The sequence below is a fragment of the Schistocerca americana genome, chromosome 6 (genome assembly GCF_021461395.2).
Source record: "Schistocerca americana isolate TAMUIC-IGC-003095 chromosome 6, iqSchAmer2.1, whole genome shotgun sequence".
NCBI classification, from domain to species: domain Eukaryota; kingdom Metazoa; phylum Arthropoda; class Insecta; order Orthoptera; family Acrididae; genus Schistocerca; species Schistocerca americana.
In genome coordinates, this window is record NC_060124.1 from 259,246,314 (window position 1) to 259,318,402 (window position 72,089).

Here is a 72,089-nt window from a genome sequence, read left to right on the forward strand (position 1 = left end):
GTATGATTCCTTGGTTATTCATCTGTGACAGTCACAAGCAGCACGCTAAATCCTCAACCAGCCCATTGGCATGGTAGGCTTTATGCCCGCATTTCTACCGTCTAGGGCACCATTGGAGTCAAACGCTCACAGGTTCACACCGACTTGCAAGACAACGATGCTGGCGCATCACTGTAAAAACTATACTGCCCATATTCATCCTCGAAATCACGCAATATACCACAATCTTGCAGTGCACTGACGCGTGCCTGCAGGCATTGGTATGAACGTCTCACGAACTGGTTGTGGCCGCTATGGAGCGTATCACGACTTCTCAGAACGCTTCTAGGAGCACGTTCTTGTATGCGCCCGTTTGTGCGACATCTCCTCACTCATCATTATCCCTCAACATGGACACCAGACAGGAAAGGACAAAAACACTGCTCATGGAAAGGTAGTGTCTCTTACTCCATCGACATTGGAAGCCGCGAACATAAACAAAAAAAGGATAGCAGCAGTAAATTCTTATGCGACACAACGCAGCGTGTTAATACTTTAGCAATCTTAATCTATTAATGCAACGATTATTGTTCCCCGAAGAAAGGTTCATATATTTGCCTATTCTACTATGTACACCACTTACACTACTACTATAGCAAGGTTCATGTATTTGCCCATTCTACTATGTACACCACTTACACTGCTACTATTTCACGAACTCCTTTATGTGAGAGATGTGGTGGAGTCCTATGGACTTTTTTCCTTTCAGCGTCTCCAATTCATAAGCATTGTGGTGAGCTGCTCTCCTTATACGGTACAGGACGTTGTAAACAGAATAGAATTTTTGGCATTTCATTTTTTGTTTGTTAGAGAGTCGGAAAGACTTCACGAGCACCCTTTGTCCAATTTGGACATTGATCACCTCCTGGAAGTCTTTAAGGAAAACGTCCCATGTCGCGTGCTGTTTGTTACAGTACAACCGGCACAAGTTTCCGAATTCCTTAATAACCCGTTCTGCAGCATTCGAGCTCGGATGGTGTAAAGATATAAAAATGGGATCAATTTTACATCGACGCAACGTCTCCTTACATGTTTTTGACTTAAACTGTGGCCCGTTATCAGAAATAATTCTACTCACATGACCAACCAGTGGTAGGAAATCCCGGATTAGGGCTCGTGATACAATTCGTCCTGTCGCCCTCTTCAGTGCCGTAAAGGTAACGTATTTGGACTTAAGTTCAACAAACACTAATACTTTAAGTATATCCTCTTCTTGTTCTTGGCAAAGGCCCCATCAAATCTGTTGCCGCTAATTGTCTTAATTTGGTCGGTACGATTGGGTATAATGGTGCCTGCATGCTCACAGTGGTGTGCTTAGCCTTTTGGCAGTCTTTACACACCGACAGTACCCTCCGAATTCGACGCTCCATGTTTCGAAAGAAACACATGGTCCTTAGCTTGAGATTGCACTTGCGTGGTCCGAAGTGTCCATGGCTGAGGTGAGTATGCCATATAACCTTGTTTATTAGGTGTTCAGGGATGCATAGCCCCCATTCAGTGTCATTGGCATAATTTCGGTGTAAAATTATGCCTTTCCGCAAGAGGTAGAACTGCCTGACGGTGGCGTGTCTTCTGTCTATCCATTTCTGTTTCAATAACACTTGGGCAAGGTCCTTGTCTTGCTCCTTCTTGATGTCCTGCATACTACAGGTAATAAAATTTTCAAAGGCCACTTTCTGCATATAGAAAAGGCAGTAGTGATTTTCCTCCAGATCTTCTTCCATGTTGTGCTCAAATCCAATCGGTGACCCTGATAAGGCGTCTGCAATAATGTTCTGACTGCCGGGGATATATTCTATCGAAAAATTGTACTGCTGCAGATATGATGCCCACCTAATGAGCCACCTGTGATTAAGCTTTGCAGTCATCAGGAATTCGAGTGCCTTGTGGTCTGTGTAGACCCTCGTCTTGCGACCAAACAGAAGGTATCCGAATTTTTCAAACGCCAGCGCCTCTAACTTGGTTACTGAGTAATTCCTCTCACTCTTGGCTAGTACTCTGCTACCAAACGCAATTGTCTTCCACACCCTGTTTCCTTCATGTACATAGTCTTGGAACACCATGACACCCAGACCTGAGTATGAACTGTCCGTTACTATGCAAAGCTCTCCTGCTAAATTAGGGTGTGAGAGGATGGGTGCTTGTAATAATGCGAATTTTAATGCTTTCCATTCGGGTTCGGCCGCCTCATCCCGTTCCCAAGGAATCTTCTTTCCTGTAAGTTGATGCAACCTAGGACTGCACTGAGTTTTGACATGTATAAAGTGGTTGTAAAAATTTATGATCCCTAAGAACCCCCTTAACTGCTTCTTTGTCGTAGGAATGGGAAACTTTTCAATCGCTTCGATCTTTCCGGGATTTGGCGCATTGCCCTCACCCGTGATGATATGTCCTAGAAATTTGACAGAGGACGTCCCAAAATTCGATTTTTCGATATTGATAGTCATTCCGTATTCCTTGAATGTCGCAAGGAGTTCACCGAGGACCGCACTGTGCTCTCCCCAAGATTTCTCGGCGATCAGCAAATCGTCCACATAGCTGGTGACATGACGTTTCAAATTATCGCTTAGTATGCCGTCCAGCCCCCGAATGAATGCGGCAGACGAAATGTTCAAACCAAATAGTAGACGACGAAACCGGTAACATCTTCCAAATTCTAAAAAGGCTGTGTACTGTCTGCAATGTGGGTGGAGCTCGATCTGGCAGAAACTCGATTTTAGATCAACTGATGAGAAGGTTGATATTCCATGGAAGTTTTGTAAGAGTTCCTCTAATCGTTCCGGTCTGTCTGTTTCGAGTTCTATTATGGTATTCATTTGTCGCGAGTCCAAGACTAAACGAATACTACCATCTGCCTTCTCGACTACTCTTAACGGGTTATTATAGGCTGAAGCCGTAGGTTCTATTATTCCTTCACTCAGCATTCGCGTAATTTCAGCTGCTACTTTCTGTCGATATGCCAAGGGGATTGGGTAGGGTGGCACACGAAACTGGTTGTGCGGACGTACACGGAATTCATATTGGAAGTTCTTTATTGATCCTGTCTTGGGAATGAAAACCTCCGCATGTTCTACTAGTAATTTATGAAGTTCTTTGCGGTAGTCGCACCTTATATTCTTTATTGCTTCCACTTTTTCTCCTATTTTCTCCTTTATTTCTCCCACTATTCCGACTTCATTCTCATCCGTGTCCTCTCCCCTACCCGCAGCGTCGACCTGTTCTTCCTCTCTGTCTTTCAGGCACGCATAGTTTATCCGCACACAGTTAGACGGTAGTTGAGCTGGGATCAGCTGGTCGTCGAACTTAATGTGGACGGCATTCCCTTTCCTCAAAACCACTTCACCTCGTCCAAGATCAACTATCGCTTCATGCTCATTTAGGAAGTCCGTTCCTATTATCATGTCGATCGCCAGATTTGGCACGAACCAGAAGTTAGACTCTATTTTGTGTCCTTGGCAGGAGAATTCCAGTCTTGTTTGTTGGGTGACCTCCGTACATTTACCCGCTAATGCCCCTTTTATTTTGGTTTTCTTAACCGATAGGACAGGCCAGTCCACCTCCTGAGAGCACCTCTTGTATGCTGCCTCAGATATTGCTGTTATGTAGCTTCCACTATCTTTTATCGCATTCATCCTCTTTTCAGCAATTTCTACTGTGATAAGAGGCTGCCGATCCTGTCGAGGAGTTGTTTTATGTTCTTAGAGCAGGATTTCTGATAAATCTTCGTAATTTATCATCCGTAGTTGGCCAGGTCCGAGATTACGTGCGAAATTCCGGCGGCCTGTGTTCGCACTAGTCTGGCGTCAATCCCTTGTTAAGCTCCCCCTCCTCTGACGTGCATTAGGATTTGCGGGTCTAGTTTCAATCTCCTGGCTCCACTGTTGTCCGTGGTTTCGCTCTCTCAAATTACGGTCGCTTTGCCGTTCGTTATTCCCCCTATCCCAGATTCCTTGTCTAGATTGACCCTGTTCCCTGACGTTCTGATTTCCGTGTCTCTGGTTTCCATAACCTTGAATAGCGTAACCTTGACTTCCGTAACCCTGGTTTCCTAACTGACCAGTGCGATTATGCGATCTGTTGTCGTCTTCCCTTCCTGGCCCGTCGTATTTGTTACTATGCCCCTTCTTCCTGTCCTTTGCGTCTTGTTTATCAAAGACTACTTCGAGTTCGCGCAATAGACTCTTGAATGCTTCTATGTCAGATCCACACTTCCCGACAAGTGTCTTTTGGTACCTAACTGGCAATTTCGAAAAGCAAAATTTAATGATTTCTCCGTTGCTATATGGACTATCTAAAAATTGATTCTTCTTGAGTAAATCATCAAGAAATTTGGTTGCGCTCCTATGCCCGGACATTTCCAATTCGGGACAAAATATTATTTCCTCTTTAATCCTGTCTTGCGTTTCCTTTGACCAGTAGGTCCGCAGGAATGCGCCGACAAATTCTTGATAAGTCCGACACGTCGCTGCCACACACCGCAGCTTTTCCGCGGCTTGGCCTTCGATGTGTCCACACATGAATTCTAATTTTGCCTGGGTTGGCCATGATGCCGGTAATGAATTTGTAAACTGCATCACCCAGCTCTTCGGATGCATCGACCCTCCATTGTCTTTGAACTTCTGGAATTTTAGTATCGACAGGAAGTGATTGTGATCAAAATCCTGTCTGATCCTCGCACTGGTGTTATCACTCGTTTCCGATACTTGCACGTCTGCTGAGTGCCCTGTTCTATCTTGCTGATAACTGTGATGTGCTACCTCTGTATAACAGTGGAAGTGGCACTCAGAATTCACTCTCCTGAGTGGGCTACAATTATTGGAGCTATTACTCGCTGTTTCTGCGTGTGCATTGTTAGTTCCGCACTCGGTCATTGGGCTAGAGCACGGCGGGCTTTTCCTCGGAGACACGATTCTGTGTACTCCATCATTGGTATCCGAACGCGCAGTGCTCGTGTGCCCGTTTTGCTCTAGTTTTGGTATCCGACTCTCTACTTCTTCCATTCGTTTCGTGCTGTTCGCAACCGCGATATTACCTTGAGTTTTTAAGAACGCTAAGGATTTTGAGTGGGATTGTGTTGTACGTCGCAAGTGCCCTGCGAGTTTAGAAGTTGCTTCCGCGACTTTCATTGCCCCTGTTGCTGCCGTTTTGGCCAGGCCTGCTACTTTTTGTGCAGCCATTGACATTTGTTTTACTTCTCCACATTCTTTCTTTATTGTTAGTAATTCCCCTCGAATTTCTCCTATATGCGAAATTATTGCCTGAGTGTCCTTCTTACGCTATTCGTCAGCTTCTTCGTTCTCCTTCTTACACTGTTCGTCAGCTTCTCCCTTCTCCTTCTTACGCTGTTCGTCAGCTTCTTCTTTCATTGATCGTAGGAAGCTCAGTATTGGGTTTATGTCATCTTTTTGATCCTCTTCAAACATGGGCGATGTAACTCTGGACACCTGGGCGCTAGAGCTCTGACGTGACCGAGCTGGCCCCTGTCTGCTCTCGTTCGTTTGATTATAAACTTCTGGTACCGTCTCGACCTGTGTCCTGTCTCTGTTTCATCCTCTACCTCACTATCATAATCACAGCCGCGACGTTGCTCTAATATCGCGTCCAAATCACCGTCCTCATCAATGACCCTGTCGTCCAGTCCTGCTAAAAATGTGCCCATCTCATCTCCGAACCCATCCCCGTCAGTAAATTGCCCCTTATCCATTATGCTATTCTCTTTTGTTTTAGCTTCGCTAGATAATAGTCGTGCCTTACTTCTCGTGATCATTCATGAAAAACTAATTTATCTACAATTCACAATAAAAATAATCTACTCCATATATTTTTTCACATAGACATAAAATTTCAACAACGCCGTTCCAACGCTGTAATTACATGCTCGATTTGTTGTGGTACAGAAACTGCACACAAACCCGACAAAATGCGATGTGGTGCGGACACCACATCAAAGAAACACATAAAACAATGAACAAACAAACAAATATATAAGCTGAAAACAGAAACAATAATCATGCGCCGCTAATTAAAACTAATCACGGAACTACAAGAAAAAGAACTTGGGTATTAGTAGAGAAAAAAAATTTGAATGTTCCTACTAATAATACTGTTTTTGCTTATCAGTGATTCACAGGAAAGATCCGGGGCTAAGGGTCGCCATTTTATGCGAGGTGCCGGGGCTAGCAGTGCATTTAACACTAAATTCTTCTAGAATCTACATATGTAAATGATGCTCTAAGCCCCCCCCCCCCCTATACTAACCACGACTTTTGCTGTTGCACATGGATTAAAAAGATACGCAGACTGACTGTAATCGACCCTGCAAGTGGAGTAGAAAAGAGTTTGGCACCTGCAATAATTTAATTTGATAAATAAGTTAAATAAAGGAAAGTTTCATTAACGTAGTGAGAAATGATAGGGTTGCTCTACCGATTAACAGAATGAAAGTTCTGTCCAAAATAACAATATGATTTATTATGACTAAACTCAAAATAATAAACAGAAACACATGAAACATTTACAATACATCAAACTGGATACTCAAATAAATGCTGTGAAGGTGAAGTTGTCCCTCAACTAGATTGTGAAAATTTATGACGAAGTGGTATGTGGAGCCCATTCCTTGCAACTCAAATCTTAAGAGAGACACGCAGCCAACCCAACATTAATTGCTGCTACATTAGTGAGAACTCACACAATGAACACCCAAGACAGAACAAAGTTAGAAAAGACAAACAGGCGCGCTCTGCTGAGCTCTGATTATCACCTAACAAAATTGCCTGCTTTCCCATTGCTGCGGACATACATTGCCAAGCTGTCTTCTTAGCTGCACGGACACGATCCGGCGTACCGGAGGCGATGGCTGGTTGCTTCAACGTCCCGTCGTGGTGATGATAACGTCGCGAGTATAGCCCGAAACACATTATCCTGGTCTGGTTGTTCCAGACTAAAGACTTCCTAGCAATACAAATGCGCCTCTGAGGGAGACGAAGAAGGCTCGCCACACAATCACTGAAGGTACAGTGATTGATTTTAACTAGCAAAGTCACACAGTAACTCCAATACAGTCAACTTTAGCCAAAACTGCTCAAGGCAGACGACATACACCTCTTGTACGCAGAACGCTCAATTGCCAACTGTACTCGGAAAATTACATTGAAGTCGAAACTTCAGCAACTTCATCAAACAGTACAGTTACAATTAAATAGAAGTATATTACACAGCCAATGGAAGGCACGCTGTCCAGAGCAGCGAGAGTTCAGTCTTGTAACCTACTCTGACCGAAAGGCGAGAGCTGACTCCCACAAGAGCACCCGTACAAACCGAACACAGAACATTCCCGCCCCCACAACAGTGGCCATGGTTAAATGTTCCAATCATCAACTCGAAAACCGGCGGAAAATCCAGTCTATTGCCGAAGCACTATCATTCTACCAATGGAGATTCTTGGCGCCAATTTCTGCGCCGATTTTGCTACGTCACGGAGCTATGCCCTGAGCAAGCCAATCACAGTTACGATTTTGCAGCAAACGCGAGAATTTGCCCGCCAAGACTGCCTGGGAACACAAGTCATTCCCACGCCTCGCTAGTAACCTGCCAGAAAGTGTTTTCGCTAAGTTTCTGCGAAGTAACGGAATCTCTATCCCAGCCGCTCCTTAGGCCCCTGCGGGCGTGTCTCTGCCGCTATTATGACAATGTCGGCCTCTGGAAAGCATTCACTCGACTCCCTCACACCCGGCGGCTTAACCCTTCCAAGATCAGCAGTTCCTCCTGTCACCAGACTACCCGGGTGACGAGAGACGCTGCGTGGGGGTAGTCCGCGTTTGAAGGAATACAACTTTTCACTGCATGCAATTAGAGAGGAAAATCTAATTACTCAGAGTAAGATAGAAATATGAGAGGGGGTTTCTGCCACCTCTCACATTCATTACTTTGTTTATGATTATCTTACACAGTATCAACTTTCAGCTACTCTACAAAGTCCTTGGTTACCTATATCATCGACACACCTCTGAATTTTTATTTCTGAACTTAAATTCCCTTTCCAAATTTCTTCTTGGTTCCCCTTATTGCTTGTTTAATGTACAGATAGAATAACATCAGGGATAGAGTACAACCCAATGTCATTCACATCTCAACCTCTGCTGTTTTCTGAGCCCTTTTTCCAAGTAGGTCCTTCAGTGCTCTTTCAAATACCACTCATAGTATCATAGATCCCATCTAATCCTCAATAACATCTTCTTCCATTTCAATAATATTACCTTCAGTTCCCTTGCGTAGCCTGTCTACAAAGGATGTCCTAGGAATAATGGTCAATAGTAAAGGATAGGTCAGGAGCGATCATTATAGCCAAAAAGTATAGTAAACATGGTGAAATGCTCACATTAAGAGCTATGAGCACGTCTTCTTCTTTAATATTTGAAACAAATCTCTTCTACTGTAAGCTCTTTGCTCCCCATATTTTGGGAGGAGGTAGTATCGAACAAAACAAGAAAAAAATTCTAGTAAATGTGGGCTCTAAAATGTATACCTTAACACCTATGCATACGTGGTCACTAGAAGAGACGGTTTTCAGTTACAAAGATGAATGACTGCTCATAGCTATTGTGATATGCACCTTAAATCCCCCGGTTTATAGACTGCTTTGCTTCAAATGATAGTTCCTACCGATTTTCCTGGATACTGACCATCCCTCCTGGAACACCCTGTACATTCCCTCTACATTTTAATCTTCCCTTTTTTGTTTAGTACTATCTTGCCATCTGAGCTCATAATACTAGTACACCTGCTTGTCTTTCATCCAAAGCTCTCAATTTTCCTGTAGTCGGTTTCTATTGTCCTCTAATTATGCATGATTCTACAACCTTGCATTTGTCCTCTAGCCATTCCTGTTTAGCCATTTTGCACTGTCGATCACTGTTAGTTTCAGACGTCTGTATCCCCTTCCCTCTGCTTTATTTACTGCGTTTTATATTTTCTCCTTTCGTCAGCTACGTCTAGTGGCTCCTGTGTTATCCAAGGATTTCTAGGCCTTACTCATTTATCTAGATGTTTCTCTGTTGCCTTCACTATGTAGTCTCTCAGAGGTATTCCTTGGTCTTCTGTTGTATTAACTTCGCTATTTCAATCAGCCGGACGCGGTGGCCGGACGGTTTTAGGCGCTTCAGTCCGGAACCACGCGGCTGCTACGGTCGCAGGTTCGAATCCTGCCTCGGGCATGGAAGTGTGTGACGTCCTTAGGTTTAAGTAGTTCTGAGTATAGGGGACTGATGATCTCCGATGCTAAGTTCCATAGTGCCAACGACCATATTTCAGTCAACAGTTGTCTAATACCCCCTATGAAGCTCTCAACAACCTCTGGTTCTTCCAGTTTAACTAGCTCGCATCTCCTTAATTTAGTATCTTTTTCAATATTTCCTCAGTTTTAATCTGCAATTCAGAACCAATAAACTGTGGTCAGAGTACACATCCACCCCTGTAAATGTCATTCTTACAACCTTTTCATCACTCGCGAAGCAAACTCGAGTATAAATTGTACTGTTACAGAGCGTGTTGCCTTTTCAGTTTAAAAACTGCATTCGAAATAAGTGTCGTAGTCTTATACAATCACTTGAGACCTTCTAGTGTCTTACACGTATACAACTTCCTCACATGATTCTTAAAACATTAGCGGAGATAAAATTATTCTCTGTGCAACATTCTGCCAGATGGCTTCCTCTTTTCTTCTTTTCCCCCAGTCCATGTTCTCCTACTATTTTTCCTTCTCTTTCTGTTCCTAGAATCACATTAAGGCCACTCATTACAATGAAGTTTTCGTTTGTGGACGTGTAAAGGCAACGCGGAATCAAAAATATTGCCTCTAGGTACGTTTAGAAAGACAATTACGTGCAGAAAAAAGACATAGTTAAATCACAGCGATATCCTAAGGCACATGATAAGAATGGCAGATGAAAGCACTTTGTTTAGAAGAAGTAAAAATTGCCTCCCATGATTATTCCGTAACTGCGTGTGACCTCTGCACTGCCCATTCAGGCTGCCTCCAAACGCTCAACCTCGAGCGCGTAGTCTACCGCCGCCACAGCCACTGCCATTGCAGCAAACGGCATATTTGATTGAACTCCTGTACAGTGCGGATACAGGGGCTGCAATGGCCACTGACAAGGTCGTGGCTCTCCTATAGAGACGCTACCTGGTCTTTCCTTCGCGCATTAAACGTAAATTTTATTATCCCCAAGAGTCGAAAAAAGGTTGTCCTATATACAAGTCCGTTATTTAGATTTTGTTTCGAAGACGGAACTTTTGCTGCTGCCATCGTTCAACAGCTGTCGATGTTCCATAACGAATGACGTGTAGAAAGCACGTCTGTCGGAAAACTGAAGACCGAGCCAGCGAGTCCCCACTCTGCCTACCCATCTACGTCACAGGGCTCTTCTACAGGCTGTTTCACAACGTAGTACCGGACCTGCCGCGGCGCGCGCTTTAAATCTGTGGCGACGCCTTGTACAGACACTTCCCGGCTGCTGCGTTTATTTCTAGATAGATGCGTTAAGACCATAAGGAATACAAAAGACTACAGCTTCTTCCAAAACACCACATTTAGAGTAAATAATATTAACATAAGAACGGAAGTCATGATTCTACTACAAACATAGAATCGAATGCCTGTTCATGTGAATGCCTCTATTGTTATTCGTAAAACGAACCCCATATAACGCAATCAATCTTTAGAATTTAAGGCTTGTTCTTATTTTGTGTTTCAACTAAAAAAATTGTTTTCTTTGAAGGGCTGCATCGAAACTTAACAATTCTTGCAACACGAAGAGTCTTTAAAAAGTAACCAGAAATTTATAACTTTGTGTGTTGTATTAGTCCGATTTGCACTACTTTTTTTTCTCACTGTCTTCGTATATGTCTGAAAAGTATTTGAACAATGTTGTGCATATTAGGTATCTACTCTGTTGTCAGCTGTCAAAAATGTTACATGTATTTTGGTAGCATCAACGATTATTTGTTTTGTATAAAAATAGATTAGAGAATAACTCCGCCATAGCCTGTCCCAAGCCCTGTTGAAAAAGGAGGAGGGGGAGGAGTAACACCTCATAAAAAAACCTTGGTTCACCTGGCCTGGGTGATAGTACCTCGTGAGGGCCCCTTGCCAGGGACACGGTGAAGACCTCAACGGCAGTGAAGGCGGAGATGAAGATCATCGGTACGGCGGAACTGGCGGAAGAGGCAGCCTTGCTTTGTGGGATACTATAAAAGCTATCGTCCAAGGTTATTTGGACAGAGGGCACGACGGTTCCACAGGCTAGTGGCGGTAGCCCCACAGCGTCTGTTCCACATGTTAGTGGCGGCTGATCTATAAAACTCAGAAGTGGAACTCTGAGCTTAACCAGACTGAAATCTCAATTTCAGTCACAAACCCAGTCCAATTAAATCAACATGGATACAGCACCTTCAAAGACAAATTACCCCAGTGGGTCAAATCCCACGGTTGAAAAACCGCAAGTGGTCTATTCGGATTCTGGGGAGACCACAGAAGTGTGCATGGAGGTAAATCGGAGTACCTCAAAACCCCGTAATAACAAAATCAAACCAAAATCTAGAATTTGGCTAATGACATTTAATGTAAATTCTCTCTTAAAAATGGGAAAACTAAATAACATCCTGGACAAATCCAGAGAACGTAAAATCAAAATTATTGCATTTCAGGAATCACGATATACAGATGAAAATCCATTTGATTCGGAAGGATACAGGATATACAAAGGAAAACCTGGAAAACGAGCCATGGTAAATTGTCCACAATTTGGAACTGGATTTATAGTAGATACATCAATACTTGATTCAGTCGCAACTTTCAAATCTTACTCGGGTCGGCTCTCCACGATGACAATAAAATCAGCTAATAACATATACAACCTAATCAACGGACATGCACCAACTAACATCACTAACAAAAACAAAATAGAAGAAGTAGAAGAATTCTGGAACCAATTAGATAATATTCTCCAAAAAATCCCAAATAACCATGTCAAAATCCTTATGGGTGATTTCAATGCACAAATCGGTAAAGAAAAGAAATATCGATATTGGGTAGGTAAATGGTCAGGGCATACACAGACCAACCGGGATGGCATGCGACTCATTGAAATCTGCAAAAACCATGACCTATTTTTCAAATCAACATTTTTCAAGAAAAGAGCCTCGAAAACGAAAACTTGGATCTCACCTAATACATTACTAGGCGAATATCAGTCGGATCATGTAATGATCTCCCGCGTAAATACAGTAGAAATCATGAAACTTAAAGTCCTTAATGGACTAGACCTAGATTCCGACCATTACCCAACAAAATTCTCCCTAGATGTCATTCCAGAAAAAAGAAAATTCACTAAGAAATCTCCACACCGTAAATATGAGGTACAAAAGATAAATGGCAATGAACAATTTACAAAAGAAACGAAAAATTTAAAACCACAAAATTGGCAACAAATGCAAGCAGGACTTTTAAATGCAGCTGAAACTGTAGCACCGCAAACAAGAACACGTAAACACCCATGGTCGACAGATGAGTGTGACCAACTGATAAATCTCAGACAACAGGCGTGGCAAAATTGGTTGTACAACAAAAATCAAAAGACCCTGGAAGATCTCAAAGATATCAGGAAAACAGTCACAAAAGCAATACGAACAGTCCGTAAACAACACGAAGACAAAAAATTGCAAGACATAGAAAATGATTTCAAGAAAAACAATTCCCGAAATTTCTACAGAGTATTCAAACAAAAATTAACAAAGTACTCTCCTCCATCACTCCAGTTCAAAAATGAACATGGGGAAATTGCTCATACCAACACCGAAAACTGTGAAATTCTTGCAAAATACTTTTCTAAATTACTGAATTGTGAAAAGCCTGCAGAAAAATTTGAGTTCCATCGTACACAACGAAACCCAGACTCAAAGCCACCAAGTTTAGAAGAGATTAAAGAGATAATTCAGTCACTGAAAAATAACAAAGCATCAGGAGAAGACCAAATCATCGCAGAATTATGGAAAAATGCAGGAGAAAATCTTATTGCAAAACTCAAAGAAATTATACATGAAATCTGGAAAACTGAAAAAATCCCCACAGATTGGAAGACTGCAATCATACATCCTCTGTACAAAAAAGGAAGTAAAACAGACCCCAACAACTATCGTGGAATCTCTTTATTGTCAATAACATACAAAATTCTGTCTAAAGCCCTACTAAACCGAGCAGAACCTCAGCTGGATTCAAAACTAGGCGAATACCAAGGTGGGTTCAGAAAAGGTCGATCTTGCGTAGAACAAATCCTTAACTTGAAAAACTCAATGAAATATTTACATAGTACTTCAAACAAAAGTTATGTCATCACTTTTGTCGACTTTAAAAAAGCATATGACAGTATAGACCGAGAATCCCTTTTTGAAGTATTAGCAGAATTTGGACTAGATCAAAAGACAACAAACATCATAAAAGAAACACTCACGGAGACCAAATCCAAAGTAAAATTTATGGGAGAATTGAGCACAGAATTTGAAATAGACGCAGGAGTACGACAAGAGGATGTACTGTCCCCAGTGCTCTTAAATTGTGCTCTTGAAAAAGTTGTTAGAGAGTGGAAAAGAGCAGGTGCACCAGCACACAGACTGGGACCAAGACATAAGGGCATAGAATTACACTGTTTAGCATTTGCTGATGACATGGCACTGATCGCACAAGACATTACTGATGCACAGAAACAGCTAGAATTATTACAAGAACAGGCAGCTAAAATAGGATTACAAATTTCATTTGAAAAAACAAAATTTATGACTGACGTCAAAGATGCACCTTCTGATCTCAAAATTGGTAATAACTACATCTCTCGAGTAAAAGAATTCAAATATTTAGGTGAATGGATAGCAGAAAATTGTAATGAAAAGAAATCTGTCAGATCAAGAGTCCAGAAAATGGAGACGGCGTTTCAGTTAACAAAAAACATTTACAACAAAAAGTCTCTCGTGGAACTGCAAAATACGACACTACACAACAGTAATGAGACCCGAAGCTCTCTACGCATCTGAGACACTAAACCTTCAACACAGAACACTAAAAGAGGAATTAGAAGTGAAAGGACGTAAGATAATGAGGAAAATCCTAGGACCAAGAACTAAAGATGGGGTACATTACCCAAAACCCAATGCAGAAATATATAAAAACGTCTCCAAAATAACAGACTCAATGCGCACGAGAAGAATCCAATTCATGGGGCACTTAGAAAGAATGGACTCAAACAGGTTAACGCACAAGATCCATACATTTTTAAAGAACAAAATTACAAGACCGAACTGGTACAGACAGACGGAAAAAGACCTGAGAGAATTAGGGTCTCCAAATCTACATGATAGAAATGAAATCAGAAAAATCACAAACATACGTGGTTTTGAGGAAGAAGAGAGAAAAACTAACCGACATACATAGTCTACGCAACGAAAGCTAGCCCATTAGTTGTTTATGAAGGAATACTGGACGAAAAGGAAGGCCAACAAATGTTGATTACGCGTGGTCCTAAGTGATCCATCCGCGAAGAAGAAGAAGAAGATTAGAGAATATTAAATTTTGTTATAAGAATTGAATAAAGTGTATGAAATTTTTAGAAATGTTAAATATTGCTTTTGGTGAGCCTGTTATGAGTAAACCAAGGACATGCAAGTATTATAAATATTTCAAAGCAGGCCTTAACGGACAGCGGCTTTACAAGTACGCATGAGATTAAAAATGCACAGTTAAGAGACCTATAAACTATCCCGAGGAAACAGTTCCTAAAGTGTTTCGGGAATTGGATAAAGCACTGGTATAAGTGTATAGTGTGTAGTGGGGAATATTTTGAAGAGGATAACATTCTTAGCAAAAATGAAAATTGATATGTGAACGTACCTCGTATGTCATGCTTTTCACTTAGAAGTTCAGAATCGGTGTACACGTTTCGAAGGAAATTTCAGCAGTGTTTAGAATAGCTATTGCGCACATGTTTTAAGGAATATGTCTTAGAATCAGGTGAACAGTAACCGAGATAGAGATTTAGTGACAGAGTACATTCAAATGCTGCTGTTTCATAAGCATCAAAGGTTTTACGTGATTGTGAAACTGTCTATAACGATGAGTTTCCTCCCAAAATTACTAGTTTTCTTCCGTGGCGATTCCAGTAAACCATGTGGCTTATTTTGACGTTCCTTCCTTATGCGTCCTATTGTGGTGATGCTGGTGTTTGCATAAATTGCAGCTCTTTGATTGGGACTGGAAATATTAGCCAGCAGTTCTTTTTGTGTCGCCTCTTTAACACCTGTAATAACATTAGAAACGATCGAACGCTCATTACTCCGCAAATACCTCCTCTTCTTCGCATTGTGCACATTTTCTTGCAATGCAGGGCGATTATTCATCACTTCCGGATACCGAAGTGTATCACTAGACTGATAACGGGCAACTGATTTTGGGTGCCCCTGTAGGTCGGTGGCAGCCTTCTTCCGGGAAAGGCCATTCCCCCACCAAAAGCGCTGCTCGCTCTTGAGTTTACAGACTATATAAACCTCTGTATTAGCTCCAGTTTCTCGTAGCACTCAGTTCTTGAGATGTATGTAGGAGGAAGAAACATATTGCCGATAACGCACTCCCTCTGATTTTTGCAACAGCAAACCATTCGTTGATGCACAACGTCACCTTCAAAAGACAAGTGTCAAATCATCGTAAATAGAAGACTTATACTGATCAGCCAGAACGTTATGACCACCTACCAAACGGCCGATATGTCCACCTTTGGCACGGATAACAGGAGCGTTGCGTCGTGGCGTGGAAGCAATAAGACGTTGGTAGATCGCTGGAGAGATTTGGCACCACATCTGTGCAAACAAGTCACCTAATTCCCGTAAATTCCGGAGAGAGGGCGATGAGCTCTGACGGCACTTTCAATCCAATACCATATGTGTTGCCAGCCGGAGTGGCCGAGCGGTTCTAGGCGCTTCAGTCTGAAACCGCGCTTCTGCTACGGTCGCAGGTTCGAATCCTGCCTCGGACATGGATGTGTGGGATATCCTTAGGTTAGTTAGGTTTAGGAAGTTCTAGGGGACTGATGACCTCTGCTGTTAAGTCCATAGTGCTCAGAGCCATTTGAACCATTTGAACCAGATGTGTTCGATCGGGTTCAGATCTGGCGAGTTGGGGGGTCAGCACGTTAATTGTAACTTGCTACTCTGTGCCTCCATCACTCTCCTGACCTTGTGATATGGTGCATTATCTTGTTGGGAAATGCCACTGGAGCCAGGAAACATGATCGTCGTGAAGGGGTGTGCGTGGTCTACAGCCAGTGTACAATACTCCTTGGCCGTCGTAGTACCTTGCACGACCTCCACTGGACACATGGGTGCCTACATGTATGTTCCCCAGAGCATAATGTCACCAACATGTCCCACATCACAGGTGTGAAGGAGCTGTTTCCCCAGAAGACGACGGTTTCGGGGCCTCACATCAGCATGATGAAGAAGATATCGAGATCCAGCAGACACCATGCAACGCTCTGCCACTGCGTCAACGTCCAACGCTTATGGTCGTGTGCCCGTTTCAGTCCTAGTTGCAGTGCCGTGGCGATAACATTGGCACATGCATGGGTCGTCAGCTGTGGAGGCCCATGGTTAGGAGTGTTTAGACGCACCTGTACTCTGGCCAGCATCAAGGTCCGATGTTAATTCCGCCACAGTTCGACAGTTCGCCGCCTGTCCTTTTTTACCAGTCTGCCCAACCAACGACAACTTACGTTTTTCATGGGGGGTGTGGCCGACCAAACCTTTGACTTCTCAATGTGGTTTCACCTTGGTATTGCCACGTGGCTCCTCGACCACCCAACAAGTCGTACAGTTTGCGAAGCGGTGGTGCCGACCCTGCAGGCCATCGCCGTCTGCCCTTGGTCAGACTCAGGTAGATTGCACGCCTTCCCCGTTCTGAATACGGACAGCGTGCTCACTGATACTATATGCACCGTATAGTGTCTGACTAGCGGTCATTCCTCGCCAGTTGACGCTGCTACCGCCTGGACAGGTTTGTATCGACAGTAGGTCATAGTTCATAACTATTTTAGCAAGGTCATGGAAAAAGTAGATTCTAAGTAATTATAATTCCAGTTATAGCAGATTGTAACCTCCCTCTTACTAATCAGCCTATCCTGCTTGCGATATAAATTATGACCGTGGATCGTGTGTAAGCCTAATGCATTTTTTCTAATTGTATAAGGCTATCTTTCCCGAAGAAGTGATACTGATAAGTAGGAGGAAAGTGTACAACCCACCCTTCTGATTGACAGTCTACTAAAAATAAAAGTAATTAAGCCGAACAGAGCTATAATTTGGAAAACGAATGTTATTTTGTGCATTCACTCACGAACACCACTGAACAGAAAGGGGTACCACTGATAATGAATCCAAAAGCTACACTATTGAACGAAAAGGAAGTAATTAACGGTCGCCAGCCCACTAGGGCAATTTACATCCAAAATCCTGGGATAGATGATGGGAAAAAAAACATGTATTATTAAACACTGACGTGGCAACTAAAGGTTGGCACTTTTTTCTTTTTTACACTAATTTTAAGTGAGTATGTAATGATAAAGAAAACTGAGATGTCACTCTTACATTATGTTTGGAATTAAATTTACAAAACGGCAATCGAGTAATGATTTGAAAATATGCAATTAAACTGTATGTTAGTACTGAACTTCGTTACGTGAACAATGACTTTTAGTGACCTCAGCATAACCTCATCAAAGCAATTTTAAGAAAAGCAAGCACTTTTTACTTTGCCGTTACTTATTTTGAAAATTGGATTTCGTATCATTGTCTGAACAACTGAGCCTTTTTTATTGACTTGAACAGAATTAAATTTTTTTTTTTAAAAATACGTACCAAACCAAACAGCCATGTGTTCCAAGCTATATGTAAAATAAATAAAACTTCCGCACTCTAAATTTGTGCATTTCTTTAGATCTGGATTTTTTCCAGCGATTGATTCTCAAACTTGAAAAATGAAATTGCTTTACTTTAGTCATCTACTGAAGACTGTTGTACAGCCGTTAATTGAAAGTAGACTGAGGCTAAAATTCTTAAAAGAGAAATTATTCATTAATAAACTGGCTGCAACTATTCAATTTGTTTCTTATGACGCTCAGTTAGCATATTAAGAAAAAAAAAGGGAGCAAGGATCCTGCTTAGTAACATCGTCTGGGGGCAGTGAGGGCACAATCGCCCTGACTTTAACTGATTATTATTTAAATAAATCTTATCAACCAGATCACATTCAGTTGTGCTGCTGTGTTAGCCGTGAATACTTTCTACCAATGGACAGTCTTACTTCAGTGCTGTGCATACGACGAAACTCGGAGCCGATGAAGAAATAGTGTTGCTGGAACTGCTGCTGTTGTTGAAGACGGTAGCATATTGTGGAGCCACGGCTTATTATAGGAACGGGCAATCGTAATTAATACAGCCTCTTCCACCCGTCCACTGTCCGTACTCCTGCTCTTGACATCTGGCCGGCGTGCGTACATGATGCCGCCGAAAATGGTACTCTCTACCGTGAGAGCTGGAACCCGTCTCTCGCTCTCTCCGCGCGCTCTGCGCAGCAACTCCCTCCCCAAAGATTTTACAACGCACAAGCACTGCTATTATCGTTGCCAGTCGATACAAATAATTCCTTTCGCTTTTTCCCAGAGCTTATAAGTTTCACAGTAAAACACAGATAAATACAATGAACCGTCAACAGTCTTCTACAAAATATGCACATACAGTGAAGCAATGTCCTTACTTATTAAAAGAAAGCATTTAAATTACAAATATTTACATACAATTCAGACAAAAAAGATATATATCGGTAGCAGGTGCCATGCATCCTGCATTTTCGACGTTACAAGATGTTGCACTAATAACAAAAGCTGTTAAGAACTGTCACATGTGAAACTACATGCAGATGAAAGCAAATTCCGATTACTCCCACTGGATAATTGTTTCCCCTTTATAAGTTCCACTATCACAGTCATCAGAGATACTGTTATTCATTTTGTTACGCCCTAGGTTACTACGCCACGTGGATACTAAAAATGTGTCCAAAATCTATTTTGGCAGCACCCAGAAGGCGAACCACCTTTTTCAATGACCAACAGACTGCCGGCTAGCGAGAAATGTTGAACAAGTTGCGGGAAACACAGAAACTGTTGCAACGCAGGGTACGACCCAGTGCCCAGGTCAGCGAACAACACATAATGACATCATGCAACCTGAGAGACACCGTCATACTAATGTCAAAGTGGAGTTTAGTAAGAAAGGCTGAGTACAATACAGCTTTAAGTATTCAGGTGTTGAGCCAGCAGAAAAGATCCTCTGAAAGTAGCGAAAGTCTGAAGTCAGTAAGTGAGCTGACAGCGAAAGAAAACCAGGACGTAGGATGTCATTGCTATCTCCACTGGTCCAGAGCACACAGGAAGCACTAACATAAACGCCCCACCCTTCTTAACAAATGTCGCACTGCGGATTGGTGAGGGTAAGTTGCTGAGTGGCCAGTGCATACACTGAGATCTAGTACTTGTAAGGTTTCAGGCAAATCCAACACCTTCCATGAAAACCCTGACATGATAAGCAAATCCGGCAGTATGTCACATAGCTCCAAATAAATCCTGACATTAAATTAACCAAAGTAATACGATCAACGAGTGAGCAAATGGAATACAGACCAACACAAGTACCCTAAATACATGTCATACCTTCCCACCGTGAAAAAGACGCAGTTCCGAGGGGAGAAACGAGAACAGAAGCCGAGAGCAGAATCGTGTAGGCTAGGAGCCCCTACGATAAGGGACGGACACCCACGTCGCCAGCCGACTGCCAAAATCACCCGCAGCCCATGTTAAAAGATAGAGCCCACCATCCCATGTTAAAAGATAGAGCCCTCCAGAAGAACAGTATAGATCTTACGATAACACTAAAAGGACCACACCAGCTGCAAGTTTTAGCGTGAGACTTTTTCGCGTCTCTGTTACATTGCAAACGTAAAAACGTTATCCCACCACGAAAAGTATAACGTTTCTCATTGGATAGACAGAATTTTTGTAGGCAGAGCTTAGGGTTAACATTGAGACCCTGATTGGTCAGTTGAAAACACAGCCAGATAGCTTTTATTAAACCAACTTCGGTAAATTGTAGGAAGGAAAAGTTAGGAGAGAGTTGCTTCCGAGACAGCGAGGTGTGGAGCTGCGCCGCCTGGCACCCCCTGACATTGCCTTAACACCGACAAGGTAATGAACGCACGCGATGCCGCATTTTTGAGCGCGTAAGGCTTCACTCAGAGCTGCAGAAGTCTCATCTGTTACATCCCCTTTTTATGTAATACTAGTGTCGATCGTCAATTAAAGCTCATGGTATTCACATTTGCTACGTTAAGTTAAAATCTGAAACGCGATGATTTTTCTGTAATATAATTATTTAGAAGCCACATCAGCCACTGTAATTTACGATAAGTTAAATAAGTAATTTAAGATAATTGAGGGTCACCATAGACCATTTTGATAGTTTTCTCTTTTGTGAAACTTAATTTAAACCTAAATTATAGATGTGATATGGCATAGGTCATCCATTGATCCATTGTAGGACTTGGAAACCCATTCAGGGAATATTCGTTCACATTTTTGTTGAACGCAGTTGGTTTTTATCATCCCGCATTAAAACATTTCCTTTTATCAATAGTGCAATTTATAAACAATGTTTTGTGAGTAGAATGCCGGCCGGTGTGGCCGTGTGGTTCTAGGTGCTTCAGTCTTGAGCCGCGTGACCGCTACGGTCGCAGGTTCGAATCCTGCCTCGGGCATGGATGTATGTGATGTCCTTAGGTTAGTTAGGTTTAAGTAGTTCTAAGTTCTATGGGACTGATGACCACAGATGTTAAGTCCCATAGTGCTCAGAGCCATTTGAACCATTTGTGAATAGAATAAAATTTCCAATGGTAAACTTAACTGCTTTTTCGACGTTATTTTACTAGCTAACTAAAAATAGGAAAGCCTTGAACCCCTTCCACTAAATTTAGTTAGTATTATGATTCTTTTACAGGGAGTGCAGTGGAGCTGACGTTGAAATCATTAAGTATTTGATTATATCATCGCTAGTTTCACTGAACTCTTCTGAACTCTACATGTCATGTGTGGTCTGGCGTCTCCTTACCAGCAACAGGTCCCAGATTCAAACTAGTCAATTCCCTAAAAAACACGCTCAGAGCGTCATTGCGCGAAAGTGGTAGGGAGACAAGACTTAGAACAAATAGATACCACGCAGAATGTTAGAGAATAGCGACCCTGCCAGGATGGAAAATACCATGATTGAAGGTCGACAACATGCCCAACTAGGTCAGAAAAATATCCTGTTAAAAATGTTCGTAATAAATTTTTTTTTGAAAGGCATAAACAGTTGAAAACAGTAGCTGCAGCGATAGATAGTAAGAAAGTATTCAGTAGAAAGTGAGACATTCTAGCAGAGACAATAGCATAATTAAGTTAGGAAATTTAATATTGTTAGAATTAAGTTTTCTCTCCAATGCAAGCGCACAGGTGGCGAATACATCGTTGACAAGTTGGTTCTGACCCAAGAAGTAAGTGAGTGGATTGTCTGTCTTGGGTATAATAAGTGTCAAGTCGTGTGAGCAAAAAGTTTATGAAACGCGTGAGATCGTATGAGCGCATGTTGACGCGAAATAGGGTGCGTGAACTGGTTTTAAAACAGAAAATAAGGGATTCGGGAAGATTAGCAATGACAGATCGAGCAATTGACCTAATTGAGGTAGAGACCCAGCATGAAGACGGACAGAGAATAGACACCGTACAACAGACGATGCAGTACCGCGAGAAATAGGACAGATAACGCACCATAACGAGGATAATGTACGCCAAGGCACAGAAAGCGTAGGTCAGCATACGACAGAGGAGCAGGAAAGTAGAGAGACAGCTGATGAGGATTTTAACTTGCTTCTTGAATACGTAGAACCCATAGTACAAGTAATCAGAGCTGCATCACCACAGAGTGCAAGGAATCCGAGCAGAAACGTGTCACTGCACAGTTCAATGCAACCGGTTGCGAACCAAGACTTGGGCGAAAGTACAGAGCGTAGGACGTCGGAAGAAAACGCAATAGGACCCACCAATCTGGCAGAATTATTACAACAAATGACGGATATCATGACAAGACAAAATAAAGAAATTGCGAACCAAATTAAAATTCAGAATGCAGAAACGACGAAACAAACTGCAGAAATCACGAGACAAATGCGTGAGATTAAAGAACAAAACAAAAAAATTCAGTTACACCTAAGTCATATTGAAGACGAGGCAAAAGAATCTCGAGAATTGATAGGAAAATTAATAACAGGTCACAATGAATTGAGAACAGACATTGACAAGGTACAAGTGGACGTACTAACATTGCGTAATGACACTCAGGACGAGATCAAAACATTACGTAACAACAAGCAGGGAGAAGTCAAGAAACTAGAGAAACAGATAAACGTAATTACTAGACAAGCAGCAGGTACAGCGCGTCAAATTGTTGAAAACAGTGTGTTACACAAACGTACCACAAAAGCAGCGCTGAAAAGATATGATAACCGCATAGTCAAAATAGAAGCGCAAACGAAGCAACAATTTCAGAAATTGCGTACAGAGTTGCTGCAAACTATTTAAGAGCGTAGTGAACAGGATCGAACAAGCACTGAGTCTTCAACCACATCCGTATCTGTAACAGCACCGGAAAAACAAGCAATTAACGAAGATATTACGCATTTGCGATTCCAATCACAGGCGGAAAGTAACATACGTAAAATCAGACAGCCTGCACAGCAACAAACACGTTTCGAAATTCTTAATGCACAAACGGCACCACAAACACATGCGGAACCACAAATGTATGTTTCAAGACTGTATGGATCGTGCAATGAAGCGGCAAGGTTAGCCAGACAAGATACCGAACCAATACGTGACAATTGAAAGCCAGGTCGCGAAGAGTACAGCGCAATGCATTCAGCTACACGTTCACAACCGATGGAAGAAAATTATTGCGTACCACTCCAACGATACTATGCAAGGGTATTCGAAAGTTACAATGGACAATATCCAATCGATCTACCACAACCGGAAAGTACGACGGGAGAAATGATCAGCAACAAAATTGGCGAAGAATCGCTAATTTCATATGGAACCATGACAAAGTATGACAACGATCATTTCCTCACAGTCAGAAAATTTCAACACTTTCGAGAAGGAAACTCATTACATCCACGAACTTTTATTTATCAATTTCGAGTATGATTACCAGAACACTGGACGCTAGCACACAAGTTAGACTTTATATGTGCACACATGTCAGGGACAGTCGCAGAAACCATGCAGAATGTTGCAGCGACATGCCTATCGTACGAAGATTTCAGAGAGAAATTTCTCTCACGATATTGGTCCAGCGAACCACAGAACAGAGTGAAGTACGAATTATTACAGAACCCATATTTTGAACATTCAGGAGAGAAGAGTCCCGTGAAATTTTTCGAAGTAATGGCAAAGAAAAATCAATGCTTAGATGTACCATACAGTGACGGAGAGTTGATTAAATTATGCGCGATGAAGTTACCATTGACATACCAGCAATCATTAGTAGGTAGCGGAGGCAATGACGTCGAAGCATTTAAAGGAATTCTAAGGGAACTAGAGTTCATGTTTTCGGAAGATGACGCAAGAAAAAGACGAAGCGCACGTGAGAACGAAAGCAAAAAGCAGTGGAATCCACAAGACACACTACGAAGAAAGAATAATTACGAACCACGTGATAACTTCGCACCAAGAAACGACAACAGATTTCAACAAAAAAAACGGTTATGGATTTAGAAGGATTTAGAAGAGAATACGGCATTAACTATAATTCATCCAGGAACGGCAACAACTATTACAGAGGGAGCAATGATAACCGGAACGGGTATTGGAGAACCAATAGACCGACAAATTATCAACAAAGAAACCAATATCAACAAGCGGAGCAAGAAAAGAGAATACAGATAGAAAAGGTGGAGGTAAGACCACCAAACCCCGAAAAACGTTCGAATTGACAGCAAAGCACCCACGCCAAAGAGAATGACGCACCGACCCAGGATAATTGCAGCACCTTAAACAGAGAAGTAAATACCTTACCACGAGAAGAGAAGAAGGAAGAAACAAAACTGCAGTGACCAGATGAAAACGAAGACAGGAAAATAACAATATTGTGTTGGAATGAAATTAATTGGGAGAATACTGACGAGGAAGATGAATTACCAGAGGCATGCACAATGAATGTAGGAGGAAAGGACGAAGTAATGAGTATTGCAGAGCTATTTGAGATGGAAACCAGGGAAAGCAAATTCAATGAGCATAATGTACAGTCGACAGAAGTTGAAAATAAGTTACTAGTGGGCACACAACCCAATGCATATAATGAAGGAAGTCATGAAGCGATAATTAGAGCATTTAAATGCGATTATGTGGAAGTAGTGACGAAGAAGGAGAAGATAGACAAGGATGAGGAAAAAGTAGAGGATGTTGAAGAAAGCGTAAATGAATGAAGAAATAGAGAAGAAGAAATAAAAGAGAGAGAAGTAGCAGTCGAAGCTTATCCTACAGAAAGTTAGAATTCACAAGGGAAATTCCTGAAAAGATTCATGTATGATTCAGTGGAGGATTCGTTGATGCAAGAAGAAGAAGAACAGAACCAACCCTTTCAAATTCAACCAATTGTGAAGGCCATGGTAAGGCATATCCCAGTCAATATTGTAACTGATAGCGGAAGTGAACTGCACGATCTCAGAAAATTTATTCATGCAGTGTAATGCCAATGATGAATTGCCAGTTCTAAAAACACATAAGATTAAAGTAAGAGGTCCTATTAGAAACAATGCTGCGGAAGTTACGAGACAAACAAGGTTAACTCTTTGGTGCCCAGGTCAAAAGGTCGAAGCATACTTCATGATTATACCTAAACTAACTGTAGATTTGATTATAGGTGCAGATTTTTTAAATGAGAGATGTGTGATAACAGATATGGGGAAAGGTAGCGTTAAATTCGGGAATGTCACACTTCTCTTTGAGCAAAAGCTAAAATTAGAAGAAATACCAGTTATAAACAAATAATTAAGAATGATGCGAGATAAAGAGGATATAGAATTAGAATGGTATGCACAAAAGGGGGAATCGCCTCATCTCATGTTAGTCCATTAAGAAAGTGACGAAAAATTTCAAGAAGTTCAAGTAAATAATTAGCACAATATTTCAAGTTTATGTTGCAGATAAGATCGTCAGGAGAAAGAAGAATGAAGAGAGAGGAAGGTGGGGAAAAGAAAGGAGTTTCAATAAAAACAAAAACAAAAATAACACCAATAGTAGCATAGATTAAGGTGAATGGATAAAGCGTAGATAGTCTAACAGCATGAAATACTAAACTGCTATACACCACGACACTACACAAAAATAAAAAACGAATTTGAGGATTCTTGTAGAAGTTAAGACTCAAAATATCTTAGAATTGCAACATGGAAAGGGTGCCGAAATTTGTAAAGCTTTTTTAAAAAGGCGTAAAACAATATAGGTACTAGACATATGTTAGATGAATATAAGTAAAACTTTTTGTAAGAACCATTGTAAAAACGCCAGCAACAACCAGACGCTATGACCCACAAGTTACAATGCGAGAAGTATCAAGAAAGAAAAGGACGTAATTAGCAAGACATGATTCCTACAAGGCAGAAGCGTCGAGAGAAGGGAAAGGACAGCAAGACCAACAGAGGGCCCTTGTATCTGAAGTGGGCAGTAAATGTGCTGCTAAGCGGAACCCTGCAGAGACACATGGAAGGCCAGGAGGGTCCCGGGACGCCCCAACTCAGTGGAGTGAGCAAAAAACGGCCCGACGAGAAGACTGCTTGGGCAAGCCACCACTGGACAAAAATATGTGTAAAAGTCACACTAGTGCTATTAAACAGCACGCTGATGCACGAAACTGAAGAAAACTTCCACAAAGTAAAAATGACACGTCCAAACAATGTATCAAACTGTTACTAAGAGGAGAACTTCAAAGCGACTAGTCATCAATAAATATTCCCATATCCTGCCCAGAGAAGAACCAGGAATCAAATAAGAAGCAGAGAAAAAGCAGAGGGACAGAAGTTGAAGATTCGCAAGATTGAGACCAAGAAAGAAGATGGGTGAAGAATAGATGACATACCTTCCCAAATCCCTATCCTACTGTAATCTAGTCACCTGCGAAGTATCACAACGAAAAACGACCACTCTCAGCGACACATAACGATGACTTTCACGCATACAAAGCCAGTAAACCACGATATTCTGCACTCACCATTGCAAAGCCAACAGGGAATGGCGAACGAAGCTGTACATCAAATACTTGCCCACATCCATCTCGCTCAAGTCCATCACCTTCGTGCAAAAACATTTGCCAACCTCATGCTTAAACATTCATAGGATTGCGTGAATTTGTGAAATCAAATTATGTGATGTAGGAATTGTGCAAAAGAAAGGTGTGGAAAACTAAATAAGTTAAGCACACCAGACAGCTAATAAACTACAAAATAACAGTCATTGACTATGGACTTAAGTAATAAATAGACTATCGATAAAAATAATTCATTAGTTCTGAAATGGACAGTATATAAAGAACAAAGTAAGGCATAATAAACACTAAAACTATATGCCACTTATTTTCTCCTCATAAAAATAAAAGAATAACTATATTTTACTTATTTTCTCCTTATAAAAACAAATAATAAAAAATTATCTTGTTGGAGATTTTCCCTTTCTTTTAACATTTGTACCATTTGTTAAGATAATATCTCTATACTTGTGTATGTATATTTCTTTGTCAAAGCAATTCTTGGAAATAATTCTTATTTGTTAGTGTAACAATGTTGAAATGAGTGTCTAGAAACAAAAACATTTTACTTGTACATGATATTTAGAAAATGTGTTAGGAATAGATTTTACTTAATTACTACATTTATAAAAAAAATATTTCTAAGAAAATCGATGTGAAAGACTCCTCACTTTCGACAACAAATTTCACACTTAAATAAAGAAATAAAATAATTAAAAATTAATAATGATAATAGCATAAAAATATTCTTCTCTTGTCAATATAAATATATTTTTGAGAATAATGTGGAAGAATATAAAAATATAAATTTGTAATACAAACTAGCATAGAACTAGAATAACGTGACTGAACAGTAGGCAACAAAATTTAGATAAAGGAATAATTTTTGACTGACTTAGACAACGATTCAATCATTGCCTAACCTCAGTGCAAAAATTAAGTTCAAAGGGTGGTGATATGTAAGGTGTCAGGCAAATCCAACACCTTCCATGAAAACCCTGACATGATAAGCAAATCGGGCAGTATGTCACATAGCTCCAAATAAATCCTGACATTAAATTATCCAAAGTAATATGATCAACGAGTGAGCAAATGGAATACCACAGACTAACACAAGAACACCTAAATGCATCATACCTTCCCACCTTGAAACAGACGCAGTTCCAAGGGAAGAAGCGAGAACAGAAGCCGAGAGCAGAATCGTGTAGGCTAGGAGGCCCTACAATAAGGGACGGACACCCACGTCGCCAGCCGACTGCCAAAATCACCCGCAGCCCATGTTAAAAGATAGAGCCCACCATCCCATGTTAAAAGATAGAGCCCTCCAGAAGAACAGTATAGATCTTACGATAACACTAAAAGGACCACACCAGCTGCAAGTTTTAGTGTGAGACTTTTTCGCGTCTCTGTTACGTTGCAAACGTAAAAACGTTACCCCACCACGAAAAGTATAACGTTTCTCATTGGATAGACAGAATTTTTGTAGGCAGAGCTTAGGGTTAACATTGAGACCCTGATTGGTCAGTTGAAAACACAGCCAGATAGCTTTTATTAAGCCAACTTCGGTAAATTGTAGGAAGGAAAAGTGAGGAGAAAGTTGCTTCCGAGACGGCGAGGCGTGGAGCTGCGCCGGCTGCCACCCCCTGACATTGCCTAAACACCGACAAGGTAATGAACGCACGCGATGCCGCATTTTTGAGCGCATAAGGCTTCACTCAGAGCTGCAGAAGTCTCATCTGTTACGTCCCCTTTTTACGTAATACTAGTGTCGATCGTCAATTAAAGCTCATGGTGTTCACATTTGCTACGTTAAGTTAAAATCTGAAACGCGATGATTTTTCTGTAATATAATTACTTAGAAGCCACATCAGCCACTGCAATTTACGATAAGTTAAATAAGTAATTTAAGATAATTGAGGATCAGAGAACAGTGGAAGAAGAATGGGGAGATTTTAAGAGGGCTCTAGTTGAGGCAGCTGAGACTGTGTGCGGAAGAACTAGCACAAAGAGGAGAAGTAAGGAAACCCCATGGTGGAACAACATATGTAAAGAGGCAGTACTTCGAAAGAACAAAGCCTTCAGAGAATGGTTCCAGACCCGAACAGAGGAAGCTAGGGTAAAATATAAGGGAAGCAAGAAAGCGGCACAGACCATAGTAAGGGCGGAGAAGAAGAAGTGGATGGAATAATGGACAAGAATGTTAGAAGAGGACAGTGAAGGGAACAAAAAAGTACTTTACACCATGGTAAGAAATAAGAGCAACGATAGAAGCGAGTGCCTGAGGATCATGGATAATAATGGAAGAGTTATGGAGGAAGTGCATGAGCTCAAAAAGATTTGGAAGGAGTACTTTGAAGATCTGTTGAATGCCGCCAAGCGGGTAACTAACAGCGATGGAGAGCCTAAGGCAGCAGACGATTATAATAGTGGGGAAATTGATGATCTAACAGTGGATATGATACGAGCAGCAGGAGAAGTAGGAACCCAGTGGCTATACAGAGTGCTGACGGTGGTGTGGAAGGAGAACAGAATTCCTGAGGATTGGAAGAAAGGAATTATAGTCCCGATCTTCAAGAAAGGGGATAAAAGGAGATGTGAGAACTACAGAGGAATCACCCTGCTATGCCACTGTGGAAAAATCTATGAAAAGATCCTGGAGAAGAGAATAAGAAGCAGTATTGAAAGTAGACTGCAAGAGGAGCAGTATGGTTTCAGACCGGGAAGATCAACAACGGACCTCATATTTGCGGTAAGGCAACTGCAGGAAAGGCACTATGAGTACGGGAAAGACTTAATCATGGCCTTTTTAGATATTGAGAAGGCGTATGACAGTATCTATAGGGACAAGCTCTGGGATGTGCTGAACGCAAAAGGGATAGATGAAGAGATAACACGAAAAGTCAGAAAAATGTACGAGGGAAGTGAGAGTTGTGTGAAAGTGGGGAGGGAACGTACTGCATGGTTCAAGCTGGAAAATGGGCTGCGACAGGGAAGTGCACTTTCGCCATTATTGTTTATTATTGTTATGGATGAAATCCTACAGCAAGTATCAGATGCAATTGGAGATCATAAAATGAAAGCAGTGCTTTTTGCCGATGACCTGATGTTATGGGGAAATTGCGAGAAGGAGGTGCAAGAGCAGTTAGATGTATGGGAGGCAACGGCAGCACAATATGGAATGCATTTCTCTCCAAAGAAAAGTGAAATAATTGTCACAACAAGGAAGAAGAATAGGCCAAATGTGGATATAACTTGTGGAGGGGAAAAACTACAAGTGGTAGAGAACTTCAAGTACCTGGGAAGCATGATTGAAAGTAAGGGGGGAAACACAATGGAAATATATGAAAGGTGCAGAAAAGCAGGGCAGTTCTTCAAATGCATCAGGGGGCTTATTTGGAGCAAGGAGGTGCCACAGAAATCCAAGGGAATTATATACCGAACTTACTTTGTCCCCATATTGGCATACGGAAGTGAGACATGGGTAATGCACAAAAGCGACAAAAGTAGAATACAAGCTAGTGAAATGAAGTTCCAGAGGAGCAGGTTGAGTGTAACAAGACGAGACAGATTGCGAAATGTGTATGTGAGGGAAAGACTAAAGGAGGAACCAGTACAGGACAGGATAGAAAAATCAAGACTGCAGTGGTATGGACACATGAAGAGAATGGATGAGGGAAGAATTCCAAAGAGGATGTTTGATCTGCAACTGGAGGGGAAGAGGCCCAGGGGAAGACAAAGAGATAGATGGGTGAAGGGAGTGAAGGAATGTGTGACGAGAGAATTGGACGAAGGTGGAAGAGGGGGAATGGTGGAAAGACAGAACACGATGGAGAGGCTTGTGTTCCTGACAGACCCAGCCAGTGGCTGGAAACTGTCCAAGATGATGATGATGAGGGTCACCATAGACCATTTTGATAGTTTCCTCTTTTGTGAAACTTAATTTAAACCTAAATTATAGATGTGATATGGCATAGGTCATCCTTTGAGCCATTGTAGGACTTGGAAACCCATTCAGGGAATATTCGTTCACATTTTTGTTGAACGCAGTTGGTTTTTATCATCCTGTATTAAAACATTTCCTTTTATCAATAGTGCAATTTATAATCAATGTTTTGTGAGTAGAATAAAATTTCCAATGGTAAACTTAACTGCTTTTTCGACGTTATTTTACCAGCTAACTAAAAATAGGAAAGCCTTGAACCCCTTCCACTAAATTTAGTTAGTATTAAGATTCTTTTACAGGGAGTGCAGTGGAGCTGACGTTGAAATCATTAAGTATTTGATTATATCGTCGCTAGTCTCACTGAACTCTTCTGAACTCTACATGTCATGTGTGGTCTGGCGTCTCCTTACCAGCAACAGGTCCCAGATTCAAACTAGTCAATTCCCTAAAAATCACACTCAGAGCGTCGTTGCGCGAAAGTGGTAGGGAGACACGACTTAGAACAAACAGACACCACACAAAATGTTAGATACTAATTGCAGCTATCTAGTGAGAGGGGAGGCTGTGGAGGTCGACCCTCAGCATGACTAGCTGTCTCTGATTGTCCGCGAAACCACAAGATCAGCTGGAAGGACGCTGCTGCTACTAGATAGACTGCCAATTTCTGAGGCACCACCAATGGGGTGCAGCTGCCGCCATCACCCTGGACCTCTGTGTGATCTGGACACTCTCTTTCATCCACCTTCTAAAAGGGGGACCTCTGCAGCTTCTCGTCCCATTCCTGTGGCAGACGTCTATGTTCCCGGTCCTGTTTTCTAAATGGGGGGCTGACAGCCAACCCCTACAAGCCAGTGAGTTCTTCAGGTGGACCTGAGACGAGACTCATGAGTGCAAATCTTCGACACCCACGAGAGCACTTTGGAGATCGATTTACAGAGCCAGAGGCCGCTGAATTCCACAGTCGCTCGATGCAGCAGCTACATCCCGACACTTCACTGTGCTGGAGATACTGCAAGACGAGTCCAAATTGGCTTTCTGACAGTGATGAGGCACTATGCCGCTGTTCTGGGTGGTTCTTTGGAAGAGAATCCTGTATTACTATTCAACTGTAAGGTGGCTAATTTCGCACCTTACAAGAACTCATCCACATACTTTGCTGTGATCTACAGACACAATTAGGTATCATGTGATAGGTTGTACATCGTATATATGAATATATAAAGGAGACTGACATTGTCACGTACATCTTGTAAATAATTGTTAACGCTTATTGCATGAAAGGTGACGGAGTGTCTTTATTATAAAAACGGCGTAATGAACTGTGGTGTCACCGCCAGACACCACACTTGCTAGGTGGTAGCTTTTAAATCGGCCGCGGTCCGGTAGTATACGTCGGACCCGCGTGTCGCCACTGTCAGTAATGGCAGACCGAGCGCCACCACACGGCAGGTCTAGAGAGACGTCCTGGCACTCGCCCCAGTTGTACAGACGACTTTGCCAGAAGGGGATCACTGACAAATACGCTCTCATTTGCCGAGACGATAGTTAGCATAGCCTTCAGCTACCTTTGCTACGACCTAGCAAGGCGCCGTATTCAGTTGATATTTATTATATGAAGCATGTATCATCAAGAGCGATGTTCTACAATTATGGATTAAAGATAAGTATTCCAGAAGCTACGTACTTTTCTTTATAGCATGCATTACGTATCCTGTTTCAGACCTCACGCCAGCCTGCATGAGTTTAAGCGCGTGCCTTTCGGCTTCCTCTCATTGTGTCTGGGCTGTCTTGTCTAGACACAACATGAACGATTGCCTATACTAGTAGAGGTTGGAACGCCAGTGAAGATGAAACGGCAGGATGAACTCAAGCTCTGGGTGGAAGGCCCACACAGGTGTTGGTCCTGCTTAAACACAGGAAGTAGCTAGACGGACGTCGTGGCAGCTGAGCTCTAGAGCACAATAAGGTGACGGCCGGCCGCTATTGTAGTAGGGACCCGAAGGACAACCGGATAATACTTCCGAACGCTGAAAATCTTGGATGCAAGTGAGAGGAACGAAGAAGCGGCGCCTCATGAACTACACAAGTTGGGTTATTTCGAAGGAATTTTACTCAGAAGCGTACCATTGTACAAGTATAGGTTTTTCCTCGCACACTTTCCGCGCTGCACGATAAAGGACTAAAATATGGTTGGTCGGTGTTCGGAAGAATCTGTAGAGAGGGAGAATATTCCGTGGTTTCGGGAATATGATTCGTTTTCGGAATTACGATGGTGAGGAGCCAAGCCTTGCTGGGAAGCCAGCGCTGGAGAGAAGGGGTCTTCCGTTGTGGGCGCCCGTGTGTGATGGTCGCTCGATATCAGGTTTGTTGGTAAGGACGGACTTCCTGTCTTTGCTCTTGGGAGAGTTTACAGTTAGAACAGTTAGGCACTGTACTGTTTCAAACCTATACTATTCTGGACTTCACCTCCGGGTTGGAAGTTATCGTTGAGTACGCAGCGTTCAGTGGCTGAGAGCACTTCCTCTACCTATACTTACGTTGAGACATTATCTGAACTCAGCCCTTGTGGCTGGGAGTTCACGTTTCTCGTCTGTAGAACACAGAGAGGAGAACACAATATTAGAGTATATTAGTCTGAGGACCGCCTTCTGTCGGCCTAATGTTTGAAAGAGTTTATTTGTGGCTGGAGTTCTTCTATAGTCGCAGACGAGTACGAGAACCATCACTTCGACGCACCGGACGCAGTACATACAGTGATATCGCATATTGCTTCGGCTTAATAGGGCTATAAAAGCTAAATATCTGTGATCACGTTAGTTTATTTCGACTGAGGTTCCACACCACCGTAGATCATCTTTGAAAGTAGTGTCTTCTAGTGTTTGGTACACAGATGATGTCAGTCATTTCGAGTTATTGATTTTAGACCACGCAATCATAATAAGGGGTAGAGTTGGGCAACTGGTCAGTAATTACACTTAGGAAATGTAAACTTCGTAATATAAAGGTTTTTTTAAATCTACAATAAATGTATAAGGAGGAACAACGTTTATCATTTAGTAGGATTAGTTGCCTTCATCATTCATTTATGTTTAAATTGTAACTTACAGAATTAAGAGATCCTAAGGTCTGACTCAGGGGGTAGTCAGACAGGGCCAAATCTTCATTTTACAGTTTATTACTCTCCGTTGTGCACATTCATTTTACACCCGCCTGGAGTAGCATCTTGGACAATAAATGCATTATTGTCACTGATATTTTCTTGGTGCTCTCGAACATAATTAGGACCTCGCTACCACCTCGTGCCCTCCCCTCTCCTGACGACTGTAGGGCCCCTACATGTGGTGACAGTGGTAGAGATGTGTGTGTGCATGGTACCACATGCACACATCTAAGACAACAACAGCTGAGAATTTACACAGCTTGTAGGTGACATCAGCAGCTATGACTTGAAATTTTTAACAAGGCAGTATGTTGAGTGACTGATATTTGTTTGCTTTTTTCTTCTGTATTTTCTTTATGGCCAAGTTGGGCCATAGGGACCTTCACAGTACATTAAAACTGTGTTTTGTTAGACAACAGGAACCAACATCAGTTCCGTGAGAGCACTTCAGAAGTCTTCTTGCAGTCAGTGATGTGTTGATACTGTAATTTATCTGGACATGACTTGCCATGTGTTCAAACGGAATCAGCTACCTACAGTATATGTAGAAGGGTTGGTCGCAAAGGACACCAATGCACATAATCTCGTTGGGCTATGATAAAGCGTAAAGATTAAGATTAGTTTAATGTCTCTTTTTCCTGTTGTGTGTACAGTTTCCAACTTTCCTGGTAGAATAGCAGATGAAGTTTGCACAAATTCCGAAACAAGAGCAGAGGTTCTGAATGAAATGGTGGAAGCTTTGAAGGGGCAGATAGCCACATTGTTACAAACTACAACGCAACAGCAGCCAGACAATGAAACAAATAGAGCAAGGAGAAGCCGTCATGGGCCAAGATTCCTTGATTCAGGAGAAAATAAAACAGTGTTGAATGTACCTGCCCATTCCATCGATGCTGCAGCAGCTAACCTCATAGCGCCATTTTCTGGGAAGGCAACCTAGGATATACCTAATTTTATTAGTAATGTAAAGGCTGCCGCCAAATTGGGAAAATGGTCGGAAGAAACTTCCTTGAAGTGGGTGACGCAAAAACGTACGTTATGTACCACTCAGTAAGGCGCAGATGTTTGATGAACTGGATAACTGGATACTACAGCGCTATCGGAAGCAGAACAGCGCGAGGTTCTTTAACGGAAAACTCAATGGACTATTACGGAAGCACGGCAAATCAGTGGAGTGCTCCTTTGACACTTTGACAGGATTAGGAAACTGAACTCTGCAGGACGTGGAGGCCAATAGAGTGATACTGTGTGAGGCCGATGATAGGTCTCTGGATGTGTTTCTATGAGGTATTTCTGCTGATATTTCAAAGAGGGTCGGAATGGTGGACCCAAGAGACTTGTCTGCTGTCATTAGAATTGCTGAGCAGTTGGAGGAGATCGACACTGCTAAACGAAGACAGAGTGATCGTGGTGTTTTTTCCTCATAAAGGAAGTGTTTTAGATGTGGGCCCACGGGCCACACTAGGGAACAATGTCTTCAGCAGATAAAATACGTGATTGTTGGAAAAATGCACGGGACAAGCAACTTCCTAATAATCTCTGGTTAACTGTGAACGGCCTTGCGTCATCCGTAAAAGGTACAGAACGTAAATTTCCGGCGGGCACAGGGGCTCACGTGTCAGTAGCCAGTGCGGATCTCTTGGCCTGAAAAAGACTGCGGTCGCCGCGTATAAGTTGCGCGAAGTAGGTGATAACGACGTGAAGTCATTGGAGACAACGCTGTTCAGTTTTAATGTGGGAACTAAGTGTTTTAGAGAGTATGCAGAAGTATTGCCACGAGTTGGTGAGAGGCTCTGTGCGATCTTGGGACCGGGCTTTCTCGCTAAACATCGCGCAAATTTGACCTTTTGCGGAGTACAATTGAACGAGACATTGTTTCCGCTAGGGGCACCTGCTGCAAGTGTTGCACTGTCGCAAGGTTCACTGATCACGAAGGTGGTACCAAATAAATTACGGACGCAAGCATTAATAATCAGTCCGTGAGATCGAGGTGCGACAATAAGATAATGAGACTGATTTTCTTTGCAAGATGTGGCAACCCTGCAGGCTTGCGTAGGCGCAATATCTTTGACCTTGGTCTATAAGCTGCTTCAGGTCCAAGTGGCATATAGATGCAACTGCTCAGTCGTGAGTTGTGTAATAATAAGTTGACACGTGTTTGTGTCTCTCGTCACGGAAATGGAACAGCATAATATTGCGCAACGTTATGCCATTTCTTTTTGTGTTAAATTGGGTGACCTCAATGGACGGATGTCAATTTGGCCACGGTGCATGAATTCTTAGGATCTGATCGAAGATTATCCGTTAAAATGATTGCAGAAGAACCGAACATCAATCGAGAAACTGTTCGTCTAATAATAACTGAAGATCTTGGTATGAGTAATATTTGTGCAAAAATTGTCCACAAAAATCTCACACCACAACAGCGAGAAACACGGAAAATGTGGCAGCCGATCTGTTAGAGCAAACGGAAATCAATCCAGAATTGTTGAGCCGTGTTATCACTGGTGATAAAAGTTGTTTTTTTTTCAGTACGATCTGCAGGCAAAACGCCAAAGGTCGCAATGGTGCTCAAAGGGATCACCCAGACCAAAAAAAACGCTCGCATGTCAAAGTCAAAAGTGAAATGCATGCTTGTGCGCTTCTTTGATTCCAAGGGAATTGTTCATAAAGCGTGGGTGCCTCCTGGACAAACAGTTAACCACTATTACTACAAAGAATCTTTATAAAGGCCGGCCGCGGTGGTCTAGCGGTTCTAGGCGCTCAGACCGGAACCGCGCGACTGCTACGGTCGCAGGTTCGAATCCTGCCTCGGGCATGGATGTGTGTGATGTCCTTAGGTTAGTTAGGTTTAAGTAGTTCTAAGTTCTAGTGGACTGATGACCACAGATGTTAAGTCCCATAGTGCTCAGAGCCATTTGAACCATTTGAACCATCTTTAGAAAGACTCCGTAAACAGAGTTCTTCCTGTCCGTACAAACATTGCTGATAATTGGATTCTGCATCACGATAATGCGCCATCCCATACTGCTCTGTCAGTACAGCAATTCTTAACCTCAAAACAAATGTCGCCTTATACACCAGATATCGCTCCGTGCGACTTTTTTCTATTTCCAAGAGTCAAAACGGAGGTCAAGGGACACCATTTTCAAACAACACAAGATGTCCAAAAAGCTCTGACGAGGGTCTTGGAGGATATTACAGAAGATGAGTTCCAGAAATTTTACCATCAACGGCAGAAGCGCTGGAAAAAGTGTGTGCAATCAGAAGGGAACTACTATGAAGGAGACAACTCTAAACTTGACTAAAACGGTAAGCAACATTTTTTTTTCACGTCAGTCTCATTACTTTATTGTCGCACCTCTTACGATACCGCAATGTACAGGGAAGTGGATGTGGGTGAGCAGAGATACGGACCTACCGAAGGATTTATCGTGTGTTGTAGAGCCACTGGGAACTAACGAAGAATTGGATAAGTCACAATGTCTTGTACGCAGAAGTATAGTTTATGTCAGTGACGTGGACGGAGATTTTATGGTTTCGGTCAGTCTTGATAATTTTGCCAAGGAAGACGTGCGTCTGCCAAAGGGTTAACTGATTGCTAATTTAAATGTTTTGGAGAAAGACGGCATAGATAGGTCAAGTGAGCATCTCTACCGCAAGCAAACTGTCAGTGCACCTGCATTACGTGAGAAAGTGAAACATTTATGGGGTAATGCTACAGAAGCAAATGAAGCCTTCTTACTGCAGTTTGTGGATTTGTTTAATGCGAATGGTCCGTTACCAGCAACGCCACTCACGCAAGCTAGAGCACCAACTGGGAATAATGCTCCAGTGTACAACGGACCATTTCGGATTCCGATCTATATGCAGCCGATAACGGAAGAATTTACCAACCAGCAGCTAGCTAACGGTATTACTGAATATCGTGGTAGCCACCGGGGGCGCTGGTAATTTTGATCCCGAAAAAGTTACCGGATTGCACCAAGAAATACAGATTTTGCTGTGACTACCGATACCTCAATACAAGAACGATCACCGATACATATCCGAAAGCAAACCTAACAGGAATTCTCCTACCGAGGGCGCTTCGCTGCTAGTTGACTTGTTTAGCGTCAGTATACGCTTTGCTTCAAGACTGTTTGTGTCGCAGTCAAATGTTATTCGACACTTTCTTTTAGTTGTCAAGGCTGTACGCCAGGTTGGTTAGGAAGGAGTTGAAGTTTGTGGTATGTAACTCATATGACCAGATCTCATTTTCCGTAACGTTGAGACGTGTTGAGTGTGCTGTTCACTTATGTTTTGTACTTTTTTGTAACAGATGTCTGGAGATGGGTGTAATCCTGAAACGCGTAACATGCTCTAATAAAAGAATCAATTGAACATCTCATGACTTAATTGCAATTTTACAGCATTGGTTGCCAATTATTAATATATGGTAATGTTTTCATCGCGCGTCCGTCGCGCCCGTTTTAATCTCGCGATGGCCGGGTCCCAGGCCGTGCTGAACTGCTAACCGCCGTCCTTGTTGATGGTGTTTTCAGAGTTTTTTTTTTCAATAGCTTCTTTTGTGAGGCTATCCCAAAATTCCTTCGTCCTCATAATGACAGATGTTTCGCCGGATAGAATTCGGTGTCCATTTTCTATGGCGTGTTCTGCCACGGCTGATTTTTCTGGATAGCGTAGGCGTGAGCACCTCTCGTGTTCCATCCGGCGTTGCCCCACAGTGCGTACTGCTCGTGGGATTTTAATCACCTGACGTTGTTTCTGTTTCCACCAGTAGCGCAATCGAACAGTAATGGGCCTTCTCGCCTATATTTATATTTTCTTGGGTCCAGGTTATAACACACAGCAGCATTTACGTAGCTTATACTATGAAATACCAAGTTTGGTTTATTACGCAGTATGCCCCAACAGAACAAATAGTCCTGTCACGGAAAAGCCACGTATAACACTCCTGTCTGTTCCTACTGTACCATAACCTTGAAGTTGGAAGCAGGTCGTGAAATAAAACTATCTTGTTAAAGCAATTATGGTATAAAGCAACAGAGCAGTGTTACCCTCTGAGAGGAATTTTATTATGTTGACCGTGTTGTACCTAACGGAGGTGGCTTATCGGAAGTGAAAGTCAGAATTACGTAAATATTCGAACAGTAACAAACAAAATTTTGCCTATCTGCACTGTTTAACTGATAAAGAAAACGGTCGCCAGCCTAACAAGGCAAGAGAATGATTAACATTCTCGTTCAAGAAAATAGTTATTAGAAACTCTAATGGATAAACACAACCTATACTTGGCCACACGCGAGTGCAATTAACTCTGACACATACATATGTTTACGGTAAGATTGAAACTAACAGTTAGAGCAGCAGAAACTATTTGCAAAATTATAAGATATACCGAAACACACTATTACTTTCAGGGTTTAAGGAAAATATGGTTTTTATAATTAGTGGTCTTTCACAATAGACAAACTGTGGATCCTTTTATACTATTAATATGCACTTCTAATACCCAAGAGAGACAAACACTTAGCAAACATGAGTATATAACGTTTCACAACTGCAGCTTTCCACTTTTACTACAGTGAGACACAAAATTAACATATATGTAAGATATTGACTCACCTTCTGCGATTTACAACAGGCAGTAATGTGATCATTTACTAAGCAAAACTTTATAAGCCTTAGTCTTAAGAACTTTTAATTTTGAAGTTAGCAACAGCACTTTAATAAGCAGTTTTAATAGGAATATTTTCAGCAAACAACACTTACTTTAACTCACTCTCTTGTCACCTTAATTTTAACTTTCTTTTTACTATGTTGAAGAAGCATTAATGAGCAAAATATTGGGCATTAATGTTCTTTTAGTAACGACACTCGGATATCACTTTAGCTCAAACGGAGAGGAACCTGAGAGGTGTTATGATGAGGAAAAAAAATCAGAGTAGGTACATAAATTCAGATAAAATTTACCTTGTATTTGAGCACACTAACACATCCATTAAGCTGATCCTTCACTGTACACCATTATAGTATTACGTTACAGTGATTGCGCAACGTGGTGGCAACTGCATGTTGGTAGGTGGGTTCGCAGGCAGAATTGCTGGACTCTGGCCACATCTTGGTGGCGATGATGAATACCAAATCCAGAATCGTTCCAGCTATTTATCCATCCATCCGAGGCATTGGAAAGTAGCAGAAAAAGCCTCTTTCGGAAGCAGAACAATATGCATCTTTTACATGGCAGTGCACAGACTCGTAGCTCGTCTCCGACTGACTATCAGTTCCACCTTTTCTACCTAGGCCAACCACAATTTGCGCGCGCTACACAGTTCCGTTCCCGACGGGAACCACAACAATAATACAGAATAACTAAGAATCCTAAGTGAGGATCAGCAGTTTACATAACAGCAACCAAATACATTAAATAAAACAGAACATTTGCACATATTGACATTTCTACAGAAAATTATTCACACAAAATTACAATTATATATAGTAAGTTTTGTTCCCTCCATATGGGACAAAGCATTTAAACGCAGATATACTACATCACATGGAATCAGACCATGACTCAAAGTTTTTGCAAAGAAAGGAGTATACAGTTTTGCGTTATCTATTCAAACAAACACATTTACAGAAGCACAGCAATGTAACATTAAATGAAACAAAAGCAAAATAAATCAGTGCAACATTAGAGCTATGGTGTTACAAGGTCCCAGCAGAAATCAACCATCCTGCGCAATTAACTACTGCCTTCTGCCGCTGTTGTCTTCGATAGCCAAATTATCGACCACCTTGCACAGTTAAACTACACTGGTGAGCTAAAACACTATGACCACCTGCTTTGTAAGTTGTTTGTGCGTCTTTGAAACGAAGTACATAACTATTACTGCGTATCGGGGATCCACAGTTCGTTGGTAGCTTTTTGGAGATACGTGGCATTAGATGATTACGCATTAGTCATGTAATTCGCGTAAATAACCGGCCGCTGATCTGCGTACGCGATGACGGCGTCCTGCAGCGACCCATATGGTTCCCGCAGGATTTGCATCAGGCGAGTCCGGTCGCCGAGACAGCATTGTGAGTTCACTATAATGATCCTCAAACCACTGTAGCACCGTTCTGGCTCAGACGGGGAATTATGTTGCATAAAGACGACATCGCCGTCGGGGAAGACATGAAGTATGGAGGGATACAGATGGTTCGCAGCTGTCATCGTGTCTTCTATTACTACGTCAGGTCCCACGCAAGCACAGGAGAATGTCTCCCATACCATAATACTGCTCCCACCAGCCAACGTTCATGGCGCACTGTACGTTATGAGCCATCGTTCACCTCGATGACGGTGTTTGTGGACACGACCATCGAACTAGTAAAAATGTGATTCACCCAAAGAGCAGATTCGATTCCATTGACCGACGGACGAATCCCGATGGTCCCGTGCCCACTGCAATCGTAATTGACGATGCCATTGGGTCTACATGTGAACATGTAGGCGTGGTCTGCTGCGGAGTTCCATATTCAACAACGTAAAGCGAACGGTGTGCTCCGAAACATTTGTGCATGCACCAACATTACACTCTTTCGGCAGGGATGCCACAGGTCACAATCTATCCTAATTTACAGAGTAGTCAGGCCTCTGAACCCCGCGTTCTTTAAAGAGTCGGGATATCCAACTATTTAGCGCCTAGTGCTAGTTTCACTGTCGCTCTACCTCTTTCCATAGATGCTCACGACAGAAGCACAAGAACTTATAAAAGCCACACCGTTTTCGAGATATTCATCCACAGGTTCTTCGTAATAATAATCTGGCTGTTACGGCGTAAAGTCAGGCGCCGGCGCGCAGTCCGGAACCGCGCGACTGCTACGGTCGCAGGTTCGAATCCTGCCTCGGGCATGGATGTGTGTGATGTCCTTAGGTTAGATAGGTTTAAGTAGTTCTAAGTTCTAGGGGACTGATGACCACAGTAGTTAAGTCCCATAGTGCTCAGAGCCATTTGAACCAGCCAGGCGCCGGCACGCCAGTCCTGAACGTTAGAGCAGAGAGGGCTGTGGAGAAGACGTCAGCCAATTGCAATCTGACGGACCCCTCTCCAGGACGACAACGCGACAGCACACTGGTCGCGCGCCACTTCTACAACACCATCAAGATTAGGCACTTGAAGACCAGCGACTTAGGAATTGTATATGTTTTTGTTGTTGTTGTGGTCTTCAGTCCTGAGACTGGTTGGATGCAGCTCTCCATGCTACTTTATCCTGTCCAAGCTTCTTCATCTCGCAGTACCTACTGCAACCTACATCCTTCTGAATCTGCTTAGTGTATTCATCTCTTGGTCTTCCTCTACGATTTTTACCCTCCACGCTGCCCTCCAGTACCAAATTGGTTATCCCTTCATGCCTCAGAACATGTCCTACCAACCGATCCCTTCTTCTAGTCAAGTTGTGCCACAAACTCCTCCCCAATTCTATTCGATACCTCCTCATTAGTTATATGATCTACCCATCTAATCTTCAGCATTCTTCTGTAGCACCACATTTCGAAAGCTTCTATTCTCTTCTTGTCCAAACTAGTTATCGTCCATGTTCCACTTCGATACATGGCTACACTCTATACAAATACTTTCAGAAACGACTTCCTGACACTTAAATCTATACTTGATGTTAACAAACTTCTCTTCTTCAGGAACGCTTTCCTTGCCATTGCCAGTCTACATTTTATATCCTCTCTACTTCGACCATCATCATTTATTTTGCTCACCAAACAGCAAAAGTCCTTTACTACTGTAAGTGTCTCATTTCCTGATCAAATTCCCTCAGCATCATCCGACTTAATTCGACTACATTCCATTATCCTCGTTTTGCTTTTGTTGGTCTTCATCTTACACCCTCCTTTCAAGGCACTGTCCATTCCGTTCAACTGCTCTTCCAAGTCCTTTGCTGTCTCTGATAGAGTTACAATGTCACTAGCGAACCTCAAAGTTTTTATTTCTTCTCCATTGATTTTAATACCTACTCCGAACTTTTCTTTTGTTTCCTTTGCTGCTTGCTTAATATACAGATTGAATAGCATCGGGGAGAAGCTACAACCCTGTTTCACTCCCTTCTCAATCACTGCTTCCCTTTCATGTCCCTCGACTCTTATAACTGCCATCTGATTTCTGTACAAATTGTAAATAGTCTTTCGCTTCCTGTATTTTACCCCTGCCAACTTCAGAATTTGAAAGAGAGTATTCCAGTCAAAATTGTCACTAAGTCTACAAATGCTAGAAACGTAGGTTTGCCTTTCCTTAATCTTTCTTCTAAGATAAGTCGTAAAGAATTCGTGTTAGTATTTTGCAGCTGTGGCTTATTAAACTGATTGTTCGGTAATTTTCACATCTGTCAACACCTGCTTTCTTTGGGATTGGAATTATTATATTCTTCTTGAAGTCTGAGGGAATTTCGCCTGTCTCATACATCTTGCTCACCATATGGTAGAGTTTTATCAGGACTGGCTCTCCCAAGGCTGTCAGTAGTTCTAATGGAAAGTTGTCTGCTCCATCGGCCTTGTTTCGACTTAGGTCTTTCAGTGCTCTGTCAAACTCTTCACGCAGTATCATATCTCCCATTTCATCTTCATCTACCTCGTCTTCCATTTCCATAATATTGTCCTCAAGAACATCGCCCCTGTATCGACCCTCTATATACTCCTTCCACCTTTCTGCTTTCCCTTCTTTGCTTAGAAATGGGTGTCCATCTGAGCTCAGAATTGTATATACTGAAGAGATTCCTTATTTGCACGTCTCCCTTTGCTTGCGACACTTCTGTGTTATTGTCAAAATTAAGTATTGTCATTGTAGACTTCGTAATAAAACTCATTAATACGATTTGTTTGAATGTTGTCTAGCGATCCGAGAAGACAGGCTTCCTAGACACCCCATAAGCGACGACTAGTCAGGATTCAACACTACCCTTTGTCAAAGTCGCTTATCTCTAAGTATTTCTCCATTTGCATCCCTTATCTTTGCAAGGGTGATCCCCTGACCATGTCTGCTCCACTTACATATTTTCGTTACCAAGTCACGTGCAGGCAATGCCACAAGGCGGCATCCAACGTCGTGTGGGTGATGGTCACAATGTTTTGACTTACCAGTGTGTAAACACTGCATAACCCAAATATGTGTGCAACATTTCCTTTGGTTGTGATCCCACATATAGGAATCATTGACTGGCGGCGAAGTGTTCCAGTGACTCCTTAGAAAAGCAGATCCAAACTTTCACCCCCGTTATGAGATGTCATGTGCCTCTTATATCGCTGTGTAATCGTATTTGACAGTATGTGCTTCTATAGTTTATTCTGCCCATGCGAATGTCTCGTCTTACCTGTTTTATAGTATATATATTGTATGTGGTACCATCTCCCTCTTATATGTATTGTTTACATTAAAGCTTCTGCCACAAATTACCATTTCTTGAGAGAGAGAGAGAGAGAGACAGATAGAGATTTTCCTAGGGTAATATTATTAAAGTAGTGAATTATAACTGCTTTGTTATGGGTGTTAATGGAATCATATATTGTTCCATATAATACATCTTGATAGAACATCGAATTGCTGTTAGCTTAGTGGAGTGTTGAAGTTGCCTCTGCATGATATTCCCAACAACGCAAAACACATTTATCAATGGATGGCAGGAAACTGTCTAGTGTAAGTCACTTCTTCAAAGGAAGTGTTAAGATCATGGTGTAATCATAGCAGTCATATTAAAGCTGACCTAACTAGGTATTACTTGTCCCAGTACAGAATGTTGTTCCCTCACTTTAACAAAAATCAAACAGCAAAATCCTTTGGACATATATAATTATACATTTTTTGCTAATCCTACTATAACATTTGTGACTGTGTATCTCTAATGCTGAATATCCAAAACATTTGCTTATCTTCCATGTGTCTCATATCTAAAGCATGATTGAATCTAATTTGTCTTACTGTATGTCACAGTAGTACCACGTTTCAGTACCATAACACTTAGAACAAGATGTGGGAAATCCGCCAAAGAGACTGCATACACTATGCTTACCATTGTATGCATACTGATACCCACTGCCCCAGTACCAGCAGTATGTGAGCTGTATGTACTTTTCTACTGCTAAAAAAAAAATTTTACAGTAGTTCTGTATACATGCTTTATATTCGAAATCTTTTATAGGGACTGGTTTAAATCTCTTTGCTGCATTGGCTCTTTTTCTTAGCATGTATAACATCGTTTGTAGGAACCGATCCTAATTTGCTATTATCTCTATATTCCACACAATCGTGGTGAATAGTGTTCTGGATGGGGAGAAACTGTCTGTCACCTGATTTAATATAACACTTCCATATCAGAAGCACTTTTAACATTTACACAGTCCTCCACAGGATCCGGCACAAACAATCCGTTCTGTAGATATAAATTGTAGCTTAAAGGTATACATTCTCAAAACGGTTTCGGAAGCTCCCTCGCCAATTTTTTCCAGTATGCCTCTTGGGTAACAGAAGAAATATTGAATTTAATTGATGAAAGGAGAAAATATAAAAATGCAGTAAATGAAACAGGCAAAAAGGAATACAAACATCTCAAAAATGAGATCGACAGGAAGTGCAAAATGGCTAAGCAGGCATGGCTAGAGGACAAATGTAAGGAGGTAGAGGCTTATCTCACTAGGGGTAAGATAGATACAACCTACAGGAAAATTAAAGAGACCTTTGGAGAAAAGAGCCACTTGTATGAATATCAAGAGCTCAGATGGAAACCCAGTTCTAAGCAAAGAGGGGAAAGCACAAAGGTGGAAGGAGTATATAGAGGGCCTATACATGGGCGATGTACTTGAAGACAATATTATAGAAATGGAAGATGATGTAGATGAAGATGAAATGGGAGATACGATACTGCGTGAAGAGTTTGAAAGAGCACTGAAAGACCTGAGTCGAAACAAGGCCCATGGAGTAGACAACACTCCATTAGAACTACTGACGGCCTTGGGAGAGCTATTCCTGACAAAACTCTACCATCTGGTGAGCAAGATGTACGAGACAGGCGAAATACCCTCAGACTTCAAGAAGAATATAATAATTCCAATCCCAAAGAAAGCAGGTGTTGACAGTGTGAAAATTACCGAACTACCAGTTTGATAAGTCACAGCGGCAAAATACTAACGCGAATTATTTAGAGACGAATGGAAAAACTAGTAGAAGCCGACCTCGGGGAAGATCAGTTTGGATTCCGTAGAAATATTGGAACACGTGAAGCAATACTGACCTTACGACTTATCTTAGAAGGAAGATTAAGGAAAGGCAAACCTACGTTTCTAGCATTTGTAGACTTAGACAAAGCTTTTGACAATGTTGACTGGAATATTCTCTTTCAAATTCTAAAGGTGGCAGGGGTAAAATACAGGGAGCTAAAGGCTATTTACAATGTGTATGGAAACCAGATGGCAGTTATAAGAGTCGAGGGGTATGAAAGGGAAGCAGTGGTTGGGAAGGGAGTGAGACAGGGTTGTAGCCTCTCCCCAATGTTATTCAATCTGTATATTGAGCAAGAAGTAAAGGAAGCAAATGAAAATTTTAGAGTAGGTATTAAAATCCAGGGAGAAGAAATAAAAACTTTGAGGTTCGCCAATGACATTGTAATTCTGTCAGGGACAGCAAAGGACTTGGAAGAGCAGTTGAACGGAATGGACAGTGTCTTGAAAGGAGGATATAAGATGAACATCAACAAAAGCAAAACAAGGATAATGGAATGTAGTCAAGTTAACTCGGGTGATGGTGAGGGTATTAGATTAGGAAATGAGACACTTAAAGTATTTGGGGAGCAAAATAACTGATGACGGTCGAAGTAGAGAGGATATAAAATGTAGACTGGCAATGGCAAGAAAAGTGTTTCTGAAGAAGAGAAATTTGTTAACATCAAGTACAGATTTAAGTGTCAGGAAGACGTTTCTGAAAGTATTTGTATGGAGTGTAGCCATGTATCGAAGTGAAACATGGACAATAAATAGTTTGGACAAGAAGAGAATTGAAGCTTTTGAAATGTGGTGCTACAGAAGAATGTTGAAGAATAGGTGGGTAGATCACGTAACTAATGAGGAAGTATTGAATAGGATTGGGGAGAAGAGAAGTTTGTGGCACAACTTGACTAGAAGAAGGGATCGGTTGGCAGGACATGTCCTGAGGCATCAAGGGATCATAAATTTAGCATTGGAGGGCAGTGTGGAGGGTAAAAATCGTAGAGGGAGACAAAGAGATGAAAACGCTAAGCAGATTCAGAAAGATGTAGGTTGCAGTAGGTACTGCGAGATGAAGGAGCTTGCACAGGATAGATTAGCATGGAGAGCTGCATCAAACCAGTCTCAGGACTGAAGACAACAACAACAACAACATGCCTCTTACTGCTGCAGTGTTGCTGATGTTTAGCTTCGTTTTGACATTACGTCACTGGACTCTATTGCCTTCCCGCAATTGAAGTACAGATATGTGACGTCATCCTTCTCCCATATCTAGTGCTCCCAGTTTCTACCGAAAGTTCCGCTTATTTGCACAAAATAATGCTTTTTCTAAGAGCATCTATAAAATCGATGTAATATTACTATTGTGATGTGTCATATTGGTTGTAGCCAACGAATTATAATTAGAATGTCACGTATGGTTTGTGTGGTGAAGGGATCAGATATTTTTCGATGTCATACATCCTGATGTAGCATCGAGTTGCTACTAGCTTACTGGAGTGTACATGTTGCCTCTGGACTGCTAGTCCCACATCGGAGAGTTGTTATAGCAGGTGATACAGGACCTTGTAGTACAGATCCAATATATGGGTGTTGGCAATAAATTATAATTTTTATGTAACAGCATACTTCCTGTAGTAACTGTGGGTCATGAGTATACTTCATGCTGTGCTGCCTATGATATGCTTTTCCAGCACTGCAAAGCACCTGTTACAGGATGATACGAAACAATGTGATACAGGTAATAACAATACTATTCTGCAGGGAATAAAGAGATGTTTTGAACTCTATATACGACTGCCTACATAAACAAACGTTGGTTTGTCAATTCTGTAGTTTGACACTAAAATCACGAAGTTTACCTTTATTAATTAATAATCTTTGTATAGCTAAACGCTCATAAATAATATTAGACAAACAAAACAAACCAGAATAACATAAACCATGACCAACCATTAAAGAAAGTGAACCTATTAATGCTGGTCAGTGCTTTCACAGGAAGTTTTGAGACCTTGGTTGTAATCATAGCCATCATATTTAGGGTTGAAGTATTAGGTATTCTCTGTCTCAGTATAGAATGTTGATCTGCAGTATATCACTTTAAGAAAAAAACAGCTATACCTTTGGCCATAAACAATTTTATAGCATTTTTGCCAACTATACTATAGCATATGTGAACGTGCATCACTTTTTCAATCCAAAATATGTAGAATATTTAAAAAAAAATCTACTTAATCTCGCTTGGAATGGCAGTATTTCAAACGCCTATCTTCAAATCCACCAAATGCTAATATAATATAACCATCCTTTTCAACCATAACCAAATGGGAATGGAGGCTTATAAACGGATATTTCGTATACCCCCTAATGTAATGGTATAGGTAGTTAAATTCTGCAAGCCCACCAATGTGTAGTCACTGCCGTCTGGAATTTACAGCAAGTATCTTGTATCCCCGATTCATACCTGGATTTTATCCATGTGCTCTGTTTGAAGTAAATCATGCTTACCTGTTAGCGAGCCTGTTCTTGTCCAAGCAGCAGTTTATAGTCGTCCTTAAAGCCAAAGTTTTCCATCGAAAACGTTACAGATTGGAGTTTTCCAATATGTATCACTTTAATGTGAAAGGTCGTAGATGATGCGGTTCTCTGTAACACGATATGAACGCCAGGAGGCTGTAGCAAATTGCATAGGAAGGGGGCATTTGCTACAGGGAGCTGCACAACAGGGAAATGTAACTATGAGCGAAAAAGTCCATTACTGTTTCATTACGCTATTGGTGAAACAGAAACAATCATATAATACCTAGAAGCAGCCATCTAGACCAACCTAAAGCAGGATGACTACATGAGGAAGTGCAATTCATCCACAAAAGACGAAACGGCTTTCAAAATAATTGTTCGGGTGTTTTTTGGGTATTGTTCGTCAGCCTGTGATCCTTGTCAGGTGAGATTAATGGAAGATCCAACACAACGCTAACGTTTAGTCAGTGTGATTCCTGTCCTACATGCCACAGGAGGGGTAGTTTCTTTCCGCATTTTGATTTCGATACGCACAGGTTAGGGGCGACAAAGCTTTTTTTATCTAATGAAATGGTACTGTTGCATCATGATCGGATACTGAGAGAACCACTGAGAATGTTATGCTACACGAAACACCTAAAATACATAATCTTTCCGCATTCTTAAAGTAGTTCTGCATTGTGCGATACCACCTCACTGAAAGATGCTGTGGCATGAAGCAATGTATAATTATAGGTGCAGGACCAGGGTCAATTTGGTCATTACTCTGAAGAACTATTAATCCATCTTTCCCTATATTCTCACCGTTACCAAATGTCTCATAAAAGCTATGGTTCAAATGGCTCTGAGCACTATGGGACTCAACATCTGAGGTCATCAGTCCCCTATAACTTAGACCTACTTAAACCTAACTAACCTAAGGACATCACACACACCCATGTCCGAGGCAGGATTCGAACCTGCGACTGTAGCAGTCGCGCGGTTCTGAACTGAAGCGCCTAAAACCGCTCGGCCACCGCGGCCGGCTAAAAGCTATGGTCTTCATAAATTTAGTTTCTCATACCAGTTGTTTAAGCAACAGCATTGATACAGCTATTACTGCCTGATTGTGTTGGAAAACATATGATTGACTGAACAGCATACATATTGTTATTCTATTGCTCTTAAACAAAAGCACCATAAACTGTTACTGCCCCCACAAATATCATTACTCCACAGTGCTTAAGAAAATAAAACAATGTATTGAATATACTCAATCTGGCCCCAGTAAATGAAATTACTTCAAGTTCCTGCAACAGAGATATGAAGTATATACCACACTATCCTAAATCTGATACCAACGTTACTCCACCCTTGAACAGTACATGGGAAATGAACAATATCTCTCTTAAGCCCCTAGATCTTAACATATCTCATTGTTCTGTTTGTAATATTATTCATCTTATTTTTCATCTTATTCCTATGACCTCTTTGCAAGATATACGATGGTGAGGATAGTACTATCACACAGCTTATCCTGAACGCAAGTTCCCTAAGATTACTCGGCTGTGTATCGTAAGAACCACATTGTCATTCCTCTGTAGAACCCCATTTCCTGCCAAGGTGAAAAGCCAGTCGAGTGACTGCGTATGCCTATGTCTAAACAATGGCCAGGCTGACCTTTGCAACTGATAAATGGTCGCAAGTGCTCCACACATGTCCTAGCGTTTTATGAGTCGTGATTTTCTTTTTTAAGTGTGATCAACATTTTGAGTGGAAGACACACCAAATATTAATGTCCTCTAGTATATATCTAGAAACTTTCGATCAGATAACATAAGCATAGTGTAGATCACACAGCGCACTGTCAGGCACCTTTTGGTGATAAGTTCTCGCACAATGAAATTGAGATATACTCTATCCTAATCGAATTCCAATATCAAAATTGTTCCACTCTTGAATGCTGTTGTACAAAGTAATGACGATATGTGTTTGCTATACTAAGCAATAAATAATAAAACTTGCAGCAGCAAGGTTTATTTGATCATTGCTCAAGAGAACTATTAATCTGCAGTCCCCTGCATTTTTCCATTAAAAACTGCTATCTTTGAGATATAAAGCAGTTTCTCTCTTCCTGATTGTGAAATGCAATTTGTTTATTTCCATCAGCACTTCTATCTCTGTAATTTTATGGTCTGGCAATTGTCCAGCAGTGTATAATCTCCTTTTGATAAGACTGAAGACCTGCATCAGGAAACTGTACAGTCTTGTCAAAGTTTAATGTAAGATGCTGAAGCAGTATTGTGTTTCTTGTTAAGGTAGCCCATAGGTGAAATTTAACTCCAATTAATTGGCGACTCACTCCAAAAGTTTACATTTCAAATAAATTAGTACTAAACGTGCTAGTATTCCATACTAAAGTCACTATAGGACCATATCCACACATTTGCAATTATCTTGTAATTGCCTCATTTATAAATGCATGTTCATGGATCGTATTTCGTTGTGTTTTATATTTTCCTCCGTGTTAGTTTTGGCTATTAACTGTGTCATATCCCATATAATGCGTTTAACTGTTGATGACAGTTCGACATGATGGCTTTTATTTTATTTGATACTACAGTAAGAACGTTTCTGACAACCTGTTGTAAAAAAAATTTTGCTAGTTGATAATGATCAGATGATTTAAACCGGTACTTAAAAGAGATATATTTCCACCAGGTCTTGCCAGTAGTTTTGATATACTATTTTTTACCAAATATGAGATGTGGTGCACCATCTACACACACACACACACACACACACAGTATATACATATATATATATATATATATATATATATATATATATATGTGTGTGTGTGTGTGTGTGTGTGTGTGTGTGTGTGTGTGTGTGTGTATGTATGTATGTATGTATGTATGTATGTATATACTGTCTACCAACAAAAAGTAATGCTTCCTTAGACATGGTCAGATATCAATATTAGCTTCATACTTGTACACCCCATCAGCAGGTATGTAAATGATAAGAGCTGCAATTCCATATGACAAGTAGAACTGTCACCAGGGCACATTAGTTTCGTTTGTGTTTAGCGTTGTTGCCTGGCATGGTAGTGTATGCAGGGGGTCAGAACAGCATCAGATGTTGCGTGATCACGGTGACGGGCATGGAGCTACCATGTATTCATGTGAGACAACGTTATCAGCAACTGATTTGAAAAGGACCTCATTTTAGGTCTCCATTTGGCTGGCTAGTTAAACCGTGTGTCATACAGATCGGAGAGACATTCACTTGTGACAATGGCCAGATGCTGGAGTGCATGCTAAGGCTGTGACAGTGGGTATATACATCATCAATGTTCTTCTCGACCACATCTGACTAGCAGAAGGGAGTATCACTGTATTGTGCACCAGGTACCTTATATCCCCTTCTCATTCATGCCTTCTACCGAAGAAGAAGTAACGGAATATCTGCAGCATTATGCATCATCTCAGTAGCGGCAGCTGGACTAGGGAATTGCCATCCAATGCATAGGACGTTGTTAACATCTCAATGCAAATGGCTGCATCTGACAGACTACCTTTCTATTCCTATAGGAGATGTGGTGCCATGACTAAAAGCATGGACTGCTGATGAATGGTGGCACTGTGTTCAGTAAAGAATCGCAATTCTGCACTACCCCAGATGACAGCCACTGGTGAATTCGGCAGCACAACAGAAAGAGGTCTCATTGCTCCAAAGTTTTGGAGAGGCACAACAGAGTTGCTCCTGGCATCGTGTTGTGGTATGCCATCGGGCATGACTTCAGGTCAGCGAGATCTCCAGATCTGTCCCCCCTTCCGCACTGCTGCTATGATTGCAGGTTCGAATCCTGCCTCGGGCATGGTTGTGTGTACTGTCCTTAGGTTACTTAGGTATAAGTAGTTCTAAGTCTAGGGGGGACTGATGACCTCAGATGTTAAGTCCCATAGTGCTCAGAGCCATTTGGACCATTTTGTCTCCCCTTAAAACATGTATGATCAGATTGGACCTCAATTCTGCCCAGTGCTAGTATCCAGGATATCGAGGACCAGCTACAACAGTTGAGGGTCATCATGCATCAGGAGAGGATACAAAGGCCTTAGGACAGGCATCCCAACTGAATGTGTGTATACATTGAAACCAGAGAAGATGCAGCGTTAAACTGATAATTGTGCTTATGCCAAGTTCTTTGTGAATTTTCTTAACATTGTAGACACTGAGATAAACATCAAATCCCCTCTCAATGCATGGATATTTATTTTCTTTTCTCTTTTCCTTCTGAAACCTTCAGCTTTTTGTCAGGCAGGGTATAATAAGACTTTATTACGCTTTCAGACTATTTCAGAATAAAAGCAGTCTTTGTTGCGAAATAAAGACTGTTTTTATTCCGAAATAATTTGAAACTAGTTGGGGCAGCACGTTGCCATAATGAAATAATCAACAAACGAGCTAGATCATAATAAAAGGCACACAGAGACTGTAGGAAACAGAAAAAGAGAGACTAACTATTTCTTCTCAGAAATAGCCGCAGCTTAACCCACAAGCATGCACGTGTCGCCTATAACTGTAAATACACGATCCTTGAGGCACAGTATGATCATTCCCTTGTGTATGTCCAACCAAACGTGGAATTTTCGCAGTGACGGAAAAATTCACATGCTATAGTAAGGGTGTTATTCTGGACATGTCACTGTGAGGGGTCCCAGTACTCGCTAAGTCCCTGCACGAAGCCACGTGGAATATTTGCAAGCCCTCTTGCCCAGCTTATCTGCCAGCTCCTCTCACAAGATCGGCCACCTGCAGAAAATTCCACACTATCTCGTTTCCACTACCGGCCATTAACTTCCTTCCAAATTCCACAGGCATCAGATGCATTGTCTCGCATATGTTAAAACTGAGATATTGCAAAGCGATCTTTCAGTATCTGCATGTATTCATGTAATCTTCTGTTTTTGTTATTATATATATATATATATGAACCCATAAACCCCACAGCTTTACCCACATGCATGCACATTTCACGTGTATCTTACATACATTGAACATATTTGCTCACCTGCATCTCTAGCGAATTTCGTCCTACATTTTCATTTTCACTCAGCTCGATGGTCGCGATTGAGATATAAGTCGTACAATGATATAATTTTGTAGGAACATGTAGTGGTACATGTGTACACTGTCCGCAAAATGCGTGGCGAATACAGTTAGTAGTAAATAAGTAAAAAATTAAAACGTCTTACTGATGCAGCAATTTTACTATTTGAACAGCGAAATCCTAGTAAACGATAAAGTTTTTTCTCCTTTCACCATTTTTTGGGGGAGATCAGAGAGAAATACTTTCGTAAGGGTTTGAACTTATGTGTAAAGTTTGTTGCCAGTGTCTAAGTTCACTCATTCTCAAATACTGAAATAATGCATAGGGATTATACAAGGCCCCTTAACAAATATAATAAATGATTCCTTCACATCAGGGACATTTCCAGAGCAGTTAAAACAGGCAAGAGTTGTACCATTGCTTAAGAAAGGTAATGCAGAAGACATAATAACTTAGCGGACCATTGCCCTGCTGTCAGCATTCTCAAAAATAATAGAAGCAATTATGAAAGACAGATTAATGAATTACCTGAATAAATACAATCATTTAAGCGAATCGCAGTTTGGTTTCCAAAGTGGCAAAAATATGGAGTCCGCCATAGTAGAATTAACAAAAGTTGTACTTGCTCTTGATAAAGATAAGTGTGTCACAGGCATATTTTTGGATCTTTCTAAGGCGTTTGATACAGTCGACCACAATATCCTATTAAATAAATTGGAATCATTAGGAATAAGATGGGTAGCTAATGGCTGGTTTCGATCATACCTAACAGATAAGGTACAAAGAGTAGAGATAACACGTACTTCGAATAGATCTAAACATTTAGTAACACATTTATCAGAACCAAAATACATTACTATAGGGGTTCTGCAAGGTAGCATATTAGGACCAATACTGTTCCTGATATACATCAATGACTTTCCCAGTATTGTTACTCATTGTGAAAAAATCCTCTTCGCTGACAGCAATGTTATGGTCACTGAGAAAACAAGAGAACTCCTTGCCGAGAAAGCAAATGAAACTCTGAAAGAAGTTTATGATTGGTCAATAAGTAATGAAGTGACATTGAAAACAAAGAAAACTAATGCCATGAATTTCAGTTTGAAGAGAAAAAATGACAATGTTTAATTAAATGTAGATGGCACCTCTATAGACTGTGTAACAAATGCAAAATTTCTAGGAATGAATATTGATTCTCAGTTGAAGTGGTGTGAACACACAAAGGTACTTGCAAACATAATATCATCAGCATGTTATGCCCTTAGAATCCTATCATCAGTGTGTAACATGCAGTGTCTTTTAGTTAAATATTATTCATATGTGCACTCAATTCTTAGCTATGGAATTCTTTTTTGGGGAACAAATGCACAAAATATGAACACAATTTTCAAACTCCAGAAAAGAGCCATAAGAATAATAACCAAAAATACTAGTCGAGCTCATTGTAAAGATCTGTTCAGAATACGGGATTTTAACTGCTCCATGTGAATACATTTACCAGTCAGTTGTACACATCGAAAATAACATTGGTCATTACTGCACAAACAGCTCTGTCCATGACCATGCAACAAGAAATAGACTCAACTTACATTTACCAAGAAAAAATAAACACAGAACTCAAAACAGCATTTCTAGCGAGGAATAAACCTCTTCAATAACTTACCTAAGGAGATTAAACAAATTGCCATAATACACTTATTTAAAAAAGGCAGCTAAAAGTACCTGTTATGCAACACATTTTATACATTGAAGGATTACAAAGCTAAAACAGAGTAGTGGTTTGATAAAAATGTTATACAAATGAATAACAATTATAATGATTGTAAAATATCCAACATTCCACATAACACCTTCACTTTATGACTTTCCTTCTTTTTTTCCTTTCTAGAAATACTTAACCCCAAGCTATGCATAGCACAATATTAACACTTCTTCCTCTTTCTGAGCTCAACATCTCATTCATTGTGGAGGGATGCTGACTCAGTTTTTCAGGATAGCAAATGGGAAGTTGCGATACAGAAAATGGCCCAGAGATCACCAATGTGTGTGTGTGTGTGTGTGTGTGTGTGTGTGTAGTGACTGAAGTGTTAAAATGGCTCTGAGCACTATGGGACTTAACTACTGAGGTCATCAGTCCCCTAGAACTTAGAACTACTTAAACCTAACTAACCTAAGGACATCACACACATCCATGCCCGAGGCAGGATTCGAACCTGCGACCGTAGCGGTCACGCGGTTCCAAACTGACGCGCTTAGAACCGCACGGCCACACCGGCCGGCGACTGAAGTGTTATGAAACAATGTGTGTATAGTATGTGCAGTGACTGATAGTGAGATATGAGTGAACAATGTGACATTATATTATTTAATAAGTTATTTGTAAAAAAATTATTATATACCAGGAGTAAATCTAATGATTGTCCCTAACTAGAAGTCTGTAAATACATGTGTATACGAATTAGCTTATTTTAAATTGATCTAAATTTGTAAATACTTTGACATGTCCTATATCCTTGCAGAAAGAGATCTACAGATGAATAAAGCTACTACTACTACTAATAATAATAAAGTCCGGGTATTTGCGCGTCGTGGGCCGTACTAATTATTCACCCCTTTTGATAGGTAGGTGGTACTTAACCCCAGAGCCCTTCATCCCAGACAGTACGTGAGACGTGAAATTTGGTTGAAATCGATCCAGTAGTTTAGGAAAAGATTATATGTGTGGATTATATTTTCTATCAAGCAGAGAGCGTCCTTTGAATTCTTCTCAACGTCATTATCTTATGACATAGCTAAAGACAACCACTTTGAGATAAGGAGATTCGTAAATCCGTTTATCCAATTACAATTTACTGGACACAAAGCTGTTGTAAGTACCCGAAGTGCGTCCTTTTATCTGAAAGAGAAAATTTCAGCCGCCCAAATACAATGTGGGTGAAGTGAATGTACGTGTGTGTGTGTGTGTGTGTGTGTGAAAGACCGCCCACGCCGTCCGTAATTCTCGGCGACCCCCTGGTGGGGCCTCCGGCGATGGCTGTGACTGCCTTAGACTCTGGAATCCAATAACGAGGGAAACAATTTGTGCGCGTTTCTGCTCCCCTGATCAGCGGAACCTTGAGCTCCTTTGCCGCCACCGGCCGACCGAGCAAGGCACCGGCTTACAGTGGCAGACTGAGGGGATTAAGGCGTGCACAGAAGTGGCGCCGTCCATTTATAACCCACGAGAGTCAGCTTCGTGTGCGCCGCAACGAGGTGCAGTTGTATTGCGCAGCGTCATCATCTGGTCAACCTGAGTATTTTGCTGTCACTGCACTCGTCTTGCACCGTTTCGACAGACTCCATAAACCGCGCTTTTCCATCGCCCGAAAGCAATTTTCTCCGCAGCCAATGATTTCTTTCAAATGCTTGTATAGAGCTCTCTACTATCCCTTTATTCTGCGGCTGGAAGACAGTTGTGCTTATTTTTTTTATCAATAAAGGCATTGACATTGGAGCTACGTGCACTAACAGTTTGTGAATGGAGAACAATAGAGCTTTCATAGTTAGCTTTAGTTAGTTACACATTTCATGGCTCATTCTTCATTTCTTCTGGTTTATTGTTGTTTGTAAATTCGTTTATGATGTTTCGGGTCTCTTTTGGGATATGTCTTCCTCTTGTTTTGACAGTATTATATCGGTCGTACTAGCTAACCTCTGGCAGAACACGACTTTTGTGCTGGGCTCCATCCCTTACATTGCGTGTGTTCGTATTCATGAGTTTTGATACCTGAGCAGTTCGCCTTTCAAACATATAGTCTCTGTCGGGTTAAATTCTTTGATATAATACAATGCAGCAGAAGTTTTATTAAGACACTCAGGTGCAATATGCGTTACATGTAATTCACTGGTTATTTTCAGCCTTAATGATTATGTTTGTGCACTGTGACTGTGTGGGATAATTATTTATTTCAAGTTTCTGCTACCAGTTGCTTTTTATTTTATGCTTAATCTAACATAATGCAACGCGTTTCGAACATATTCTGTCATCTTCAGGCGTTTATACATACATACATATATACATACATACATATAGAGAAATGTTACTTAAAAATAAACAGTCTTAAACTAGATTAATCTAGAACTCTTTGTCCATTGTTTTTTGCTGTAGCTGCTGGTGTGGCATTCAGGGAGAAGGAGGGGGCAGTGTATGGCTAGAAATCGAAATCAGTGATGTCTTATGCTGGTTTTCTTCCTGACATCACTGATTTCGATTTCTAGCCATACACTGCCCCCCTCCTTCTCCCCAAATGCTACACCAGCAGCAACAGTAAAAAACAAAGGACAAAAAGTTCTAGATTAATCTAGTTTAAGACTGTTTATGTGTAAGTAACATTTGTCTATATGTGTGTATAAACGCCTGAAGATGAACAGAACATGTTCGAAACGCGTTGCATGTGTTTAGCTCTCAAGAACACTTACTATCTGTACATTACAGTAGGATGATGATGATAATTATAGGTAAATGATTACCAAAGGTGGGGCTCTGTTAACATGGACAAGAGGTCAGTTTAATTGTAGGAAATTACTACAATTGAAATGGTTATGAAGTAACTGTATCTTTTGTACTGATTATTATTTTCATTCTCAACGAATGTTCACTACCTCATATTATTTAGTTCAAACGGCATATGTGGCACCTGGATCTAGTATAGTTTCAATGATTGTAGCCAGTTGCTTATTTTTTGATAGCTATTGTTGTAACATAACATTTAAATTTGGTCCTGTAACCAGCATGGGAACCCAGAAACTAATTATTGGTAGATTCACATAGTGGCTGAACACTATGGCTGTTGTGGTAACATAACATTTTAATTTGGCTCCATAACCAGCATGGGAACCCAGAAACTAATTATTGGTAAATTCACATCGTTGCTAAACACTTTAAACACAGAATGGGAAACTGTTAACTACATTACACAAGAAATTGTGAACACTATTATTTCAATTAAAAGAAACTTTGAAATTAATGCTTTAACTGTCCATCCACGAAAAGTACGTGGAATATTTCAAAACTTATGCTCACTAAATAGTTATGTACTCTAGTACTCCACAAAGTTTGTTAACCATTGTTAAGGAAAGTAATTGCTTTTCAGTTCAGTAAAACAGGATATTCGCACTCGTCGTAACACTTGGTATAAGACCCTGTCTAAATAAATAAGGATGAAATACGGTGGTTCAAAACAAAGTTTACAGAACAAAAAATTATTATTGAAAACGAAAATACATAACTGGTCCTTGCAATTATACAGTGTTCAACTGATAATGTGAGACGAAGATGGTGGCAGCGTATATCTCCCGTTTTATTCAAAAAAGGTGGCCAAAGTATCCGTGACTCTTCCTGTGCAACAAGCTCAGAAAATTTTCTTCTTGGCTTTGGAGTTTCATAGTACAGAGCTAACCAAGATATGCCATGAATAATTAGCCGTATTACTTCTGCATCTGAGGTTATATTGTATAGTCTTGCAGTTCTTCTCGCCTCCTTCAGGTCACAAGATGGCCACTCCTTGCCTGGTAGACACCGAGTGACTCATGCGACATACGAGCCCTGCAGTTCGACCGCCAGATCCACTTTTTCTATTCCCGCCTATCCATTTCCGTTGTGGAGGGACTTCCCTCCAAGTTTTAAATTATTACAAACCTACTTTCCCTATGCATGAACCGGTATTACAATTAAATTTTTAGCTTATACATTCTTTTACAGCACATTAATTTTGAAATGTTTTCATACAGTAATTACAATAACATAAATTATCATAAATAAAGAATAAAACATTCACATTGGTCCTACATCAAAGAGCATAATTATACAGGAATCATATTAAGTGAAAACAGAAAATTTTTCTTAGATAATACCGTTAAAGGTAATGTCGATAATAGTGTTACACACTCCATACCATAATATGAAATACTTGACGTACTAACCTAATTCGGTTCCATTTCGGAAGTCTTCTTCGTCTTTCTTCTTCTTTTAATTAAAAGATTCGCGTGAGGAGGGGAGAATAGCGTGCAGTATTTTGAGGGACAGAAAAAAGGTTACAATGTAGCTTAGTCACGACTAGATCACTTGTAAACAAATTCTCTGTTATTACTATTACACTAAGCAGGATGTACCCGTGGTCTGGGGGTAGCGTCTTTGATTCATAATCAAAACGTCTTCGGTCCCGGGTTCGATCCCCGCCACTGTCTAAATTTCGATAAATAATCAGCAGTGGCGGCCGAAGACTTCCGGCATAAGAAGTCAGTATGGAAGCTTTCACGACCGGATGACATATCTTCTGGTAAACCTTCCGGGATGTAAGGTCGTGCGTGGTCCATGAAACTCTTCAGCTCCTAACGTTTCGTCCAGAGCTCCACTGGACGTCTTCAGAGGGGTGTCTTGCCGACTGACGGGTCGGACGTCTGAGAGCGACTTATATATCGTAGAAAGTGGGCGTGACCAGAGTTACACGTGATACGCAGAGACAATCTTTGTCAGAGATTAAACTTAACTATCGATCGTAATCTCGTCACGGATAAAACTGTCTAGCAATTCTGTAGTGCTACTGTCCAAATATCACTAAAGTTTCATGGTCTCTTCTTTCCGATTAAAATTATCCCTATGTTTATATATTTCAATTGCTTCTCTACAAAGCCGTGGGTAATAGTTCGTCGTCGTAGATAAAATTTTTGTTTCGGATGATTGATGATTTCCTGGCTGAAAAGCGTGTTCTGCTACAGCCGATTTATCTGATTTTCCTAATCGGCAAAGACTTCTGTGTTCTTTTAACCGTGTATTTACGCTTCTTTTTGTTGTTCCAACATAAACTTTACCACATGTGGCAGGATGTACCTGTGGTATAGGGGTAGCGTCTTTGATTCATGATCAAAACGTCTCCGGTCCTGTCTAAATTTTGATAAACCATATGTGGTAAAGTTTATGCTGGAACAACAAAAAGAAGCGTAAATACACGGTTAAAGGAACACAGAAGTCTTTGCCGATTAGGAAAAACAGATAAATCGGCTGTAGCAGAACACGCTCAGCCAGGAAATCATCAAGTGAAGTTTTCCGAAACAAAAATTTTATCTACGACGACGAACTACTACCCACGGCTTTGTAGAGAAGCAATTGAAACATATAAACATAGGCATAATTTTAATCGGAAAGAGGAGACCATACAACTTAGTGATATTTGGACAGTAGCACCACAGAATTGCTAGACAGTTTTATCCATGACGAGATTACGATCGATAGTTAAGTTTTATCTCTGACAAAGATTATCTCTGCATATCACGTGTAATTCTGGTCAAGCCCACTTTCTACGACATATAAGTCGCTCTCAGACGTCCGACCCGCGGACTCGCACACGTATAGTGAACATTCGCGCGCCGGAGATCGTCGCCTTTTGTGTCTCGTGTGTGTGACGTCGTATAGTGTTTTTGGTGTCCGCCGTCCCACTCCTACGTTCACTTGTGCCGTCGGACTCATCAGTGTTTTGTGCGCCGTGCCAACGTGTTTTCAGTGTTGTTATCGTCACATGTGAACGACTCCGTGTTTTTTATGTCTCTGTGACCTCTCTCTTTTGCCCGTCACTTTGTTCATTGTCATTCACCATGTTTTATACTCTTGTAAAACGCTATGGCTGAAGAGCGGCGTAGTGTGCCGCTGCCAGCCTACCTGAGTTGTACAGGTTTTAAAATAACAATAAAGTAAAAAAAAAAAAAAAAGTCCGACCCGTCAGTCGGCAAGACTCACCGGAGGAGGAACACCCCTCTGAAGACGTCCAGCGCAGCTCTGGACGAAACGTTAGGAGCTGAAGAGTTTCATGGACCACGACCGTACATCCCGGAAGGTTTACCAGAAGATAAGAAGTCAGCCTCATTCTGCCAACGGCTTTGTCAAAGAGGGCGGAGGAGCGGATAGAGGTTCAGGGCACACTCTTGTCCTAGGGGTAGGAAATTGCCCCTAAAGGCGGAAGAATCAGCAATGACCAACGACATGAGGATGCAGAAGGCAATGGAAACCACTGCATTAAAGACACGTAACGTGTATCCACAGGACATGTGGCCTGTAATTGAAGAAGTGTCATGATGATCTCTCCATTGGCAAAAAATTCCGGAATAGTCCCCCATTCGGATCTCCGGGAGGGGACTGCCAAGGGGAAGGTTACCATGAGAAAAAGATTGAATAATCAACGAAAGGATAACGTTCTACGAGTCGGGGCGTGGAATGTCAGAAGCTTGAACGTCGTAGGAAAATTAGAAAATCTGAAAAGGGAAATGCAAAGGCTCAATCTAGATATAGTAGGGATCAGTGAAGTGAAGTGGAAGGAAGACAAGGATTTCTGGTCAGATGAGTATCGGGTAATATCAACAGCAGCAGGAAATGGTATAACAGGTGTAGGATTCGTTATGAATAGGAAGGTAGGGCAGAGGGTGTGTTACTGTGAACAATTCAGTGACCGGGTTGTTCTAATCAGAATCGACAGCAGACCAACACCGACAACGATAGTTCAGGTATACATGTCGACGTCGCAATCTGAAGATGAACAGATAGAGAAAGTGTATGAGGATATTGAAAGGGTAATGCAGTATGTAAAGGGGGACGAAAATCTAATAGTCATGGGCGACTGGAATGCAGTTGTAGGGGAAGGAGTAGAAGAAAAGGTTACAGAAGAATGTGGGCTTGGGACAAGGAATGAAAGAGGAGAAAGACTAATTGAGTTCTGTAACAAGTTTCAGCCAGTAATAGCGAATACCCTGTTCAAGAATCACAAGAGGAGGCGGTATACTTGGAAAAGGTCGGGAGATACGGGAAGATTTCAATTAGATTACATCATGGTCAGACAGAGATTCCGAAATCAGATACTGGATTGTAAGGCGTACCCAGGAGCAGGTATGGACTCCGATCACAATATAGTAGTGATGAAGAGTAGGCTGAAGTTCAAGACACTAGACAGTAAGAATCAATACGCAAAGAAGTGGGATACGGAAGTAATAAGGAATGACGAGATACGTTTGATGTTCTCTAATGCTATAGATACAGCAATAAGGAATAGCGCAGTAGGCGGTACAGTTGAAGAGGAATGGACGTCTCTAAAAAGGGCCATCACAGAAGTTGGGAAGGAAAACATAGGTACAAAGAAGGTAGCTGCGAAGAAACCACGGGTAACAGAAGAAATACTTCAGTTGATTGATGAAAGGAGGAAGTACAAACATGTTCCGGGAAAATCAGGAATACAGAAATACAAGTCGCTGAGGAATGAAATAAATAGGAAGTGCAGGGAAGTTAATACGAAATGGCTGCAGGAAAAATGCGAAGACATCGAAAAAGATATGATTGTCGGAAGGAAAGTCAAAACAACTTTTGGTGACATTAAAAGCAACGGTGGTAACATTAAGAGTGCAACGGGAATTCCACTGTTAAATGCAGAGGAGAGAGCAGATAGGTGGAAAGAATAATATATTGAAATCCTCTATGAGGGTGAAGATTTGTCTGATGTGATAGAAGAAGAAACAGGAGTCGATTTCGAAGAGATAGGGGATCCAGTATTAGAATCGGAATTTAAAAGAGCTTTGAAGGACTTACGGTCAAATAAGGCAGGAGGTATAGATAACATTCCATCAGAATTTCTAAAATCATTGGGGGAAGAGGCAACAAAACGACTATTCACGTTGGTATGTAGAATATATGAGTCTGGCGATATACCATCTGACTTTCGGAAAAGCATCATCCACACAATTCCGAAGACGGCAAGAGCTGACAAGTGCGAGAATTATCGCACAATCAGCTTAACAGCTCACGCATCGAAGCTGCTTACAAGAATAATATACAGAAGAATGGAAAAGAAAATTGAGAATGCGCTAGGTAACGATCAGTTTGGCTTTAGGAAAAGTAAAGGGACGAGAGAGGCAATTCTGACGTTACGGCTAATAATGGAAGCAAGGATAAAGAAAAATCAAGACACTTTCATAGGATTTGTCGACCTGGAAAAAGCGTTCGACAATATAAAATGGTGCATGCTGTTCGAGATTCTGAAAAAAGTAGGGCTAAGATATAGGGAGAGACGGGTCATATACAATATGTACAACAACCAAGAGGGAATAATAAGAGTGGACGATCAAGAACGAGGTGCTCGTATTAAGAAGGGTGTAAGCCAAGGCTGTAGCCTTTCGCCTCTACTCTTCAATCTGTACATCGAGGAAACAACGATGGAAATAAAAGAAAGGTTCAGGAGTGGAATTAAAATACAAGGTGAAAGGATATCAATGATACGATTCGCTGATGACATTGCTATCCTGAGTGAAAGTGAAGAATAATTAAAGGATCTGCTGAACGGAATGAACAGTCTAATGAGTACACAGTATGGTTTGAGAGTAAATCGGAGAAAGACGAAGGTAATGAGAAGTAGTAGAAATGAGAACAGCGAGAAAATTAACATCAGGATTGATGGTCACGAAGTCAATGAAGTTAAGGAATTCTGCTACCTAGGCAGTAAAATAACCGATGACGGATGGAGCAAGGAGGACATCAAAAGCAGACTCGCTATGGCAAAAAAGGCATTTCTGGCCAAGAGAAGTCTACTAATATCAAATACCGGCCTTAATTTGAGGAAGAAATTTCTGAGGATGTACGTCTGGAGTACAGCATTGTATGGTAGTGAAACATGGACTGTAGGAAAACCAGAACAGAAGAGAATCGAAGCATTTGAGATGTGGTGCTATAGACGAATGTTGAAAATTAGGTGGACTGATAAGGTAAGGAATGAGGAGGTTCAACGCAGAATCGGAGAGGAAAGTAATATGTGGAAAACACTGATAAGGAGAAGGGGCAGGATGATAGGACATCTGCTAGGACACGAGGGAATGACTTCCATGGTATGAGAGGGAGCTGTAGAGGGCAAAAACTGTAGAGGAAGACAGAGATTGGAATACGTCAAGCAAATAATTGAGCACGGAGGTTGCAAGTGCTACTCTGAGATGAAGAGGTTAGCACAGGAAAGGAATTCGTGGCGGGCCGTATCAAACCAGTCAGTAGACTGATGACCAAAAAAAATAGGCAGAAATATTTTCTGCAATAACATAGTCATCATTGGGCATTCGGCGTCTACACTCCTGGAAATGGAAAAAAGAACACATTGACACCGGTGTGTTAGACCCACCATACTTGCTCCGGACACTGCGAGAGGGCTGTACAAGCAATGATCACACGCACGGCACAGCGGACACACCAGGAACCGCGGTGTTGGCCGTCGAATGGCGCTAGCTGCGCAGCATTTGTGCACCGCCGCCGTCATTGTCAGCCAGTTTGCCGTGGCATACGGAGCTCCATCGCAGTCTTTAACACTGGTAGCATGCCGCGACAGCGTGGACGTGAACCGTATGTGCAGTTGACGGGCTTTGAGCGAGGGCGTATAGTGGGCATGCGGGAGGCCGGGTGGACGTACCGCCGAATAGCTCAACACGTGGGGCGTGAGGTCTCCACAGTACATCGATGTTGTCGCCAGTGGTCGGCGGAAGGTGCACGTGCCCGTCGACCTGGGACCGGACCGCAGCGACGCACGGATGCATGCCAAGACCGTAGGATCCTACGCAGTGCCGTAGGGGACCGCACCGCCACTTCCCAGCAAATTAGGGACACTGTTGCTCCTGGGGTATCGGCGAAAGGTGGATATACACTGTACTAGTGCCGACATTTTGCATGCTCTGTTGCCTGTGTCTATGTGCCTGTGGTTCTGTCAGTGTCATCATGTGATGTATCTGACCCCAGGAATGTGTCAATAAAGTTTCCCCTTCCTGGGACAATGAATTCACGGTGTTCTTATTTCAATTTCCAGGAGTGTATTTCTGGCCATCTCTAATCTGTTCCCTGCATTGCTGCCTTCAGCGATACGAATCCATTCTGTTCTGTCGCATTTCCTAATATCTTCTACTCATTCAGCCTCGCAATAATTTTCAACGATATCATTTTCCACTTCGTACTGATCCATTGTATACTCATTGTCTTTATGTGAACTCGGCCAAAGTGACATCGCATTTTTACCACTGTTTGTCCTCTAGTTCTTTTTCATGCATCCATTCTTTTTCTTTGAAATTTTGTGGGCGTGAAGTGCCAATGTGCTCGGCGAGCTCTCCGCCTATTTTCACGATTTCAGTGCGAAAATGTGGTTTCTGCGGGGGTGGTTAAAGGTGAGGATCTTTTTTTCCTTTATTGTATTTCAGTGCCCCATCTGGGGCCCGCTGGCCGCAGCATGTGCGCTGCTCTTCAGCTGAAAGACATCAATTATGCAACAGAAACATTTAAAATTACAAAGGAGAAAATATGGCGTACATAAGTATAAAAATGGGGGATGTCATGGAAGCGAACAGACAAAAAGGGGACGACTGTAAAATGGAGACAAAACCTTAAAAAGTATAACCTCACTCGAGGACAATTACAAGAACACAAGGCGAAGTATGGCTGGAGCATAAAAGAAGCGATGGACAGCGCAGCACATAACAATCACTGACAGTAACACTATGTACAAGTCCAGCACACAATTAATATCACAGCTCTGGACACACAGGAGAACAGCACCAAACACAACACTGACATAACACACTGATGACGATGAGCAAACACAGGATCTGCCAGGGGCATGGAGATGAGGGAGAAGCGAAGAAGGGAGGAAGGGGTGGAGAGGAGGGGTGATGGATGGGGGCGCATCGAAGAGGGCTGAGGGGGAGGACGTGGGAGGGACACAGGTGAGGAGAGGTTGCAGTGACTCAGGGGGGGAAAGAAGGAAAATCCGCTCTGGGAGAAGAAGGGGAGAGGAAAAAGGGGACCCTGGGGAGGGGAGGGAACAAGGCCAGGTTACAGTTTGAAGGAAGGGTAGATGTCATGGCGAAGTTCAACATCTGGGAGGGGAAAGTGCTGGAAATTGCCCTGCTGGAGGAGATAAAGGGTGTGGAGGTGGATAGGGGATGGGGCAACAGCCAGGGGGTGGAGAGGAAGGAGGAAACCAGGGGGAGGGGGGGATCAAGCCTGCAGGAGAGGGTGTTCATGAGTACATATTTGTTGGTGCAGAAGGAATGGATGTTCTGGAAAATAGTGAGGTCAATCACCTGCTGTAATAACTAATGCGGGACCATAGTTTTTCTGTGAGAAGAATTTTGCGATAGGCATGAAATGGAAGTTTAAGTACAGGAACTCACATGTATTAATACCGGTCGTTGTCCTGTTGTGAACTCTGTCCAGTGTAACATTAGTTTGGTGTATAGCGATATAAGGAGATGCTTTAATATTGGCTGTCTTGTTTCCACTTCATGGGCTTAGCTGGAAGCCGATGGCGCGAGGCAACTCTGGTTGACAGTACGGTCTGCCTTGTGTGTTAACCAATACCGGTATTTTTGTTTTGAATAAACAGTATTTTTTGGTATTTGTTTGGTCTCGGTTATAAGGATGCAGAGATGTTGGAGGAAAAGGAGGAGTTTGGGGAAGGGGATGAGGTGATACAGTAGTCATGTGGGGGAAGGAAGGAGGATACAGAAGGGAAGGATGACCACATGACATTCGATGATTTGGAGGGCCCTGTAAAAGCTAGGGGGGGGGGCAAGATCCAGGCTACGCTGGCATAAAAGAAAATAGGACGGATGAGGGATTTGTAGGTGTGGAGGATGGTGGAAGGATGAAATCCCCATGCCTGGCCAGACAGGAGTTTCAGGAGGTGGAGGCGGGAATGGGGTTTCTGCTGGAGGGTCAGGATATGACGGGTCCAGTTGAGGTGATGGTTAAGGGTGAGGCCAAGGTATCTCCGGTTGGGAGTGAGCTGGATGGGATGACCATAAATGGTGAGGTTGAAATTATTGAGACGGAAGGAGTGGGTGATGTGGCCTATGATGATTGCCTGGGTTTTGGAGGGGTTGAGACGAAGGAACTGCTGGTTACACCAAGTGGTGAACTGGTCAAGGTGGGTTTGGAGGGTGCGTTGGGACCTTTGAATGGTAGGATAGAGACCGAGCAAGGCAGTGTCATCAGCATACTGGAGAAGGTGGACAGGTGGGGTTGGCTTGGGCATATCGGCAGTGTACAGGAGATAAGAGGAGAGTGGAGAGGATGGAGCCCTGTGGGATGCCAGCAGTGGGATAAAAGATATGGGAGTTGGTGTTATGCAGGGTGACATGAAGGACGGCATGAAAGGAAGGAAGCGACTAGACAGACAAAATTTATAGGCAGGGTGTAGGTTTGAAGTTTAAAGAGGAGACCGGGATGCCACACGCAGTCATAGGCATTTTGGAGGACGAGGGAAACAAAAATGGTGGAGCAGCAGGAGTTGAGCTGGAGGAAGAGAAGGTCTTTGGCAGAGGAGGAGGATCAGAAGCCACACTGTGTAAGGGGAAGGAGGTGGTGTTGAGTAAGGTACTGATGGATATGATGGGAGAGGATGGACTCGAAGACCTTACTGAAGATGGAGGAGACGCAGATGGGACAATAGGAAGAGGCGACAGATGGGCGTTTGTTGGGTTTGAAGAATGAGAGGACACAGGAAGTCTTCCACAGGTCAGGGTTGAAACTGGTAGAGAGGATGACGTTAGAGATATTGGCAAGGACAGTCAGGAAGGGGAAGGGGCTTTCTCTAAGAAGTCAGTAGGTGACACAGTCGTGACCAGGGGCCATGTAGCGTTTGAACTGGAGGATAAGTTTAATGCCGTGTGCTGTGATTGAGGGTGTTGATATCGGAGGGGGGCAACTGCCCCAATTACTAGAGCCTAGGAGCAAGTGGAGCGACTGAGGTATTGGTGCATTCCATGACGGTGTGAAAAAGAGAATAATCAAAGTGGGGATCATCAGGGACAGAGAAGACGTTGGAAAAGTGGGAAGCGAAGTGGTTGGCCTTACTGAGGTTGTCGAGAAGGGGATGGTCGTTATGGAGAAGGGGGTAATGGGGTGAGTACTGGGAACCAATAAGGCAATGGAAGGCAGACCAGTACATTGTAGTTGATAGGGAGGGTGGCGTTGAGTCATGTACAGGTCTGGCGCCAGTCCTGGTGTTTCTTTGCTGTAATAAGGTTCCATATGTGTCGCTGTATTTGCCAGTGGCATAGGAGTGTATCCCTGCCACGAGTGCACAGGAGGGAGTGACAGAGGCGGCAGGATTCGCGGAGGAGGAGGACAGCCCACAGAGGGGGAGTGGGACAGTGGGGGTGGATGGTTTTACTAGGAACATGGGCCTCCACGGCGTCAGTAATTGCCTTCTGAAGGAAGCATGAGGCGTGGATGATGTCGTCAGGATGGCGATAGGTAAGAGGGTGGCTTTCGACCTGGGTGGCGGTGGAGTTGGCTTAACGGTAGTCATGGACGAGCTCGGGAGGGGGTGCAGGGTGAGGAGCCAGCGAGGGATGGCGAGCAGACGTTATGGTGAGAAGGACGGGGAGGTGGTCGCTACCTGTGGGGTCAAGGATATCGACGGTGATACGCCCAAGGAGGTTGGCAGAGGCAATGACAACACCGGAGGTGGTGTCGCTTTCGGGACAGATGTGCAGGGGAAGGGGAACAAGGTCACCTTGGATCATGGAGAGGAACTGATGCCACCGCCGAATGGCGGCAGGAGATCGGCTATGAATGTTGATGTTGGCGGAAATCACATAGATGGAGAAGGTGCAGTCAATGTGGGAGATAAAGTCATAGGGAAGAGGAGTGGTGGAGCGGACATAGATGGTGGCGCAGGTAATGGTGAGGGAGTGGAAGAAGACGCTGAGGATAAGGTGTTCTGTGGGGTCATTGAGGAGGGGTTGTGGCTGGACTAGGATATGCTTAAGGCAGCAAATGGCGACTCCACCCTGCACTCGAGAACCACGAGCATCAGTGTGGTGGAGGATATAGGGAAGGTGTGGAGAGTATGGTGCGGCTGGAGAAAGGTTTCGTTCAGGAGGAAGGTGTCGACCCGGTGGTGGGAGAGGATGTTGATGAGTAGGTATTCGTTGGTGCGGAATTAACGGATGTTCTGGAAAAAGGTGAGGTCTATCAGCTGCTGCAATAACTAATGAGGGACCGTAGTTTTTCCGTGAGAAGCATTTTCGCGATAGGCATGAAATTCAAGTTTAAGTGCGGGAACTCGCGCGTGTTAATACTGGTTGTTGTCCTGTTGTGAACTCCGTGCAGTGTAACGTTGGTTTGGCGTATAACGATAGAAGTAGATACCGTAATAGTTACTGTCTCGATCCCACTTCGTGGCCTTAGCTGGAAGCCGACGGCGCGAGGCAGCTGCGGTTGACAGTGCGGTCTGGTGTGTGTGCAACCGATACCGGTATTTTTTCTGAATAACCAGTATTTGTTTGGTCTCGGTTGTAACAGGTATTTTTCTTTTTTACTGGTACCAGTACGTAAAACCGATATATCTGTTTACCATATTATTGCTAAAATTTTTGGTTTTAGATGACACTCTTCTTAAAAACAGTTTTGGTAAGACGTTCTAAAAGCCTGAATGATATTTTTTCTGATGAAAGGAGTCAACTTACAGATCAACACGTTATATAACAAGTATTTGTGAACAAACTGGACAATAAATATTCGCCATTGGATTATTTCATTTTCGATATCTTAGCTATTGTCATGTAACTGTTCTTGATTCTCCGCACTATCTATATTGTTACTTTGAATTTTTTTAAACATTATGACTACAAACGGCTCTTTCATTCGAAATAGTTAACGAAAAAGAATGCTTCGAATTTTACACAAAACCTTATTATTTGCCTGCCATAAAAAGGAAGTTATGGCTTGAGTAATTAATTAAAAATATAACAATTCATTTGTAACAACACCAGCAATTATTTGATCTTCTGCCTGTGCTACGTAATATACTGAGGTGACAAAAGCCTTGGGATACGTCCTACTAACGTGTCGAACCTCCTTTTGAGCGGCGTAGGGCAGCACTTCGACCTGGCATGGACTCAACAAGTTGTTGAAAGCCCGTTGCAGAAATAGCCATACAGCCTTCATAGCCGTCCATAATTGCGAAATTGTTCCCGGTGCAGAATTTTATGCACCCACTGACCTCGCGATTATGTCCCACAAATGTTCGATGAGATTCATGTCGGACGAACCGGGTGGCCGAATCATTTGCTTGAAGTGGCCAGAATGTTCTCCAAACCAATCGCGAACAACTTTGGCGCCACAATATTGCGCATTGTCATCCATAAAAATCTCATAGTTGTTTCGGAACCAGAGTAATGGCATCTGTCCATCCTTTAGGGATGATGGTGTAGCATGCTTGGTTCAGAGTCTGCAACGTCTGCTGTGGCTAAAAAATTCCACTCGAGAGTGGCAGTCCCTACTGCAGTTTGGACAAGTGAAAATTGAGGGACTTCGAACAGAAGCGGGTCTGTCTCTTCGCTTTGTCCTCTTCCTGATTTGTTCCTGTGTGTGTTCGTCCTCTGAGAGCTTGACGCCGTTGCGCACAGTTACTCGCCACTTGACACGGTCATCTGCAGTGCTTTCCCAGCGACTTGGATTGACTCTGGTATTGGTCAGGTCTCTCTTGCAGACATCCTTGAAACGAAGATGCGGTCGTCACACTGGCCTCGCACCCTCCTGAAGTTCTCCGTACAGCAGTTGTTTCGGTATCCGTTCAGGATCCATGCGCCTGACATGTCCCAACCATCTTAGACGTCGATGACTCAGGAGTGCAAAGATGCTGGTTGTGCTTGCACGATGAAACACTTCGGTGTTGGGTAGTCTATCTCTCCAAGAGATCTGAAGGATCTTCCGGAGACAGCGGAGATGGAAGCTGTTGATTCGAGATTCATGCCTAGAAAGAGTTGCCATGTCTCACAGCTATAGAGAATGGTGCTCATAACATAAGCGTTGTAGACTTTTAATTTAGTTTTTGTGGTGAGCAGTCCGTTGTTCCATAATCTGTTTTTCGATCTAGTCATGACAGATGATGCCTTTGCGATTCTGTTAGTAATTTCAGTGCCCATGGACAAGATGCTACAATTGTGGATCCCAAGTAGGTAAAGTCATCAACTACCTGGAGAGGATTGCCATCAATGCTGATGGATGGAAGGTTGGTAGTGCTCTGCGCCATGATCTTAGTCTTTTGTAGGCTGATGAGTAGACCAAATTTTTCACAGGCATTTGATAATTTGTTGATTATATACTGCAGCTCATCTTCTGTGTTCGCTACTAGAGCTGCATCGTCCGCATATAAGAACTCACGGATAACAACTGTATTTACTTTGGTCTTGGCCTTGAGGCGAGCAATGTTGAAAAGATTTCCATCAGACCTCGTATTTAGATACATTCCCTCCTCACAGTCTTCAAAGGCAAATCTGAGCAGAAGGGAAAAGAAAATCCCAAATAATCTAGGAGCTAACACACACCCCTGTTTCACACCGCTATTAACAGGGAATGCTTCTGATGTTTTACCGTCGAAGCAGATTGTTGCTTGTGTTTTCTCATGGAAAGAGACAATTATCTGTAGTAGTTTAGGTAGGCATCCAATCTTCTGCAACAGTTTGAAAAGCCCATTTGTGCTCACTAAATCAAACGCTTTAACAAGGTCAATGAAAGCAATATAAAGTGGCCTCTGCTGCTCACGACATT